The 72,089-nt window shown below is 36.3% G+C and overlaps 2 protein-coding genes across 2 annotated transcripts; both read right to left on the bottom strand.

Annotated features, from left to right (window-relative positions):
• Window positions 1–28,599: 28,599 nt before the first annotated feature.
• LOC110686042 (photosystem I assembly factor PSA3, chloroplastic-like) lies at window positions 28,600–32,407 on the bottom strand. Its single transcript, XM_021862611.1, has 3 exons — window positions 31,933–32,407; window positions 31,363–31,527; window positions 28,600–29,189 (listed from the first exon to the last, which is right to left on the bottom strand). The coding sequence occupies exons 1-3, from the start codon at window positions 32,314–32,316 to the stop codon at window positions 28,860–28,862; spliced, it is 879 nt and encodes a 292-aa protein (XP_021718303.1). The 5' UTR covers window positions 32,317–32,407; the 3' UTR covers window positions 28,600–28,859.
• Window positions 32,408–45,235: 12,828 nt separating this feature from the next.
• Window positions 45,236–69,929, bottom strand: LOC110686041 (protein PHYLLO, chloroplastic-like). The gene is made up of 28 exons (XM_021862610.1): window positions 69,641–69,929; window positions 69,364–69,567; window positions 68,701–68,915; window positions 65,103–65,220; window positions 64,823–64,939; window positions 63,604–63,705; window positions 63,454–63,513; window positions 63,267–63,335; window positions 58,411–58,515; window positions 58,151–58,345; window positions 57,809–57,907; window positions 55,893–56,459; window positions 54,894–55,121; window positions 53,905–54,195; window positions 52,811–52,878; window positions 51,471–51,629; window positions 50,971–51,096; window positions 50,756–50,884; window positions 50,553–50,670; window positions 50,263–50,418; window positions 49,908–50,153; window positions 49,465–49,632; window positions 48,761–48,904; window positions 47,711–48,172; window positions 47,173–47,475; window positions 46,932–47,089; window positions 46,709–46,816; window positions 45,236–45,998 (listed from the first exon to the last, which is right to left on the bottom strand). The coding sequence occupies exons 1-28, from the start codon at window positions 69,797–69,799 to the stop codon at window positions 45,776–45,778; spliced, it is 5,097 nt and encodes a 1,698-aa protein (XP_021718302.1). The 5' UTR covers window positions 69,800–69,929; the 3' UTR covers window positions 45,236–45,775.
• Window positions 69,930–72,089: the final 2,160 nt, after the last annotated feature.

Here is a 72,089-nt window from a genome sequence, read left to right as displayed (position 1 = left end):
ATCACAAGACTATAACAATGGTTGTATTTGAATGTCTTGTTTATATTTTCTACGAGATTACACATATTATATATGATTAGACAAATGTTAATGATACCACCAAAAGAGCTAAGACCATTGAGTCGAATCAAACCTATTTGTAGCATTATCGTCTTGGCCACATTAACATCAAACGCATCAAGAAACTTCTTCAAGAAGGTATTCTTAACTCATTCGACTTAGAGTCGTTTGAAAATTGCGAAGGATATTTATTAGGCAAGATGATAAAGCAACTATTCTCCAAGTTAGGAGAAAGGGCTAGTGACTTATTGGGTCTTATACATACGGATGTATGTGGACCAATGAGTACACCCGCAAGGCATGGTTATCGATATTTCATCACCTTCACGGACGACTATAGTAGATATGGATATGTCTACCTTATGTCGAACAAATCTGAATCCTTTGAGAAATTCAAAGAGTTTTAGAGTGAAGTGGGAAATCAGCTTGGCAAGAAAACCAAAGCACTTCGATCAGATTGAGGTGGCGAGTATTTGAGCCACGAATTCGACGATCATTTGAAAGAAAATGGTATTCTATCATAGTTGACACCTCTCGGAACTCCAAAATGGAAAGGAGTGTCCGAGAAGAGGAATCGAACCTTGTTAGACATGGTCCGATCAATGATGGGTCTTAGTGATCTTCTTATCTTTTTCTGGGGACACGCACTTCTAACCGCAACACTAACCCTGAACCGAGCTCCGTCAAAAGCTGTCAAAAAAACTCCATATGAATTATGGACGAAGAAACCTCCACGGTTGTCTTTTCTTAAGATTTGAGGTTCCGAAGCATATGTCAAGAGATTAATTTCTGACAAATTTCACCCAAAATCAGACAAGTGTTTCTTTGTGGGATTTCCAAAAGAAACTAAGGGGTATTACTTCTACAATAAATCCACGAACAAAGTGTTTGTTGCTCGTGATGGTGTCTTTTTGGAGAAGGAACACCTTTCCAAAATGACAAGTGGGAGGAAAATCAAACTCGATGAAGTTCGAGAGGACGAGCAACAAAGTCAACCTGACAATCAAAGTGCTTTAGAAGCAGCTGTTGACATTGGTCAGAGTCAAACCAACAATGCAAATGCTCAACCTATTACCTTGCGTAGGTCGCAACGGTCAATATCTCAACCAGACAGATACCTCGGTGTTGTCTTAACCAAAGATCAAGACATCCTAATAATGGATAGAGATGAGCCAGCGACGTACAAACAAGTTATGATGATCCCCGACTCTGCAAAATGGCAAAAGGCTATGAAATCCGAGATGGACTCCATGTTTGAAAATCAAGTCTGGGACTTGGTTGATTTGCCCGAAGGTTACACACCTATCGGTTGCAAGTGAATTCTCAAGTTGAAAACCGACAAAGATGGAAATGTATGTATATACAAAGTTATATTGGTGGCAAAAGGCTACAGGAAAATTCACGGCGTTGATCATGATGAAACCTTTTTGCCAGTCGCCATGCTTAAGTCTGTTCGGATTATCCTAGTAATTGCTGCATATTATGATTATGAAATATGGCAAATGGATGTCAAAACTGCCTTCTTTAATGGGATTTTGGAACAAATTGTGTACATGACACAGCCAGAAGATTTTGTTGATCCAAGCAATGCTGGAAAGGTATGCAAGCTTAAGAAATCCATTATTGGATTAAAGCAGGCAAGCAAAAGTTGGAATCTGCGATTCAATGAAGCCATTAGCAAGTTTGGTCTTATCAAGAATCCAGATGAGTTTTGTCTTTACAAGAAGGTCAATGGGAGTGACATTACATTCCTTGTCTTATATGTCGATGACATATTGCTCATTGGAAATAGCATTCCAATGTTGGAGTATGTGAAGGCTTGGCTTGGAAAGTGTTTTTCAATGAAGGACTTGGGAGGGGCACAGTACATATTGGGCATCAAGATCTATCGGGATAGATCTAAAAGGATGATTGGATTGAGCCAAAGTACTTATATTGATAAGGTACTGGCACGATTCAACATGGAAGGGGCCAATAGAGGGCACCTACCCATGTCACATGGTATAACTCTCAGCAAGAAGCAGTGTCCACAGACACCTGATGAGCGAGAGAGGATGAATAAGATCCCATATGCTTCGCTAATTGGATCGACCATGTATTCCATGATATGTACTAGGACGGATGTATGTATCGTATGCCTTGAGCGCTACGGCCGATATCAATCAGACCCAGGAGAGGCGCATTGAACTGCGGCCAAAAATATCCTGAAGTGCCTGAAAAGAAACAAGGATAAATTCCTGGTCTATGGTGGAAGTAATGATTTGGTTGTTGAAGGTTATACCGACGCAAGCTTCCAGACCGGCAGAGATGACTCCAAGTCCCAGTCAGGGTACATATTATGTCTAAATGGAGGAGCGTTTAGTTGGAAGAGTGTTAAGCAAAGCACTACTGCAGATTCTACAACTAAAGCCGAATACTTGGCAGCTTTTGAAGTAGCTAAGGAGGCAGTTTGGATTCGTAAGTTCATTAACGAACTTGATGTTGTACCCTCCATCAAGGGTCTGATTGACCTCTATTGTGATAACAATGGAGCTATCGCTCAGGCCAGGGAGCCAAGGGAACATCAGAAGGTCAAACATGTTAAGAGGCGATTTCACATGATAAGGGAATGGAAGTCTGAGGGTGAAATCAGAATTTGTAAGATTGGAACGGACGTCAATGTAGCCGATCCACTCACTAAACCTTTGCCTCAAGTGAAGCACAACAAGCACATTGAGGCAATGGGAATCAGGCACGTTGGAGATTAGCTTTGATTTCCCTGTTTATGTGTTTTAATTAAATTTGAGGTTTTAATGTAAAACACTATGTTGAACCATTCGTTTTTGGAGTAATTAAATTTTCTGCAAAATTATTATCACTCCATTTCTATTTAATTGTGGTTTAGAATTAAATAATGAGTCCATTCGATTTCTGAGAATATTCAAAACAGGGTATCAAGACCATGTCTTGGATAAAGAAACACCTGTTAAGTGAACATTGAATATTTCAATCGAAAATTATCCCTAATCAAGGTCATTTAAATGATGGACGAATAATGACCACTTGAGATTAGTGTGTATGATTTATAGCACCGTTTCTTGAGCTACAAGGACATGATTGTCATAAATCATTTGCACAGGTATTGGTTTGGAACTATACATGATCGACCTATGAGAATACTTTAAGAGATTTAAAATCGTCATAAGTATATTTCTCATTATAGCTATCGGAACCTTTTTCCTCGACCATGAGTATTGTAAGTTCTCTTGTTTGAGTACTAGTCTGTTTTAATGTTGTCAAACGTTTGCCGTAAATGGGGATTATAACGGCAACACTCGGGCGGCTAGGTCCTCTTAGTAAGGGAAGCTAACAATACAAGATTGGGAATGTCCCCCTATTAATAATAGAGAACATGTCTTTGTTGTTTACAAGGCCTCACAAAGAGCGAGACTGTGAAAAAGCATGGTCGTGCTCGGATGGATTTTAGAAATCATCTTCTTATTGACAGTCAAACTCGGAAATCAAGAAACACTTCTGGACGTAATAAGGATGACGAAAAATCTTACCTTATAGTTCATAAAGAGACATTAACTGACATAGGAAATGGGCTATACACTAACTACACACTTGTCTGGAAGGACAAGTGGGTGATTGAAAGGAATGGTGTCCTTCCAACAAGTGTATTATTCTGATAGAGGGTTCGGAATTATTAGAAAGCTAATTATTCAGCGAGGTCAAGTGATCGGAATGCCTAGGTGGAGGCCACTTCCGATCAATAATATTAATGTATAATTAATATTACAGCTTAATCTTGACTGAACCCTTCAGGTCACACCCCAATCGAGTAAATGATCCGAGGCGATGAATCAATCCAAAGGATTAGATGAGTCATTAAAGTATTACGTACAAAGATGACGGATATCGAGCTTAGAGCGTCAAAACCGAGCATCGTAAGTCGAGTCAAATTTAGAATTCGACGAGACGAGAAATCAAGCAAACGACAAGTTCAAGCTAAGTCGTAGCTTCGCACTGGCCAAGCCATGCGAAGGCTAGGCTAGCATAGGGCACCAATTGCATCGCATGGCTATGCTGCAAGCCAAGCATGCGTGTGCGTGCTAGGCTTGCTGGCCGAGCATGCTTACAGGCTGGTGCACCAGGCCGCTCACATGCTAGCAGCTGGCGCGCCATGCGTGCTAGCGTTCTAGTGTGCTGGGCCTCGCACCTAGCCGCAAGCAACGCATTAGCTAGGCTGCGCCTAGCACGAGCATCGCATCAGCAGCAGTAGCACGCTATGCATGCTTGTGATGGGCTATGCGTGCTTGCGTGCTCAGTAGCGCCTAACACAAGCATAAGCAACGTAGCAGCAGCAGCAGCCCGCATGGCGTGCGTGGCCTGCTGGCTGTGCGTAGGCTTGTGCGGGCTAGCTGGCAGGCCCAACCATGATGCTAGGCAGCCAAGGCATGCTACCAGCCACCATGTGCATGGCCAGGTCATGCATGGTGGGCACCCGATTTTTGGTGAATTGCTTGGGGAGCAAGGGGAGTTTGGTCCCCCCCCCCTTGTGGTCCTTACCTAACCCCCTTGCTTACCTCTTGACACTTGGCGTTTGTTGATTCACTTGCTTTTTCAATTTGATTTTGAATTAAAATAAATTGAATAAAGTGTATCTTTACCAACTCTCCCACATTGATGGGAGATTAGAATTCAAGGTTCCATTCCCTATAAATACCCATCATTTGGGATTGGGAAGGGACACTTGAGTTGTGAAAGAGATCTCCAAGAAGAGAATACCTTAATTCTAACACTCTAAGTTTTCTTGGTCTAGCCCCGACTAAGCTTCGGGGTAGGGACCGTTCGGGTCAGGTCTCGAGGGTGAGAGCCGTTGGAGACTTACACATTTGCAGAGCTAACGCTTTCAAGTACGAGCTCTTAGAAAGAGCGAAGCACGCGTCAAGGGTAAGATCGTATTTTCTTCTTTCTCTCTCCTTGTTAATTAATTATGTGATTATTAATTAATATGCATGTTTAGTTACATTTATTTGTGTGCGGATTTTGGGAGGGTTTCATTCCGCGTAGTGTCGGACACTACGAAACCCAACAAAAACCGGATCCCCTTTCCCCTTCATCTCTTTCCATTTTCCCCTTCTCTCTTTTATCCTTCTCTCTCCTCCTCTCTTTCCTCTTCTGTTCTTTTTTCTCTCCTCTTCTTTCCCCTCATTCCTCTCTCCTCTTCTTTCCCCTCTTTCTCACACCCACAACAAAAACCACCGCCAACGCCGCTGCATCTCACACCAACAATAACAACCACCTACGTCAACAACATCAACACCACCGCGCAAAAACAACGGCGTAACCACCACCACCACCACTGCGCAACCAACACAAGCCCGACCACCCCCTCAAGGTTTTTTGTATTAATTTAGGTTAGATGGTAGATCTAATTTTTTTTTTCTTTTTTTCCTCCAATATTTATGATTATAGTTAATTTTTAATATAATTGTAATGTTAACTTATAAATTTTATTAGATAATTGTAAATTTATTTATTTTCTTCAAATTTCTTTGGTTAATTTTTTTTTTATGAAATTGCGAATAAATATGTAAATCTACTGGTTTGTGGTAATTGTGAATTAGTTTGTGACTTTGTGAGTTTGTGGTAATTTTCAATTTTTTCTGTGGTTATTTGCGTTTCTTTGGGGGCTAATTTTCGTTTTTTTGTGTCCATTGGTTTTTGTTTTATTTTTTGGACGGTGAAGGCTTGTGGGGGCTGGTACGGGGTGGGAAATGGTGGTGTGGGGGCTGATGTGGGGTGGGAAATGGTGGTGTTGTGAGGTGTAGATCTAATAGTTTTTGTTTTTCTTTTTGAAGGTTTTCGAATTGTACGGTGGTTGTGGTTGGTGTGGGGTGGGTAATGGTGGTGTTGTGAGGTGGTGTGTGGTGGGGCTTGTGATGGTGAGGTAGGGGCAGTTGTGGCCTTGTGGGGTAGGTGGTGGGGTAAGTGCTGGTGGTGAGTAGGGGTGGGGGCTAGTGGCATGGGGTGGGGCTAGTGGTGGTGGGATTTAATTATATATATATATTTTTTTTTTTGGGTTGATTTTTCGACAAACTTTTCCGAGCCGGAAAATCTATTTCCGTCGGAAAAGGTCCTTGTCCCGACAAATACATTTACGACGACAGTTTTCGACGGAAAACAGGGTGTTTTCGAAATCGTCTGTTTTCTAATAGTGTTATTAATGTCGTATATGTTACTAATGTTGGATGTTACGTTTTTATTAATTATACTTCCTCCGTTTCTATTTAGTTGACGCGTTTAATTTAGGTACACTTATTAAAGAGAGGAGAGAGAGCGAGAGAGTAAGAAGGGTAGGTAGTAAAGACAAGGTAAAAAGCTTACCTTAAAAGAAAACGTGTCAACTAAAAAAATACTTCCTAAAAAGGAATACGTGTCAACTAAAAAAAACGGAGGTAAGTATTATACAAGAATATAAAAAAAACAAAAAAAATAAAAAAAATAAAAACAAAAAAGTAACACAAATTCAACATAAAATGAAGAAATCGTTGCTCGCTATATCCTTCATTGTTGCAAATACTTCCATCTCTCTTTCTTCACAAACCTTCAACTCTTCAACAGTGGAAGCTTCTCTCATGGAAGTCATCTTCCCACATCTTCGCTCTCCTCATCTTCACCATGGCCACCCTACCTCCGCCGCCAAAATTGGTTGTCGGAACAATTTTGGGGTTAATTATAATCATTCCGGAATTGGTTCTTTGGGATTACGAGAGAGTTCTAGTTCTAATTATGAGGTTTTGTGTTTCATCATCGTCATCGTCATCATCATCATCATTAGAGTCAGAGTTGTTGGTTGATGCTTTAGCTGCTGTATTATCGATGTCGCCGTACGAAACATTGGGTGCGGAGTGTAGCACCCAATACTTTATGTTAGTGTAATGAGGCAAATTGGGTAAAAATAGCATCTAGAGAAAATATATTTACAGGCACAATATTTTCGTGACTCGTGGAAAGAATAAAATCACTCCCTCCAACTTCATACAAACTTCCTGTATTTCTTTCAGGTTGTCCAATAAAAATCTTACTCCATGCGGAGTACTACTCAAAATGGAATTATGTTACACAAAAACCATGTGATCGATGTGACCCATTTCACTAACTTTGTATCTCTTATATTCTCACCTTACCCTAGTAAATTCTTTGACATTCGTGCCAAAATAACCGGGAGATTACCTATTGTAGTAATGTAATTTTACCCTCTTTTATTTCTACTCATACATCGTATTGAGTCCATCTAGAGGATCTGGGCCTGGGTCCAACTTAATTAATCATGGCATGGTGAATAAAATGGGCCAAAGTGATGGCTAGAGTAGGTGAGCCTTCTTTTAGTGACATATGGTTTTCTGTTCACCGATTAGTTGTAACGTTAGCCCATGCATTTCTGCTTTAGTGACAACTGCATTCTCGGCACAGTAATTAAGTTAGCCACATTCATTACTACCAATGTTCTTCAAGTTTGACATTCTTACTATCTGTATGGTCAAGATAGAATAACTTTAACCGATCAAAGAAAAATTTTAATATGTTGAATTTTATTAGATGTGTTTCAATATTAATTTTTAAGATTATAACTTTCTATAGAAATAGTTTTGAAATCAAGTGAGTTGAACTTTTGAAAACAAAAGGTGTATATATCACTCTCTCCGTCCCTAAATTTTCGCCCCATTGCAAAAAAATGGGTCAAACTTGTAAAACTTTGACCATTAGTTGTCATCAATCTATAAGCGATAATATAGTCATGTGGGATCTTGTTGAATTCGTCTCATAACTCATTGCATATTTTTATTAATATCAAGTTTTTATAATTTTTATGTGCACGAAAATAAAGATATATTTGTTCTAAGACCTGTTTTAGATACCGTAAAAAGTCAAATGGGGAAAAAAAAATAGAGATAGAGGGAGTATCACTTGGGTGTAGTGAACTACTAATGATTTTGTTTAGCTAATAGATTCTTGCATCAAAACACATGATCAATTGAAATATGGTCAAATTGTAGCAAGGTTAAGCGTACAAGAAAGAACAAGCAAATTAAGTTGATTTGCAAATTAAAACAATGATTCCTTTTACCATTTCATATACTCCGTAGTGCTTTTGGTGTTGTAAGAATCGAACTGAAATGGAATCAAAGTAGTAATAACAACAATTAATACTTGTATAGATTGGTATTGCAATGTTACCAACAAAGTTATATTCTAACTTTTGATCTTTTGTTAATATATGATATGATATGCTCGTCACCTGTATTGCTTATGACAGAAATCAGAATAACAAATGAAACACTCCACGTGTGGAACTACAGAAGACAATCATATTTTCATCATATCTTCGTAAGCTTTTGTGTCAGTAAATTGCCAACAAATTACGAGCATAAATCAAAGATCATACTTACAAGTTAAAGGACTTGTATGTTATCTACGTGGTGAAATATAATCTCGTGTATTATTTTTGGCTTTGTTCTTAAATTTAATGATTATCGACGAAGTACATGGTGTTGGCCGTGTTGCTATTATATTTGATTGGAGATTAGGAACTATCATGCAACACTATTACTGTCAAAAACCGAACCGAACTGGTCAAATCGAACTGATTCAAACCGATTCGAATGAGAACCGAACTGATTAAAAATCGATTTTTTTAAACCGAAAACCGACCCGAATTGCATTTTAGTAAACCCGAAACCGAACCGATCCGAGTAACGTTAAACCGTTTATGGACCGAACCAAAGCTAAACCGAACTGAAAGGAAACCAAACCGAAAATAAACCGAACCGTTTCTAACCCGAAACCGTTTGATCTGGCATAAAAACCGTTTACACCGAACCGTTAACAAACGGCAAACCGTTTGCATCGAACTGTTTATAAACCGAACCACTTATAAACCGAACTGTTTATGAACCGAATCGCTTATAAATCGAACCGTTTACAAACGACTTACAACAACTCATCAAATCATGATTATGACACTATTAACTAAATGATCAAATAAGAAATAGATAATAATCTGATAGTAAAACAATAATACATTAATGCACTAAACTTCTATAATATATTTCGTAATAAACTAGTAAGATCAGTATGGCTAAACTTGAAACATAACATGATATGTATTTATAAATGAGAATTTGCATATAATATGATGCCTCAATATGAAGTGATGAAGTCTCGGCTTGATATAAAACTTGTAAACTAGCAAAAAGTTAGAAAGCAGTATAAAAGTTCAAACCAAAACTGTTTAATTATATTGCCCAAATCAAAACGACTCGATAAAAAATCGATTTTTTGAAATAAAAAACAGACCCGAATCGTAATTTAGTAAACCTGAAATAAAACCGATCCAAATAATGTTAAATCGTAGAAGAACCGAACCCGTTAACGAACCGAACTAGTTATAAATCGAATTAAAACTTAACCAAAAAAGAATCGAACCGTTTCTAACCCGAAACTGTTTGAACCGGGATAAAAACCGTTTACACCGAACCATTAACAAACCGCAACCCGTCTACATCGAAGTTTACTACTTGGACCATTTACATCCCGGACCGTTTATAACCCGAACCGAATTTAAACCGGGATAAAAACCATTTACACCGAATCGTTCACAAACCGCAACCCGTCTGCACCGAACCGTTTACTACCCGGACCGTTTACAACTCGAACCGAATTTAAACCGTTCAACAATAAACTGAAACCGAATCGAACCGTTAATTATTTAAACCGAACTGAAAACGACCCGTAAGACATTTGAACCGATTTCAAACCGACCCGATTTCAAACCGAACTAAAACCGAACTGTCAAACCGTTTTGACAGTACTATGCAACACAATTACACAAGGAGAGAAAGTTCTTAGCTTATTAGCTACTCCGTATTAGGGCCGAGCAAAATAATCCGAAAAACTGAAAATCCGAAAATTCGAACCGTAATCGAACCGAAAATTAGGGTACTCGTTCCGATAACCATAACGGTTTGGGTACCCGAGCCGATAATATGTTATCGGGTACGGTTATTGGGTATCATTTTAAAATTAACGATTACCCGATCCGATCCGATCCGATCCAATAAGCAATTTTTTCTTTTTTTTCCTACTTAAATCTATTTATCCAAAATCTAAACTCTTACTTTACTTCATAATCACTTCATAATTCAAACGATTTGTAATATTATTAGTAATTTGGACATGATCATGTGGTTATTATTGTTAATTAGTATTGATTGATATCATAATAACTAAATTATAAAGCATAAATTTTCATTATTGGATATCATATTGGATACCCGATGACCGATCTGAAAATCCGATATCTAAAGTTCGGGTACCCAAACTTATCAATTCGATTAATGGATATCATTTTTAGTGTTATTAGTTATCGGTACCCAAACCAATAGTATTAACGATACGGGTACCCGATCCATACTCACCCCTGCTTCGTATGATAGAGGTGTGAAATCATATCATAACCTTACAAAAGTCGCAACAAAAATTGTGAAAAAAAGAGCAATTATACTTATATCATCATAAATTAAATTTTTATATACATTGTCATTTTATTATAAGTGTCACTTAATTATATAGAGAGCAAAGTAACGAGTAATATTGAGCATAAATTAGATTTGGAAGGGGAGGGAGGGGAGGAAAGGTAAAGGTAGGAAAGATTATTGGTGAGTTTTCTTTCGTCTCCTGATAAACCAGTCTGGGCTGCATTCATTATAATTATCCACTTTACAAATTTAATGAGGTTTCACCTTAAAATTAGGGTTGAGCAAAATTATTCGAAATTCGAAAATTCGAACTGTAATCGAACCGAAAATTAGGGTATCCGTTCTAATAAGCATAACGGGTCGGTACTCGATTTGATAATTTGTTATCCGGTACGATTATTGGGTATCATTTTAAAATTAATGGTTACCCAATCCGATCCGATAAGCAATTTTTTCTTTTTTTCCTACTTAAATCTATTTATCCAAAATCTAAACTATTACTTTACTTCATAATTTAAATGATTAGTAATATTATTAGTAATTTGGTCATGATCATGTGGTATTATTGTTAATTAGTGCTGAATGATATCATAATAACTATATTATAAAGTTCTAATTTTCTTTATTGGATATCATATTGGGTGGATGATGGTGTTGATCGAAGAGTCTTTCCCCCTTGGCTGTGACTGTCTACCATTTGGGTATAAGAAGAAAAAAACACCTCCACTGCTCTTTCCTCTAATTCCCTTCTAACCTCATTTGTCATCCAAATTAAATGAAAGATACTTCATTCATTTTCCTTTCCCTTCATTTTTCTTCCCCTATATTTCCTTCATGCCAAACAAAGCGTAACAGTATGTAATCAACGAATGATCTGATTTTGTTATACATATATATAATGCATTAAATTTAAAAGGATATAAAAGATAACAAGCGCACCCGAAGCGTTAGATTAGAGAACTAAAAATGAACATATTAAGGTAAATTAAATAATAATTACATCGATTGATGTATAATTTTAACATGTATTTCAAAATTAACACTATTTAGATTATATATTAAGATTATTAACTAGTTATCTAATGTCTTAGAGTATTTGTTAACATAATTTATCATTTTAAATATATTTTACACGTATTAATATTTATATGCATTCCTCAAGATTGCATGTACCAGTAGTCCATTACCATCACCATATACTTTGTATTTAAAGCTAGCTAGTAGTAGGTAAAATAATTTGAATAGATATCCACAACAAATGTTGGTGAAGGTGGTAGATTATTAGAATAACATAGGTGAAAGAAGATACTGTGGCAAAATTAATTAGGGTATTAATTACAGTACTCGTATTTAATAATGAAAATACGGCTTGTGAGTTTAATGAGTAATATCCGAGTGATGTGTCGTAGGAGAGAGGTGTGGGAGGAGTGAGAAATACTCATCTTCAGCATTGAATTGAGGGCAGATTCTCAATAAAAACCAAACCGTCTTATTTATTGCTTTTCTATTTTACTCGCATTTTGTACGGTACTTGCCTCTTCCCCATTTTTCATCCACCTTCTCTATCTTCTTTACGTTATCACTTCGTTTTAGATTTTCTCCTTATTTCCAAATTCCAATGGGAGGCACCTATAAATTCTTATATGTAGTTAGACAGTGTGGAGTTATTTTGTTAGTGTTATAAAGAATTAAATTACTCGATTAGTGTTATAGGAGTTTTCGGTCAGTATTATATATAGGGATTACTCGCTTATTAGTTTAGAGGTTTATTCGGTTAATGTTAAAGGAATTACCAAGTTCTTATAAAAGCCGAATACAAAATGTGCTTTTTTTTTTTTTTTTTTTTCAAATTAAATCACGAGTAGAAAATAAAGCTAATATATGGGAAATATTAGTGTATACTCCGACAAGGTTTGGACGAGGATTAACTTTAAGGATGACTACATGACATAAAATCTCAATTCATGTTACCGAGAGCTGACTCTATGTCTTTGGTACATCGTATTGATAAGAAGATAATACGAGTAATGGATTTATTAAGTTCAATCGAACATAAGTTCTGTGTGTTTTCCCAAATGACTAAAAGAGTGGAGTACCAATTACGGAGTTAAAAAGGATCAATTTTTTTTAATCTTATCTTAATTTAATTTGGTGTAACAAATAAAAATGGGAAATAGTACTTGTACTATAAATAACTTAGTGCATTTACATTCATTAATAACATAGGGGGCAACGCATTAATAAGAAATGAATTGATTGATAAGGAAAAGTACCGAAATTAGTTTTCCCATTTTTATAGATCCTGTTTACAAGGGAGCATTGCTTCAACGTAATTCTTGCCGAATCGGACAGATGATATTATTTGTTAAGTTGGAATTATTTTAGGATCTTGTTAATAAACGTTCTTGGGTTTTAAATAAGCCATTAAAATACTTTCTCAAGTGGTATTAATAATGGGAATGCATGACAAAATCACACGTCGATCGGTGTAATTAATATTTATTTTAATTAAATATTTCTACTTTTAGTTATCTTATCCAACGCCTCCGGGCGTTCTTTAGCTTTTGCCATTATTTTATAGGCTACGAACCAAAAATTACTTCCAAAAGGATCAAGTTTTTATATACCCGTGGAGGAAGACCCTTTTTTTTTTTTTTTTTTTTTTTTGTTATGGGTAGTAATGGAAGACCATAAGGTTTGAGAAAAACAAGATCACAAATAATATGATTAAGATGTTTATACTCGTAAAGTCGCAATAAATAATTTTTATAGTAAAATATTTAAAGTTAACCATCAAAATCTCGTTATGTAAAGGTTTTCTCATTTGTTGTTCACTTGGTCTACCTGGAATTGTAGGAAACTAGAATTATATTAACTAGCTAGAGCTTCTCTTTTGGTTTTATGAGATCTTGAGATCGATTCTCATCACCCTTGTCCTTGCGGCTCTCTAAACACCAAAACAAAAGTTATACGTAGTAAAAGAGTTGATTTACTACAATATTAAGTATAAAAGAGTTGATTTCAATGACTAATAATTCCCTCCGTCTCATAATATACAGTATATTTTAAAAATTATACACTGAGACGAATCTAACAATACTTAATGGAGTAACATTTGTTAGTTTTGTACTACCTCCATTTTTTAAGTGCCTCATAGTAACATGACACGCATGCCGATGTAAAACTTTGATCGATAATATCTTTAATGATCATTAACTGTAAATTATAACAATTGAATATTAATAATTTACTCATTAAGACATCTTCCAACAAGTACCTACAAGACTACATTTTTCTTATGTATAATTCACAAACATTGATCAAAGTATGCTTAATAAATAGTGCCAAAATCTATAATGGGACACTTTAAAAAAGCGGAGAGAATATACATTAATAAGAATTTTCGGTTAAAATTTTAAACAATAAAAAATTACAATTAAAATTAAAATTAACTATAGGCATTAGATTAATGAAACAGGAGTAACATATACGGAGTATTTCTCCTCCACCAAAAATATATCTGTTACATTAGCACATATACGGTATAAATCCTAGTTACTCCCTATAAAAGAATTCTAGGGATGGGGGGGTTTGAGGCATTATAAAAGGGCAATAAGGCCCATCTTCCCAACATATCTCACAATTCCACACTTGCAGAACTTAATCAGATAAAAAGCCAGCAATAACAATATGGTGGTGTCGGTGTCTTCAAACAATTATTACACTCTCAAAACACTTCCTACTTCCCTCTTCTACTTCACTCTCATAATCTCAACAACATCCCTAGTTTCATGCCAAGCTAGATTATTCTTGCACCTTAACAATGAACTAGAGTCATACAGCAATCTTGATATGTCGTCGAATAGTCACACCAAAATGGCTACAATTTCTTCGTTGCCGTGTGAAAATGATGATTTATTTGCTTGCGAAGCGAGGTGTTTAGCGTTATCAGATAACGGGTGTCAATTTACTTGCATTGACGATGTTGGCTTCTATTGTCTTTGCCATTGCGACGGGCAATCGGAGCGCTTCGACGAAACGCTTGTCTCGTCGTTGTTGTTGCCGCTTCGATGAGACGATGACTAGTGATTAATGTGGGTATGAGGTGCCCGGGTTCAAGGGCAAGAGATGAGCAGAGTAGCTATTTGGTATTAGGAACTCGATCTCTTCTAGTCAAATTTTAATTGGCTTAATCGTAACGGGTTTAATAAAAAAAAGGTGTTCTTTCAAAATTTAGTTGGCACGTTATAAACTAGTAGCGTGATTTAGCAAGATGAAGTAATATATTGTCTTTTGTAGATGTAGATATGTTTGTATAAATCTGATTATGCTATCCAAATAAGATTATTTTCTAGCTAGTTCAAATTACACTATTAGCGTGATAGATAATTTTAGTCGGGGTAATTTGTTTTCTTGTGTGATAGATATGTTTGTATTAATCAGATTTCATTCCTTGTTTGGATTTTATTAGACAACACCCTTTTCATTATTATTTTAAGTATTGACAATTAGAGAAGACCGTTTGGGTAATTTTAAATTATTAATATAGTATTACTGATAGTAATAATTTAATTCCACCATATTTTATGTTGTGTAATTGTGTTAATTAGTCAATAAGATGATCTTTGGAAATTTGGAATAGGCTATGTACTTAAGAAAAGTAGTTGAAATAATTGATTAGCAGCATTTACTTTGGGACAGCATCCCAAGAGCAATGCCCCACAATAAGCGTCATTGCGTCAAAGATAACTCGGTTGTCTCATCAATTTATTATTGGGTTCTTTCAATATTTGTTATTTACTCGTTTTAAAGAAAGGGGTTATTTTTATTTTTCTAACTCAAAAGTGACCAACTTTACCCCTTTTTTTTTTCGAAAAACTTTGCACATGTTGTTAACCTATCTTTGAATACCTGGCCAATAATGAAACTCATTCCTTTTCAACAGAACTTTTGTTTTTTTAAGGACAAACGACGAACTTTTATGGTGTATAGGACTATAGGTAGCTCAAAAAGGAAAATAATATTGATGGAGCTTAGTGTTTGTTGGTGAAACCTAATATAGCTCCAATTGTGAGAGTTTCATTTGAGAGAAGAATGGAAATAATTCCACTTTATAATGTAAAGGAGTTATTTCTATTATCGCCAATTGCTTTTAATATGAAATTTTTTTAGGCTTCTAAGTAAACTGAACTCTTCTTATTGTTTGGGTTTTGCCTTTTCCATTTTATCTGATATTAAAATATAACAATTTCATAACTAATTGAAGATACTACCTCTATTTCACATTTTTTGCAACTTTGGAGTTGACACGAACTCCTAAACAAAAAAAATGAGAAATGGAAATTAAGAAAAGAGAGGGGCATGTGATTAAGAAGAGAGAAAATGGGGGTAGATTATGCTGAAGCAATTGTAGCAACCACGACTAATTAATCAACCACCCTTCATAACACCCACCACACAAGCCACCACCTTGACACACCACCATTTCGCAGCACCACCCAGTACCCAAGTCACCAACACCAGCCTTACAAGCACGCCCAACCACCATGCACTCACCTCGTAGCCACCACACACCCAAAACCTAAAACCCATCTCTTAGCCACCACACACCTGCATAGTACAAACCCGAAACCATCATATCTTATCTATCCACCCCGCCGCAACCATACCACCCAAAACCTAAAACTACCCCCATGACCACTACACAACCACTCCGTGACACCCCACACATATTGAATGCAACCCACTTACCACACCCTCTAAAACTACTTACCCACCGACCACCTCATCGAAAAACCCATTGACCCACCTCGACATTCGTTCATAAATGGCGGTTCAATCACCACCATATAATTAACGCGAACGTTCCGTCTTTGTCGTCCACGCGTAGATCTCCACCACCCCGGAGGTTTGTCTTTGTTTGGGGGGGTGGAGAGTCAGATTGAAGGATAGAGAAAGAAACTAAGGAATTGAAGAAGAAGAAGAAATTTAAGAATTGGGTTTGAATTCTGGAAAGATTTGATGAGGGTTGAATGTTGTTTGGTTAATTGAATTGATTAATTGGGGGAAATGAATTAGATTTGGGGGAAATAATTAGATTAATTAAGTTAGATAGTATTTTATTAAGTTTTGTTTTAAGTAACTAATTGAGCTTATGAAAATTTTAGTAAGGGTGTTTTAGTAATATCATTTTTAAAACTTTACTAAACATGGAAAAATTTAGAAAGTTTCAAAAAATGTGTAGCGGAAGTTTTTGGCAAAAGTTGCAAAAAATGTGAAACGGATGTAGGACAATAAGTTTTGATAAGTTAAAATTTTGATTAACTAACTGATTCATCTAAGTTTAGATAAAATAAGTTTTGATAAGTTAAAATTTGGATTTTTTAACATAAACAGAAAAACCTTTGGCTGGTTCTCCCATATTGGACAAACCTTTAAATCTGCCCATGTTAAACACAAGTGTAACATTTTTCTCCGATCCCATAATGGGCCAAATAGGTTACCTTACCTATTATACCAGGTAAAATTCCACTTGTCATTAAATCGTTGGTGAAGGTTTTTTTTTTTTTTTGATAATTTAAAAAAAAAAAAACCAAAACCACCCCACCGCCAGCCACCCCCCACAACAAAGAACAACCACGACATCACCAATCAACCACAACAAACAACAACCACCGACCGTGAACAAAAACCATCGACCGTGGCCACCAAACAACAACCATGACATCACCAATCACATCATCATCCCTTCACCACATGCACCAGCTACTCCCCCACAACCTCCTCCACATACCACGGCCACCACTCGTCCTTCTCCCACATCTCCGGCCACCGCCTACAACAACAAATCGAGTCTCGAACTGAAAAGCTTGCCCTCCTTACTGCTCTTCTCCAATTGGATTTGCTTGGTTCTAATTTTGGGTTGAGGTGTTGCTAGCCGGCGACATGTAATGGGTCAGAGTGAGATGAGGGAGATTAGAGTGTTGATTATGTGGGCTGTTGCGTGGCTGCAATATTGATGTTGTATTGGTGTGAAAGATACGGCTAACTGGTGGTGTTGTTGGGTGTGATTGGTGGCAATTTTGGGCTTTGGCTGCAGACGGAGTGTGTGGTGAATGGTGGTAAGGCGGGGGATGTGGAATATTACCGTGTTGCGGCAGGGTGATGATTGATGGATAATTGAGGGGTGAATTGTGGTGTAGGAGGGTGGTTTCAAGAAGGTGGTTTAGGGTTCGAGGGTGGGGTCGCTGGCGCTGGGGATGGGTTGGGCGCCGGTCGCCGTCAGACGGAGGGAGAAGGGGTGGCTGGCAGTGGGGTCAGGGAAGGAGGGGCTGACAGTGGGGTCGGGGAAAGAGGGGCTGGCAGTAGATTGGGGGTTTGAGTTTTTTTTTTTTTTTTTTTTTTTTTTTAATTTATGTTAAGGTATTTTCACTTTTGATACCACTAAAACACCCCTGTTTCACTTTTGCTACCCCTTAAATTTTTTTTATTTTTATTTTATTACCACCTAAAAACACCTTTGTTAAAATTTGCTACCACTTAACGGAATCCGTTAAGATTCCGTTAAGTTTATTAAAAAAAATAAATAAATTAATTAATTAAAATGTATATAAAAAAAAAAACCCAGCCACCCTTAATTGCCCCCCTCCCGTCAGCCACCCTCCCCCTCCCCCCTGCCGGCGGCCAAAACTTGGGCCAACGCCGGCGACCCCACCCCAATCCCTTTCCCCCACCAACGCCGGCGACCCCCACCTACGCAGCCACCCCCCAATCCCTTTCCCCCACCAACGCCGGCGACCCCCCACCTACGCAGCCACCCCCCAATCCCTTTCCCCCACCTACGCAGCCACCCCCCTCGCTTTCCCCCCTCTTGCTGCCCCGACCCCCACCCCGAACCGGAAACCACCCCCCTCCCCATTCCTCCACCGAAATCGACCCCCCTCCCCTTCCCCTACCCTTTTCGGCCACCCTAACACTAAACATTTTCGATCTCCGGCGACCCCCTCGAAACCCCAACTACCCCACCCTCGAAACTCTCACCGTCGCCGGAGTTGGGGTTATGGGGTAGTGCATCGATTTTGGGGAGCGGCAGGGGAAGGGGAGATGCGGGACAGGTGGCTAGGGGGTGGAGGGGGAGTGGCAGGGGAAAGGGATTGGTGGCTGGGGAAGGAGGAGAGAGAGGCAGAGGAAGGGGATTGGTGGCTGGGGAAGGAGGAGAGAGAGGGGCAGGGGTGAAGTGGGGCCCACAAACGACAAAACTAACAGCTTCCGTCAACTGGTAGCGAATTTTAAAATATGTGATTTTTAGTAGTAGTAAAATAAAAATAAAAATTTGAGCAGTAGCAAAAGTGAAACAGGGTTATTTTAGTGGTAGCAAAAGTGAAAATTTCCTTTGTTTTATTTTATTTTATTAACTTCCCAGAGGTCAACATGGGTAATGTTGACTTTAATAACTGGTTGCTTGTAAACTCAATCCATTATGGGAGAAAAATGTTAAACTTATGTTTAATATGAGCAGATTTAAAGGTTTGTCCAATATGGGAGAACCGGCCAAATATTTGTCTGTTTATGTTAAAAAAATCCTTAAAATTTTAGCTAACAACCTAATTCATCTAAGTTTAGATAAAATACTAAAGAGTTCCGCTGAAAAAATAAAAAAAAATCAGAATAGTTACAAATACACAGGTTCTTATTTTTAGCCATATGGACTACACAATATTATCCTTAATTGCTTGGGCAAAAAAAAAAAATATATTATCCTTAATTGCAAGAATTTTGATTAACCATTAAGAAATTGTTAGCGTGAAGTTCACACAGGTTCGGAGTATAATCCGTACATAAAATGATCATTAATTCACTCTAGATATATAATCCCACTTCTTTAAAAAAAAAGGGTTTATTAAAATAAAAATAAAAAAGGTAAAAGTTCAAAGGAACACACCAAACTGACCAAAGCTTCAGACTTATACTACATTTAGGGCTTGTTTGGTTGAAGATAGGAATTGCAAATTCCTTGAATATTTGATTTCCTATAAAATTGAACTTCGAAATTCTAAAAAGTGTTTGGTTAATTAAGGAAAGTGGAAATTCCTATTAGAAGTTCCACCTATACCTAAGTCCCCCTAGGTAATTTGGTTCCTCCATTTTGTGTGAAGATTTCTACTTCCCATGAATTTGTCAACTAAACATCATGCAAGAATTTCAAACCCCTAAGAATTCCAACTTCCCATGTTTTATTTTGTCAACCAAACAACACCTTAGCTCAGTGGCGGAGCCAGGATTTTCAACTTGGGGGGACAAAATGCTTAACTTACGAAAAGCTTAACAAAAAAAAAAAACAAAAATTGTCGAAGATCGGGTTGTTTAGTTGCCTTTGATTTGGTACATTACTATTACTTGAACCACCCATTTCCATACTATTTTCTTGACTTTGAGGGGAGCTAAATGAAGGTGAGTTATTGGACTCATTTTCATTGGACTCATTTTCATTGAGTTTCGTTCTTTTAAACAAGAATTGTCGAAGATCGGGTTGTTTAGTTGCCTTTGATTTGTTTGAATTTGGTGAATCGTTTGACATTTCCTAATTAAATCGAAAATTATATATCAATTTCCACAAGACCACAATCCACATCATTACATAATAACAAAACCTAAGAGGCTAAGATTTTAAATTTCTAATTCAACTACACATTTCAATAATTTACAATAATTAATAAATTTAAATTCACATTTCACAAAAACAACCAAAAACTCTAACAGGGGAAACAATCAAACAAATATAAATCAATAATCATTTATCAATTCAAATTATTCAATAATCAATACCCACGATTCCATAAGCAGCTCTCCATTTCTACCCCTTATTTCAATCTCATCATATTATTATAGCTAAGAAATCAAATATACTTTCTTCATTTTAATACTCAGAAAAATTAATCAAACAAGTAAAATCAGCAACATTTTAAACCAAAACTAAGACAATCAACTTATATAATATAAACACAGTAATTGAATGCTCATCATCAATGACTAAAACCCACAAAAAATAACCATCATTGAAACTCTTAATCAAACCAAACACATTAATAATCACCCATATTGTTCATATTAAGAAGAAAAAAAAAAACCAATCTTTAAACCCAACATTAATCAGATCAATCAATACAGAAACCAACAGAGAATTCTAAAACAAACCCAGAAACCAAATTAGCAAAGACAAGAAGGGTTACCTTCAAATTATTGAAATTCCTGATTAAGACTGAATTGGATTATAAAAAAGCCGGCAATATGAAGCTAAATAGAATAAAAAGGAGATTAACCCAGAAATCAAAATTAAATTTCAGCTGGAGTGACAAGGCCACAAATGACAAATTCACAATAAAAATATAAACAATTAAACATTTAAACAAGTAATAAAAATATGAAATTCAGAATTTCAGATTTACTGTAAATTTAAACAATTAAACATTTAAACAACAAAACAAGTAATCAATTATTCAATTAATCATACATTCATTGATTCATACCTCCATTGAAATGCATATGACGAACAGACGAAGTGTCGATCGAAGTCACGCTGTCACGCTGTCACGAAGACACGAAGTCACGATTCACGAAGGACGAAGGCTCAAGGGCTGAAGGGCGGCTGTTGAACCTCGTCACTGCTGCGAACTGCCGGCGAACGGTGGACGAACAGACGGCTAGGCGAACAGACGAAGTCACGAACACACGAAGTCACGAAGGAGGAAGGACGAAGGCTCAAGGGCGGCTGTTGAACCTCGTCACTGCTGCGAAGTGCGAACTGCCGGCGAACGGACGAAGACTGCCGGCGAAGTGGCGAACGGACGAAGGCGAGGGCGATTGGGCGAATCGAAGAGAGAGAAATTGAAAATTGAAAAACTTAGGGTTTGGCTTTGGCTGGCTGGAAAATGTCGCAACGCAACTTGTAATTGCATTTTTTTTTTTTTTTTTTTTTTTTTAAATTTTTTTTTTTTTTAATTTTTTTTTTTGAAAATGGGGGGACAAGTGTCCCCACTCGTCCCCTTCTAGCTCCGCCCCTGCCTTAGCTTATAGACTTCCTAGATAATGCTCTAAGAAATTGTTTGCTTCACTTCACCAAAAAAGTAAAATCAATAATTATTTTTTGTAAGTAATCTAAATTACTGTGACCAAAAAATACCAATCACAATTTCTTTTTCTAAAGGAATTTAAAAAAAAATAACTTCATATCTAATAGAAATACTTTTTTTTAAATTTTTGCTTGACAAGTAAATTGGCGACAATTATACAGTAGGAAGTTAGCTCAATTCATTAATGATAGAGGATAAAAAATAAAAACATAAATAAATAAAAAATAAAATAAAAAAGAGAAATCTATTAACCTAAACTAAAAGCAAATTATTCCATGACACTTGTCATTACCGTGTGAAAAAAATTTCCCGCCTTTTTTTTTTTTTTTTTTGCAAAATCTTTAAGTAAACTATTTATACCTTATGATATATATCTTCTTTCCAGTTTGACAATCGTATTCCATATATACCTAAATAAAATATTTCTGAAATATTTTATATACTTTATATTTTGTAATATTATTGTCAAAAATATTTAACAACCGTGCATTGCACGGAATTTTACTCTAGTAACCAATGAATAAGAAATAATCGAAATACCCATTGATTTATAAATTCACTTGAAGTTGCACAACTAAGCGAACACATTCCTTGCTTAGATTTATTTCAATCAATCAACCCAGTAAACAATTTTGATGATCTTTGGCTTTTACTATTGTAGGCACGTAAATTTTATATAAGTGCCACATTGGATATATACGGGTCAAAAGTCAAATTGTTGACTCGATGTGGTTTTGACTGTTTATTTGAATTAATTATTTTGCGTGAAATAATTAAATTAGCCCATTTTAATTAATTTAATTAAATATTTTCATTATTGATATTTAAAACCCAATAAATAGGTTAGGCCATTATAAATAGGTTAAATTGTCAAGCCCAATCTCCAATGTACATCAAACCCTAACCCTAGGGTGTCTTCACTCTATAAATAGAGCACACTTCACATCATTTGGGAGGGGAGGAAAACCTGGAGAATCCTAAAGATAGAGTCTCAAAAGCTGTAAACCTCTCAAGACCTCTAAGTCTCTCAAAAACTCTAAACCTCTCAAAACCTAGAAGGAGAACAACAAGCATTCGACGTGTTGTTCTACTCTAGAAGATCACCCGTGGGAGAGATCAAGCCTCGACGACCCTCAACACGAAGGAAAGGAGTTCAAATCATCAAGAAAGACACCAGTTAAAGGTCTACATCAAATAGTCATTGATCGAGATCAAGCCTCGTCGGCCCTCAATCAAGAATTCAAATCAAAGGTCTACATCAACAACAAAGTCAGAGGTCTACATCAACAATAAGTTGGAGCTCTGCATCAACTATTTTCAATCGAGATCAAGCCTCGGCGGCCCTTAATCAAGAATCAAGTCATCCCGTGGAACACGTCAAAGTGGAGGTCGAATCAGAGGATTAAACTAGAGATTGTACCCAAAATTATCAAATTAATAAAACTAACATTTTGCTTCATTTATTTTGAATCTATATTTTGCGGATTTAAAATTTGTGTTTACAACTATCACAAGGAATTTTTGATTGAATTTTTGATTTGCAAAGCCAAATTGTTGCAGGACTTGCCAATTGCAAATTTAAATAATAAAAATATTAATTGATTCCAAATAAAAACATAATTTTTTTATAAAGAGTAAAATTTCATAGTAAGGGAAAGAACAAAGAAGAACACATTTCTGATCTTGATTGCAAGTTTGCAATAGAGGAAAGAGAACCAACCTATTTCCGACCAAAAAAAAGAAGTGAAGACAATTTGGTATTTTCACCTCAAAATTCAAAGGGAAATCTGACTTACCGGGGGGTCGGTAAATCAATTCGGCAATTCCTACGTATTATTTCCCAGGGAATTATCATTGCCCCCATTTTCTCTACTGTTAACCAAACAAGAGGCTAAGAATGCATTTTCCAAGATTTAAAACTTTCTACATATTTTTTTAGTTAACCAAACAAAGCCTTAGTAGATTTTACTATAGACTCATACACCCCTTCAAATTCACTCATCAATCAGTATTTCTCTCACTTTTCTGATCCAATTTTCTCTCAATGTAATTAAGCAAGAAAAATGGGTTCAAACCCAGGTAGTAAAGTCAAGATTATTGTTTGAATTAGGGCTCAATCGAGCAAAGATGGTGATAATGTTGAAAGGATTTCAATTTCTAAGCCTTGGATTTCGGTTTTGAGGCCCGACCCAAATTCACACCCAAGTAGAGTGAAAATCTCTTTTGGGTCAGATCAAATTTCTAGGTCAATTTCTCAACTTCTTCTTAGTTTATTTCTTTATTTTTCTTTTAATTGGGTTGTGTTTGGCAGGTAATTTTCTTGAGTGTTGTAATTATTGGTGCTTGGTATGATTTTTAATGTTGATTATTGTTGATCCAAAAGATATTTTCACTCTACTTAGGCGTGAATTCAGATCGGGCCTCAAAACTGAAATCTAAAGCTTAGAAATTGAAATCCCATCAACATCATCACCATCTTTGCTTGATTGAGCCCTAATTCAAGCAACAATTTTGACTTAATTATTGGGTTTGAACCCATTTTTCTTGCTTAATGAGTTCAAAAGAGGAGAAAATTCAAGTTTATAACCATGATAAGTATAGGGGCCGGGTATAGATGTACTTTCAGGTTTTTTAATTAGGGGTAAAAACGACATTGGCACATACTATGTATCTGAAGTGATTTACTAGGGTTAACTTTTGTATTGACGAGTATGACGACGTTAGTGAGTGTTGACGACATAACGCCTGTTTGATAGTGCTGCTATCCCCTTGCCATAGTTGGGACAAACAAGCTATTAGTACTAGTGTACAACCATTGAAGTCGTCTAATTAGGTTCTCCAGTGTCGTTACCATTAAGGATTGGTGGAATATCATATTCATCCAATTTTGATTTAGGATTATGATTTTGTTTATTTCTTTTATTTTTGGTTTAGTTTCATTGATAATTTATTTAATCTCATTTAATTTGGGTTTGACAATTTGTAAATTTCATACTTGATATTTCAGTTCATGGATTTATGGTGTATAGTTGATGGATATAGATGAGCACGAAACTGTTGAAGTTGTAAGTTTCTGGTGTATACTTGATCTCAAACGCAGACTCGAGCTATTGATCTTAGCTTTCTATCTCTTCCGTTAACTTATTTACACCTTAATTGGGTCTCCTCTTTCTTTCTCTTCATTTTAGATAACTACATCGTATTTCAGGTGAATAGAACTTATCTGAATTTATCGGAACTTATTAAACCTTATTAAACTTGTAAAATCTTATTGAACTTATTAGACCTTATTGAAATTATTAGAACCTATTAGACCTTATTGAAACTTATTAGACCTTATTTTTAGATTTGATTATAACTTATTAGATCTTATTTAACTTATTGGAACTTATTAGACCTTATTTAAGTTATTAGAAGTTTAGAACTTATTAAATCTTATTGAACTTATTAGACCTTATTGAAACTTATTAGACCTTATTGAAATTATTAGAACCTATTAGACCTTATTGAAACTTATTAGACCTTATTTTTAGATTTGATTAGAGCTTATTAGAACTTATTGTAACTTATCTGAACTTATTAGACATGAAACTTATTTTTATAAGGTGAAGAGAACAAACACTAAAATGCCATTTGATAAACATTGATCAACCTGGCTGGCTCGAAGAAGAGTGAGAGAAATACTATTCTCTTCGTATTTTATTACTTGATCCATTTATAATATTTATTTGACTTATTTTGGACTAATATTTGTTATTTATAATAAGAAAAAATTATAGTCTTGTGAGTACTTTTAGGAATCGTCTCAATAAATAGATTATTAATTATTAATTTTTATTATTTATAATTATTAATAATTTAAATAATTATTGATAAAAAATTTACATCAGCATATGTGCCTAGGATAAATGGAGCATTAATAAAATACGGAAGGAGTAATCTGGCCAAAGCTTTCCGGCTCTAAACACATAAAAGCCACACTAATTTTCTTTTTCAAACAAAAATAAAATCATTAAAAATAAGCCTCGTGAGGCCCTTATCAATAATAATTGGTTTTTACTAATAAACAAACAAACATAAGTTTCAATATGAATTAATTTCTATTAGTAAAATTAATTTAACTTCATCAAATAATTTAAGTTCATCAGATAAAAGTAATTAAGTGAATAAAATATGGCTATAATTCAAATGATATTAATTTGCTGAATTTGAATTATTTTCATTAAAATTAAATTATTTTTACCGAAATTAAATTATATTACTAAACCTATATCAACTATCATTAATGATTATATATTTATATTAATTCACTATTAAGTTTGTTCTTCAGTTGTTGTTTTTTTTTTTGTTTTTTGTTTTTTTTTAAACAAACGGATAATGAGTAAAATCAATTTTAGATTTAGATTATTTTTCTTTAAAAAAAATTACTCATAATTTTAATCATTAAATCAATTTGATCGATGCATGTAACTCACAATAAATATAGATCAATAAGTATAAATACAAAAATGAATCTCTTTAATATTATGGCTCTTAAATATATCCCCACCCTAATAATTGACAGAAAAAGTTATTGTCAAAAAAAAAAAAAAAAAAAAAAAAAAAAAAAAAAAAAAAAAACCAGAAAAAGTAGGTCTACTCTCATCATTTTGTTTGAATGAATATCGCATTATCACTTAAAAACTCATACTTTAACTCATAATACCCTCGTAATAGTGTTAAAATCTCATCCTTAAAATCAAATGGGATGAACGTGCAATGCTACCGACATATTCCAAAGGGTCACGGCCCTACCCGACTACCTTATCACCAATATGGCAATATCCCTATCTACTTCTTTACCTTATAATTTATAATAAAAAGAGGGATTTTATGTAGTCCAGGTCTTTATACTATACATATAAGTGGCCCTTTCTTACACAAACAACGTGAGCCATGCTAGATTTTTGTCAATTGCAATCCCTTACATTATTGTTGTTGAAATGTTGAATTGATTGGGAACCACAATGGACACACCAAGACTTTTTATTCGATCTTTGGTTTTGAGTGTCACCAGATATACTTTAACCAATTATAGCTAGTTTTCTCCACATTCATGATATTGTGAAGGTGAATTATTGGATAAGATATGGAGTAGTACTCGTATTTACATTTTTTGATACTAAATGATTGAACCATTTCTCTTTTGAAGGTCAAACTTTATAATTTTTGACCATGAATTATCACTATGATATAAAAGATTATATAAAACCTTGTTAGAAACATTTAACAATGCACAATTATAAATATTCAAGTCAAAATAGTGCGTTGGAGACCATAAAAAAACAAATGATGCAATTATTTACTCTGTAATAACGGAAAAAGTGTTTCGCAAATATATTTATCATATCCGGTCCAAAAAATAAATTTAAAAAATATAAGGAGTGAAACATGATGACTAATTTTCTGTCAAAAAAATAAAAAATGATGACTTATTATTATTAGATTAAATTTTATTTATTCATTAATTTGGTATTTTGAGGGATTTATTTATTTTTTGTTTGAATGGATATTATTCCTTGGGTCTTCATCAGTAATCATATATATATTGTACCTATATATGATTACTGATGAAGACACATGTGCATTAGTTTCGACATAGTGATTTGTTTACTTCCAAGAAGCAGTCCACCAAAACTCCCAAGGCATACTTGCTAGTTACTACTCGTAGAGTCGTAGTACAGTAGGACATAACGAAGTTTATTAGTGAAAATGATATCAATTTCAATAGTTAGTTTTGTACAACCAGTACTAGTAACAATGTAGACAAAAAGAACACTTCTGTGACATATGTGATATGTCCCTTTAGAAGAGTATTTTATAGAGGAATTATTATTGCTAAATCTAAGAATAAGCAAAAGGTATAAAGAAAGTAATGAGCTAATTATGGTAGTTTAACATCATCTAGAATTCATTTAATTTGGAAGAATTGACTTATATGACAACACCAACTACAGATAAAGTGACGAGGTTTTACAGAGCAACACCAACCAGGTGTAGAATGTAACATCAACTATAATATTGGGTGCATCTAATGACATAACCACATAAATATTGGGTGCATCTAATGACATAACCACATAAATTTAGCTGAATTTTGGTGAATCTTTGTAGTTTTTGGCAGTGACAATGCAATTGTTGTGAAGATATTTTTGAAGATAATTAATTGGATTAGTGATATTGCAAAGTTTAAGTGATATTTGATTGTGCCCTTTCAAATTGAAGTTTCTGCTTTCTTGTACACTCCTACATTATATAGTTGCCAGTTGGTGTTGCTATCTTGGATTGATCTATACAAAGGCAATCGAATTATCAAAATCAATAAAGCTAAAGCAGCTTCTAGCCATTTGATTTAAAATGAAGATGAAGAATGCATTATTCATTTTGTATACCATGGCAATTGCAAAAGACTAGCTAATTGGTATATATACTTTGTATAAATATAACTCAATATTTTATCATCAAACACTTCTTACATCTAGTCATGTCCATTACATTTTTGGTTACATTAAACCCTTCTGTTTTATCCAATTCTATCTGGTGCACCAAAAATAAATAATGTACACATAATATCCTTCAGATTGATCCAACATCCCAGTAATCTCCTGCTCTTTTCACCCTTTTTTGACAGCATCTTGCGTTAAGGGGACTAATTTAATGACTTAAGTTCTTGAACTTCAAATTATAACAGGAGTGTGTGTCAATCATGTATCACACCTTTATTCTAGTAATTGAGGTGACCCTGTCCACGAATCTATACAAGTTCATCCATAGTTCTTATCTTGTCCTCCATACATTCCTCAGCCGAGCAGCCAATACTCAATACCCTATGCTTCAACTGTGCCTAAGAATCAAACAGGCTATAGGATTCTGAATATCTGATTAAGCAATGGAAACATCTGCCCAGAAAAGGATTCAAAGAATAACGGCCTAAATATGTTTACAATTGATTTATATAGCCATTCATATCTCATTTTCAACCCTTTTCGTTTAATCTGTCAGCTCATTACATAATTCTCCCCCAAATATTTTACAAATCAGCTCTATTTCAGACTATCACTGGCATCAAAGAGAGTAGGAGGAAAGATAACTCTCACGGTTTTGTTCAAGTACCCTCATTGCTGTTCTGCTTCAGGAATTGGAGATCCTTCATCTGTAATTGTATTGCTTCTTTGGACAATGGTTTAGGCTCTTCAGGAAATTCTCCCTCTTCACCGCCTTCGGCTACTTTTCTGGCTTTATCTTTGACTATTCTTTCAATCTCTGGCTGTTGAACACTGGGAAAGACAGCTCTAAGAATAGTAATCAGTAACCTTTCATCTTCTTCTTCAATCAAGTCCTTCCCAAAGCAACAAACATATATAGCATCAAGCGCTTTCTCAGCTCTTAATTCCATTGGGATTGTAGGAGCTGCAGCATTCAGTTTAGCTCTTCTCTGCAGTATCACTCCCAGAATGTCATTGGCAAGAATACATGATATGCATCAAATACATAATTTTCACAAGGACACATGTAACAGATAAAAGTGAATTTTTAACTTCCTAGTATAGTACCAATATTCAAGTTGGGCTAGAATCTGATACATATAAAATTTTCTAAGCTAATGATTAAGCCCATTCCGATTGCCCCATAGAAGCATAGCTGAAGAATTCATTTTAGCAAGTTCTGCTAACATAGAGTGAGTTACAAACTAATAATCAACGATTGGATTCCATTATCCTTAGGCTACAAGTAGACTTGAAGATGCCAAATTCCAAACTGTTATATCAACATGCTTGAACATGACATCATTGACATGAATTGCATCGAGGGAATCACCAATAGATCAGTTTTCTCTTTGCAATGATAGAAAATTTACTTTTCATTGTTTCGTACTCATGCTTGAACACAGTGGTCTTGCGGTGACAAAGCAGGGTAACTAGACAAGTTTGGCAAGTCTTTGGGGTATAATATACACAGCTTAGCTAGACATCTATAAAATCTAATTTCAGTAACACTATGCAGTGAAGGGGAAGGGAGAAGAAGAAAAAAGAGGGAAGGATTGACCTTCCATTTTCCTTCCTCCAGCAATGGAAGAATTTAGGTTATTAAAAGGGAAAGGAAAATGGATCCCTCAATCACCTTTCCCTTCCTTAGCCCTATGTCTTATCCTTATAAGAGGAATAGTTCACAATTCCCCTTCCCTCCCCATCCTTCCAAATTTTCCTATTCCAAATATAGTGTTCCAGTATATGTAGCTCGACAAGTTTGATGAGTTCAGGGGGTATAGTACTGGATCTGGAATAAGTATGTATTGGCAATTGTACAAGGCTGCATACAAGACTCACCCATCACAGAGCACTTTGCATTACTAATGGCATGGTATTGCCGGTATCTGTAACCAACAATTGATACAAGTCTAATTTACGAAAAACATCAACATTCATCCACTGTCAATCATCTAAGTATCTTGCTTTCATGGTATTCTTTTCATCTACTTCACCAAAGATTGTATAAAAGCTGACTGAAAGCATAATTGTTGGAAACAAGAAACCTAACACTATGTTTGGATAGAGAGAAATGGAGGGAAAGGAAGAGAAGAGAAATGGAGAGATGCATTATCCTTTGTTTGGATATCTAATGCAAGGGAGGGAAGGGGAGGGAATTGGAAGGATCCATTTTCCTACCTCTTTAAATAAATTAAATTTATCCATTGTTGAAGAGATTTGGAAGGAAAATGGAAGGCCATCTTCTCCCTTCCCTCACCTCCCTTTCCCTTCCTTCTTTTTTTTACCCCTTCCTTTACCTTCACTATTGTTATCCATAGTGTAAGTGTGTTTGGAGTGAAGGATATGGAAGGAAATGAAGGGAAGGGAAATGGAAGCATGTATTATTTTTCATTTGGATAACAAATGAGGGATGAAGGGAATTGGAGGGAAGAGAAATGGAGGAATTAAATTGTAAGAAAATGATCTCTCCAACAATGGAGAGATTTGGAAGTAAAACTCATTATTATGCCCTCCCCTCCCTTTCCCCTTTCCCCTCCCTCCCCTTCCCCTCTCTCCCCTTCTTTTCCTTCCCTTTTCATTACTCAAAACAAACCTTCTAAAGCATAATTGACACGAGAGGATAGAGGCCGGTACACCGCAAATCTCAACCCATCAAAAGTAAAAATATGAATATGATATTACAAGACTTGTTAATATAGTTGAGTCATGACTCACTATACCTTCTCTTCTTCATCCAATTCAAGTTGTACAACGTAAAGAGACAACTTTACAATAGGTGACAACTTATATTCAGATATCTTAAGTGAGTTTGGATAGATAATTGGGAAGGAAATGAAGGAGAGGGAGGGGAAGGGGTGGGAAGGGAAGAGGAAGGAAGATAGATGAGTTTTCCTTCTAAATCTCTCCATTGTTCTCCCCCTCCAATTCTCTTCCTTCCTCATTTGTTATCCAAATGAAATATACATCATCCTTCTATTTCTCTTCCCTTCCCTTCCCTCCATTTATTTCAATCCAAACAAAGTGTAAATTAGTATGTGTGACTACTAATTACGGACAAAGAGAATAGTTCACACAAGATATTGAACACATAGGAAACAAAAGATAATGATATAGACTTGCCTCTTTTGCTTCAGTCATCTTAGCAATGAAAGTCTGTTCTTCAAACTCAATATCATTTGAAAGACGAAGGCGTGCAACTCCCTCCAGAATTTCTTCAGATTTAAGTAGACCTGCACCAATTGCTGCTAACCAACAGCACAGTAGAACGTATAATGGTTCCCCTATCTATCACAAAACCACAATTACCACCCACAATTACATATACAACCACATAAATAACATTAAATGACATTGAAAATATGAAAATTAATAACCAAAATCACCAAACATTCAATAACAAATAACAATATATAAGTACAACTTTTTATCCGGATGTAGTGGTCACGTCATCACTAGTTTAAATTACACTATTGGCACCCTACATAATCAAATTGCTAGTTCAAATTACTAGTTCAATTTACTCTATCATTATCCAATTATAATACTAGTTCAAATTACACTATCAGCACCCTGTAAAATTACTAGTTCAAATTACGGCATCCTATTATATCACTAGTTCAAATTACACCATCACATCCTACTAATAAATTAATTCCGAACAAAGAGAGAATAAATGAATCAAAAAATTACCCGGCCGCGGCGGTCTTGGAACTCATAGAAAGCTCTAGAATCATTAACAGAACACTTATTACCAACCCTTCTTCGAAATTCAGCAAAATCAATGATATCTCCAGCAAGACCACCTTCATCATTAACAATTCTAGCAATGAGACCAACAATGGGTAATGAACCAATAACTTTGTTTGCAAAACTAGAAATTGGGTTGGTGTTTTCAATATATGCTCTAATTACTGAGAAATTGGTTCTTCCATTTGAAGTTGGGTGTATTCTGAGTTTTCTGGGATTTATAGAATTGTTGATAATTTGATGGAAAGTTCGATTATTTTGGGTGGTAATGGTGGTGGTGTAGGAGTGTTTTGCTGAGACTTGGGTAGGAGATAGAGTCACTGCCATGGTTTTTGATCTTTTGAGAGGTTCAGATTTCTCCAAACATATGCTAGTAGGATAGTAAGATATTACGACTACATTATTACGAAATACGATTAGTGCATTTCAAGGGTTATCTAATACTTAACCGCGATAATTTTATAGGAAAAATTGCTAAAAATAATACAAACTTTAACGGTCCGTAAATAAATTAATCATATTAGAATAATACAAACTTTAAAGAATATCCGCTTAAATAAATTATGACCGGTTGGTAATTTGGTTAATAGATCATGTAGAACACGTGTCATTGTTTTATTGGTTAGACAATTTAATTTGTTTTTTTTTTAAGTTTTATAATGTTTAAAAAATATTAAATAATACGTAGTATTAATTACTTTATTATTATTATTATTATTATTATTATTATATTATTATTTATTTTTTTATTTTTTTATTTTTTTATTTTTTTATTATTATTATTATTATAATAAACACCTACAAAGTCAAACGATTTACAAGAAATTAGTAGGGAGCCGAGATACAATCTGGGCCCCCACCCCTCTAGCTATAGCGAACCCAATCCTGTTAAAGATGTGAGCAGCCGCACGAGCACCAATATCCTGAGTCCTAGCGAACTCCTGAACCCGCTTCAGCAATGCAACAACATCTTTCTCTGATTTCCCCAATGAAGAAAAGGAGAAAGGGAGAAAACCATAGCCAATAGCCCTGCAACGCGCCCCATACTTGTCTCGCTTCCGCTGAGCCGCAACCGCCACAACACGACCAGGAACGAAGTCAGACAACCCAAATTGAGTCAATGGAGAAGACCCCATCAAGTCAACACATACATCTAGGCCTCTATCCCAGGAGTAAAGCAACACATCTGCTGGCCGAAGAGCCCCGTCGTTCCCTCCAGTCAACCCAACGTTGACCTCCTTCCTTGCAGAAATCCCAGAGCGGAAACAAATATCAACAAGAGTATCACGAACAACGTTGTGCCGATGTTTAATACCCACCATCCCAACACAAGACACTGCATGATCCCCATAAATATCCCCAGCAAAAACCCTTGAGCAAGCAGAACAAGGTGCCGAGACGGAGAACAAGGGAACACCCAACCGGTAGCAAAGAACACAACGGTAAGTCTTACCATTCTTAATCTGACCAAAACCTGATATCGGGACCGCACGCAACCAGGCAGAAGTGTGATCCCCCTGCTGGGACTTTCATAAGGCAACCTGACGCGGAGATAAGGAGAAAGTGGATTCTGCAGAAGCAGTGACCTTTGTGAAATATATATCTGCCAATTTCTTCATGAGTTTGGGGGCAGCGATCTCACTAGGGTTACGCAAAAGGTCAGTCTCCACAGTCCTATTAAAAAGACTAAGAGCGTCGTCGAAGGCCGGACCTGGACCAACAATACCAAAATTGCGAAGAAGCGAAGCCTGAAGACCAGAAGACTGCAAGCGCGACGCAAGGAAAGCATAGTGTCGAACATCACCCGCTGAATAGACACCCAAACCTCCATAAGAAAAAGGTAAGGTGGCAAGTCGCCATTGCTAATCACCAAAACCTGGTCCCGAAGCAGTTACAATGCGCTCCACAGAACCTCGAAGGGCCACATCAAAAGAAATTTGGGCCGCTTCAAAAAGACGAGGAGGACAAGTGCGCATAGAAAAGTAGAGTTTTGAAACTCCAGTACACGCACGAAGTAGTAACAACTCACATTGGGAATCCTCAAGCTTAGCAACAGCATCCATGAGCACAATGGTCTTCGACACTCTCTGCGAAACAAGCTCACCACAGAAAGAGGCATCCGCACTGACAGGACCCCCAAGCAGCTTAACACCATGAGCAGGACGAGCAATATCCGGAGGAAAGACACCGGCCAGACGGCTACGAGGGTCCTCCGAGGGCCAGAAAACTTCCGTTTTCTCAACGTTAACATGGAGGCCAAGACGAGGTCCCTCCACCAAAATCAACTCCATAACCTTCCCTACCACCAAGGTGTCACCAATAATAGTGTCATCATCCAAATACCAAGCCTGCAAACATAAGTTGAAAGAATCCCTAATTCGACAAACCAACGGATGGAGCACCAAAGCAAAAAGCAAAGGGCCAAGAGGATCACCTTGCTGCACACCTTGACATGACCTTAAGGTATGCTCCCCATAATAGAGCCTGGCTGGAGTAGAGTAACAAAATTCAACCCAATGCGAAAGAGCTGGACAACGGAGACGAACCTCACTCAGTAAAGCCGTACGATCAACCAAATTAAAGGCATTCCGGAAATCCACCAGCAACATAGAGAGGCCTACATCACCACCTCGAGCCTCAACCAAACGATTAACAGCATGAAGAATAGCCTCGCCACCTGCTGACACCCCAACACCAAACTGAAGACCTCCTAAATAGTTCCCCATACGCGGACCAACTAAAGCAGCCCCAACCTTTGAAACCAGACGCCGCCAAACAGTACCCACAGCAATAGGACGAATACCACCACCGGGCTTAACAAGGGGCGTAAGAGGAGCACTAGCAATATACTCCCCCAACTCAGCCGGACATTTTCCTACGAGAAAGAGATTAACCACCTGCGTAATAGAGCCCACCAACTCATCTGAAATAGCGACCGCAGCACCACTGAAGCAATCAAGAAGGTGCTGAGCACGCAAGCCGTCTCTTCCGCATGACGTACCACGCGGAAAACCCCTAATCTGATCCAAAACAACAACATATGTAGCAATGAGGGGCTGTTCAACGGGGATATCCGGTAAGATTGGAGCCGGAAAGGAAGGGTGCTTAGCTTGTAAATCATCAAGAGTAGCATCATTGTAAGGGGCAAGACCAGAAGACAAAAGAACCCTAACCGCAACAGTGTAATGTCCGTCACAAATCTTTCTCTTACACTGCATAATATTTCGATCAGATAAATCATGCGCATCATCAGCTTCCAACAAAGGAAAGACACATCTGCCAACGTATCCCGCACAAGATGCATAGAATCACCGTGCTCACACCAAGAACGAATAGCAGCGGTGATACTCTCTTCCTGCCGCTGCCGCCGGACTCCCGAAGAACACTCACGACTACTCCTCGGGGTAAAGGTTTTAAGAACACAAAGAGGCAACACAAGTAGTTGAACCCAACAAGAGACGCTATCAGGCTTGCAAATCACCTTATCAAGCGCTCCTTTGAGAACCCGAGAAAAACCCAAGCGACACTTAGGAGGAATAGATTTCACCGAACGAAACCGCTTAGATAGAAAACGATCCAGGAGAGCAACATCGAACGCCAAAGGAGACTGACGAGGTGCACTAGGAACAAGATCAGATACCTCCGAAGAAAGACCTTGTGGTTTAGGAAAACCATAAAGAACAAACCGAACAACGCCATCCCCCAAATCAGGAGGGTCCACAATATCGTCCGGACCACGACCATGTCGACACTTCGAACGAAAAGTATGAGTCTTAAAACACTCCCCACAAAGCCAAATGCCCATACGCCGGAAAGTTGACTCCGCCTCTAAGAAAATAGCCAAATCAGAAGAAAGAGAGTGTCGAGTCATATCTCGCGCATCCCCACAACAATGACGATCACGAAGATGAGTGAGCAAATAAGCTTTAGTGAGGCCATTACCCCCACCATCCAGACACCCGTTTAGACCCACAAACGGACAATGAAATCGAACCACATGAGGCATAACACCCACCACAACACCCACGAGAAGAACACAAAACAACGCACCAAAAACTACACCGAAATAGCACACCAACTACACACTAAAACCACACCCAAAAAGCTCCAAAAACTGCACCTTATATACACAACAAAACTGCACACGAAACTGTAGCACGAACAACACCACGAACGGCTCTGAAAGCACACCCAAACTGCTCTAAAAAGGCACACGAAACTGCTCCAATAGCACACCCAAACGGACCACCAAATAGCACCCAAACCTGAGCAGGAAACAGCCTGAGAACAACCCAGAAACAAAGCCTGAATTCCATGAAAATTCGCCGGAAGATCGAACAAGAAACCACCCGAAACCTGAACCACGCATGGGACTGCAAACAGCCGGAAAAATCACCTGAAAAGGCCGTCGAACCTGCCTGGAAAACGCCCAGAAACAGCGAAGAAAACTAGCTGAAAAACAAACGAAATTCGCACAGAAGTTGCCTGATGATTGTCGCAGAAAATCGAAAGAATTCCGAATGAATTACGGCCAAAAACTGCACCAATTGAAGCGTGGAAACCGCCGGAAGATAGCCTGACCTGACTGCCGCCGGAGTGCCCTCCCTGACCTGACCCTAAACGACTGAAAAGGTGCCGGAAAACCAACCCTACACCCCAGCCCTAAACGCCCTAACGAGATTATTAATATTATTATTATTATTATTATTATTATTATTATTATTATTATTATTATTATTATTATTTTAACCCCTTCCCTTTCCTTGGCGCCCAAACCTCCGGCGACACCCTGCCGGATCCCCAGCGCCTCTAATGCGGCTGGCGACCCAATAGAAAAGTACTCCCCCGACCCATTTCTTCCACCACCACCATTTTCGTGACCTTCGCTCACTTCCTTCTCTGTCTTCTTACTTTTTTCTTTCTCCTCTGAAAAAATTAAAACTATCAAACTTCCATGGAAATGGAGCTTAGTAAGATGACAATGGAGATATTCTCCAAGCTTGAGCAACAATGGATTTCCAGTAATAACAACAACAATGGAGGAATCGCTACGAAAGCGAGGATACTTAGCATCGATGGTGGAGGAACCTTCGTCGCCGTTGCGGTTGCCTTCTTAGTTCATTTGGAGGAGGCGATTCGGGTGAAAACATGTGAATTGCTGATTTTTTCGATATTGTTGCCGGAACTGGAATCGACGGTCTTCTCGTGGTGGATTCTTCCGGTCGTCCGATGGTTACGGTGAGGACACGACAAAGTTTCTTGTCGATATTTCTCTGCGATGTTTAAGTCGATGATGTCGAAGGATCCCCAGGGTGGTTTCAGGAAGGGTGTTTGGGGAATGGCTACGACAGTGGCTGGGAGGTGGGGGAGATCGCCGGCGAGAGAGGGGGCTGGGCTTGCTCTAGGCTGCTGGCGGGGAGGTAGGGTGGGGCAGGGCGGGTGGGGAGTGGTTCTTAATTTTTGATTTTTTTGAGAAATTAAATATTTATCTAATTAGGAGTTAATTATAGTTAAATTATTTAATTAGGAGTTATTTAAAATATTAACCATAGTTAAAGTTTTAATTAAAAATTTGTTAACCGGTTGTATAGGTAATAGGTAAATTATCTTGTTTAAAACGGACACCCCTTAAAGTTTGTATTATTTAGAAATAATTAAAAATTTAACTTGTTTTTGGCAGACCATTTAAAGTTTGTATTATTTTTGACGATTTTTCCAATGTTATACGAATTAAAACTTAGGCCTCGTTTGGTTGGCAAGGGAAATAAATTCCCATATGAAGTTGTATTTCATGGGAAATTATTTCCTAAATGAAATTCCTAGGAATTTCTTTACGAAGTCGTTGGTTGGAGTTAATAATCAAATGGAAAGGGAATGAAAAGACCCCCATTCCCTTTGTTGCTGTTTGTTTGTCATTTTTTATCATTCCCTGGCCTTTACCCATTTTTATTTTTGACTTCACCCTAATTTGCTCTACATTGATTCCTGGCCCCCCTAGACTTTTCCATTCCCTTCCTTAGCCACCCTACCACCACCACACCCACACTATCCACCACCCTTTTACCTTACCCCCACCACCCAACTGCCCCACCTTCGCCATCGTCGCCTCTTCCCCACTATCGCCGCCCCTCCCCCGACCATCACTGCCCACCGATAAGCCCTCCCCTCCCCTAAAAACCTTCCCCCACCGTGCAAATAACTCATTCCTTCAACTTTCCAGCTACCACCCGACCACCCCATTGCCGAGCCACCACCCAACTACCCTCGCCGCACCTCCCCTTCCCTTCGCCGCCCAAAAACCCTTCCCCTCCCCCCGAAAACCTTCCCCTACCCTCGAAAAATCCTAGAAATCTCTCCTCCTCCCTGTAAAAACCGCCGGCCACCCCCCACCCTTACCCTCGAAACCCTAGCCGACAGTTTTTACAGGGAGGATGAGGGATTTCTAGGGCTTTTCGAGGGTAGGGGAAGATTTTCGGGGGGAGGGTGGGGTTTTGGGGCAGCGAGCGTGACTTGATGGTGGGGTGGCCAGGTGATGGCTGGAAAGTTGAAAGATTGAGTTGTTTATGTGGCTGTGTGGTGGTGGTGTGGTGGTGGACTGGAGCCTCCATTCCTTTTGTTTTTTTATTTTAAACAAACAACATACCACTTGGAAAGGTTTTTCATTCCATTCCTTTTGATCATTCCATTCCATTTACCCCGTGCGAACCAAACGGCCCCTAAGTTGATTGGTTGTGACAATGAGAAGTTGGAATTTCCATGAATTTTGATTGATCTGGGGGGGTAGGTAATTACTTTTTATGTTTTGTGGGAAATAGAAATTCACATGCATAGTTTCCAACTTCCCCCATTTTTGCATTTTTGTGTCAACCAAACAACGAGAAAATACATGTTACTCTCAGTAATAAACAAAAACTGTTTATCACATGGCATTTTTCGTAAATAAATCAACAAATTTTTCATTAATGTGGGCTCCACAGTTGATGTTGATTGGATAAAGTTGTTGATTTATTTACGAAAATGTCATGTGATAAACAAAAAATGTTTATCACTGGGAGTAATTGGGGCAAGCTCGCAAACAACTACCCTAATTACAAAATCCCATGAATTTTCACTTCCCTCATTTTATTTTGCTAACCAAACAAGCCCATATTCAACGGGGTCAATTAGTAAACGCACACTTTTCTCACTATAAATTTGATACTCCCTCTGTTTTATTTTTTTTTTTTTTTTTTAAGTTAGAGTTGAATTTGCACATTTGCCAAACCATAACTTTGACCATCAATATCTTTAATTAGAGGTTAGTAAAAATTATGAAAAAAATTAATTTATAAAAATAGACATTATGACAAATCCAACAACAAAATATATGATCATATTCATATATTACACATTGGTAAAAAAAATTAATTCAATGATGACATGTGAATGGGCTTGCCCTGGTTAACTTGATTGACAAATTTTGTCAATCAGTGCTTTTTTTGCCTTTTAATAATAATATAAAAAATAAACAAAAAAAACAAAAACTCAGATCTAAAATGGCTTTCACCACAATCCCAACCATCATTCTTCCCTCCGGTCAACACGAAGTCCTTGCCACCACTACCATCTCCGTCTTCGTCTTTGCATCTTTGTTCCTCAACAACCATCTTCGTCTTCCCGTCTTCATCTTATCCACCACCACCATCTTGGAAGTCACAATGCGACGAAACACAAAGACACCCTAGTAGCAAATAGTGTCAAGTAGGGTCATATCAACCCCTTAAGGGAAGCATCTCCTTTGCAACATCAATTTTAACCACCCCTATGGTGGTGGTGTGGTGTGCAGTTTGCTTATGTGGAGGAGGAAATCCAAGCTGTCATGGTACTGATGGAGGAGGGAGAAGGGAGGAATGAGTAAAATGACATATATAACCCCTGATATACCAATTTGGTATATCAGGCTGATGAACAAGTATTTACTTCATATGAATAGTGGAAAATCCTAACTCTAATTTATACAAAAAAACGGAGGGAGTTTTATGTAAGCTATAGTACAAATTTGTTAGAATTTTATGTAGTTCATCTAGGGATTTTAGTGGGGCGGGTCGAGTAGGAGACCCGCCTGGGGCGGGGATAGGTCTTGTTTGGTAGGTGGTGGGGCGGGGATGGGATAAAAACCATACCCGCCATGAGTGATGGGGCGGGGTGGATTTTAAGTTGTACTCGCCCCGCCCCACTTCGTACCCGCCTCATCCACACCCCACACCCACTTGTATATATTTTTAAAAACAAAATTATATTCTTTTATACTATTTCATAAAAAAATTATGCAAAATAAAATAGTAGATATAATAATTTGTAATACACTAATATTAAAAACAAAAAAGTGTGTAATATTAACAATAATATATATATATATATATATATATATATATATATATATATTTAATCTATATTAATTATGTAGGATTGTGTATTGGGAGGTGGGGATTAGGCGGGTCTTAGGTGGGGATTAAGTAGGGGTGGATATCCAAGTGGGGGTGGGGCGGGGATGGTTTTGGAAATGTACCCGCCGAGGTGGGGATGTGGATCAATTTTGGTCTCAGCGCGGGGATGGGGATGGGGATGGGGATGAAAATTTTAGGTGGGGATGAGTATAGGGATGGGTAGGCCAACATTCGCCCCGCCTTTTTAACATCCCTAAGTTCATCCCTACCTTTTCAAAAGTATGAGTAAACTCTTATGAATAGTGTTGAGACTATTATGCCCCTAAAAATGTTTATTTATGTATTTAACCCTTTTTAAAAGTATGACCACACTTTATGAATAGTGTTGAAACGATTATATCCCTAAAATGTTAATTATTTACATATTTGCCCTCATTTATATTAATTATTTTTTTAAACTCATAAGAATAGTGTGTGAACATTTATATGAAAGGATTAGTGTCCTTCAAACATGTGTATTATTCCGATAGAGGGTTCGGAATTAATTACGGAGTTAATTATTCAGTGAAGAGAAGTGATTGGAAAGTCAGGCTAGAGGCCATCTCCGATCAGTGAGATTAATTATATTAATCTCACAGCTTTCCTTCTACTGAACCCAACGGGTCACACCCAAGCGTGTAACCAAACTAATTAAGGTGAGGAATTAAGCCGAAGGCATTAATAGGTCAAACTAGAGGATACGTATTCCGACGTTGGATTCCGAGCTTGGAGTGTCAAAGCCGAACGTCGAGTTAACTTCTAGAAATTAACGAGATGTACAAATAAGTCAAACAACGAATAATAAAGTCATTGTTCATAACCCTAACCTCGTATCGGCCTAACCGTACGAGGGCTAGGCTAGCACATGCTGCCGCAAGCACCAGCAGCCCGCAAGGGCGTGCGGGCTTGCGAGAGCAGCAGCATGGCGTGGCTAGCAAACCCGCATGCTGGCAGCTCGCAGCAGGCCTTCTAGCACGGCACGCCAACAAGCTCGCAGTGAGCTGTGGCTAGGGAGGCCTGCTAGCAAGCCCGACATGGCAGCCGAGCAATACACAGCAGCCCAGCATCATGTGTGGGCTTGTGGTGCGTGCTGGCAGGCCCATACCGAGCAACGCATAAGAGCATCCCAGCCGAGTGGGCTTGCAGTATGGCTAGCAAGCCCGAGCCAAGTCAAATGGCCTTGACCAACCATACCTTGGTGCCCAAGGGTGTTGACCGGTCATGGGCTATTGTGATTGGTGGGTTTGGTGACTTTGGGAACAAGGAGGCCATGTGGCTCCCCCCGGTGGTCCTCACCTAACCACTCCCATGTGATTGTCATTTGTTGTTTGCATTTTAATTTATTTTAGAATTAAATTAAAAGCATTTATTTCTCAACTTTACAAAGTCCCACATTGATTGGAAATGAAAGGGATGGAGATGCTTCTCCTATAAATACCCAAGGTCTTCCTTGGGAATTGTTGCAAGAGTTGAACTTTATAAAGTACATCTTCACTGAGAAAACCTTATAAATAGATCCTCTTGTTTAGTAGTGTTAATATTACCCTAGCCGGTAATATTAGCCAAGTTTGGGCGCGCGGGTGAACTACGTTGGAGGGGTCGCATTTGAGGCTTTTTCTCCGTTCGTGAGTTCGTGTTCGTGCTAAGTGGAAAACACGCTTCAAGGTTATGATCGTCTTTTCCTCTCTCTCTCTCTCTCTTGTTGTTAATTAATTATGTGTTTAATTAATTAAATATTAGCATGCATGTTTAGTTGCTTTAATTTATGCATGGATCTTTGGGCGGGTTTCCTTCCGCGTAGTGTTGGACACTACGAAACCCAACATTATACCCCTAAAAATATTTGTTTACATATTTTCCCTAATTAACGCTACTAACAACTTCTAACCGAAAGAACATCCGGACATGGCTAGCTATAACGCGCGCCACCCTAGTACTAAGAAAGTTTTAATTTGGTAACAAGTAAGCTTCAATTTGATACGATATAATCAAATAATCAATAGTTTCGTATCTATATCAATACACATTTTTGTTGGTACCATATAGGAGTGATATTTGTTGTTACAAAAAGTTCTTTTTTATTTCCAAAAATGCCACTTAAGAATTAAGAACTTTCCTCTTTAAGAATTAAGAAATTTCCTTCTTTTTGTCCCATAATACTTTGGTTAATTGACTCGTTTCCAAATTAAACAAAACTAGATAAAGCCCGTGCGATGTACGATTTGTTTTTATTTTTTTAAATAAAATATTTTATTAATATATAATTATCTAATAAACTTTGTGATATTCTCTTGCTTACTACTTGAATTTTTTATTATAAAATGAATTATTAACTTTGTTTCTTATATTTAGATAAAATTCGTAATATAAAAAGATGATATTTTATTTCACAAAGTTTCATATGTGGCTGATCACACTGTGTAGTCAAGATTACTTGGTCAGGGGTTACTTGGTTGGTCAAGGGTTATTTAATTGATCAAGGGTTACTCGGTGGTCAGGGGTTACTCGGTCAGTGTTTGGGTGTGTCTTAGCCGGCCACACGATATGGCCAACCACACAAAAAATTTTATTTTTATAATTAATATAAATTTTTTGATCTAATATAAATTGCAATTCTTTTTTTTTATTAGCTAATATATAACATTTTCTTATGTGACGCTCTAAAATTAATCTTACGTGGCATAATCCTATGTAGCGCTTAAAAAAAATAAAAACTATCTTACGTGGCAAAATCCTATTATAATGTTTTAAAAATATTAATTCTAAGTGACGCTCTAATAATTTTTTAAGAATTAAAATCCTACGTGGCGCTCTAAAAACTCTCCTTTATGTATATATTAGATTTGTGCGGTAAAAAGTCAATTATTTACTTCAATTCTTTCTATCTTCACCCTTCACCATATGACTCCTTCTCCCCTCTTCTCCCTAACCTATTATCGAGGGAGCCCACTTCATCGTTTTGTTGTTTATCAAATGTCAAACAAAACAACTTGTATGAACCTGGTCCACATAAAATTACTATGCCCCGAGCTCATCACAAGCCTTTCATAAAAAAAAAAAAAATCAATTTGGTATAATCACTTTTTATTGTAATAATCATCTTTAATTTGATATAATCACTTTTATAACTCTTATAATGCTTATATATAGTACTGTCAAAACGGTTTGACAGTTCGGTTTCGGTTCGGTTTGAAATCGGGTCGGTTTGAAATCGGTTTAAATGTCTTACGGGTCGGTTTCAGTTCGGTTTAAATAATTATCGGTTCGATTCGGTTTCGGTTTATCCTTGAACGGTTCAAATTCAGTTCGGGTAGTAAACGGTTCGGTGCAAATGGGTTGCGGTTTGTTAACAGTTCGGTGTAAACGGTTTTTATCCCGGTTTAAATTCGGTTCGGGTTGTAAACGGTCCGGGTAGTAAACGGTTCGGTGCAGACGGGTTGCGGTTTGTTAATGGTTTTTATCCCGGTTAGAAACGGTTCGGTTCTTTTTTAGTTCAGTTTTATTTTAGTTCGATTTATAACTGGTTCGGTTTGTTAACGAGTTCGGTTCTTCTACAATTTAACATTATTTGGATCAGTTTTATTTTAGGTTTACTAAATTACGGTTCGGGTCTGTTTTTGATTTTAAAAAATCGGATTTTTATCGAGTCGTTCAAAATACTCCTAGTAGGAAATGGTTTTTAAACGGTTCGAATTATAAGCGATTCGGTTCATAAACGGTTCGGTTTATAAGCGGTTTGGTTTATAATCAGTTCGGTTTATAAACGGTTCGGTGCAAACGGGTTGCAGTTTGTTAACGGTTTGGTGTAAACGGTTTTTATGCCAATTTAAACGGTTTCGGGTTAGAAACGGTTCGGTTTAGATTTGGTTCGGTTCTTAAACGGTTTAACGTTTCCTCGGATCGGTTTCGGTTTTACTAACATGCGGTTCGGGTCGATTTTCGGTTTCATAAAATCAGTTTTTAATCGGTTCAGCTCTCATTTAGATCGATTGAAACGGTTCGGTTTCACCAGTTCGGTTTGGTTTTTGACAGTACTACTTATATATATGATATACTTTATTAATAACTTGTATTTTATGTAAAAAAAAAAATTCTTCTCTCCAGCCAACACCAACACTATTATTCGGGTAGGCAGAATGTCCACTTACAACACAAGTGGATAGTGAATTCACTTCGAATACCGTCGACGCCATCTCGCAAAAATGCAAAAGGATACTCTTGGTTAACAAATTATGAGGCACATTGAACTGCTTAAGATTACCAATCTTAATTTGGAATCGAACTTGTCAATTGATTAAGTGAAGAAAGATTCCCCAAAACATTGTTTGGTATTTGACCTATTAATCCAACCCTAGGTTATTTGGTATAATCAACTTTAGTTAGGTAAAATCACTTACTGTAAGGTATAATCATCTTCTACCTAATAAGATTTCTCAACGTGTACCGGGTTTATTTTAGAAAATTTACCATATTTAATGCCATTGTTCATGTGTTTGAAAATTGGGGTTCTTAGTATGTATTTGAACTTTTGAATTTCAATTTATGACTTTTTTTTTTATTATTATTATTATTATTATTATTATTATTATTATTATTATTATTATTATTATTATTTTCTTTGCTATATATCCACGTATATTTATAGACGGAAAAGTACAACTTTAGGCTAAAACTACTTAACCTCAAAGAACATAGAGAAAGAAAATAACCTAACATTGCAATACTACTGTCATACCATGATTTCTCTCTCTGAAATGAGTGAAATTTGTACAAGCTGCAACTGAACAAAACGCATTCTTCCATATTCTGTTCCATAGTCTATATCAGCCTTGTAAAAATACAAGAATTCACTTACATTTATACATTGCCAATACAAATATACTAAAAGTACAGTACTTCAAAGTACATTTCTCAGTTGGTTAAAGCGAGAACAGCCAACAAGAACTGTAGTTTCCCTCCCTATTCGGCATTGTCGAGCTAAAAACATTACGGCATACCCAGAAAAGGTCTCTTCCCAAAGTAGATTGAATTATAGTTATTCAACAATTAAAGTAAATTAACAGATTGAATTAAGGATTGCTCATCACAGTGTACTGAGACAGCTTTAATCAAACTGTAGTTGTACTACACGAGTAAATTCAGATAGCATTTCCAAAATTCAACCTGTTCTTTCATTTTATTAACATGTTATCTTCGATCATTTGAGAGATCTTTATGGAGCACCTTCACAAGGATGGATTGGGATGCGGGCAAATAATTAGATGGCTAGAATGAGCTTACTTGCAAGTTGCAACTAATCCAGCAGATTTCGATGTTCCTTGCTAGCTTGTTTTTGTCAAAAATTGTCTCAGCAGTCTAACAAGTGCTAGAGGATTTTCCAAGTGAACAGCATGTCCACAATCAGAAACTTCAACTACTTCATGATTTGTTGTCTGACCCATTATACGGCTGATATTCCGACTGATACTCTTGAATTTCTCATCTTTTTCTCCAACAACAAACATAAGAGGTATTTTGCAGTGTTTCAAGTCTTCCCAGAGTGGCCTGTTAACAAATGAAAATAAATGTTCAAGCAATGTGGTAATGATAGTGATAAGAATTCGAAACCAATCCAAAGTGCAGCTAGCATGTATGGCTTTATGCCCAATAAATGTAACAACTCTGGCATCTACTTTGGCAGCCACAGTAGTATGTAGTTTAATAAATGAAATCATAGATGCAAATGACAGACTATTTAGTTCATACATGATAGGTGCTATGTGCTTCTATTCAATGAAAAAGGCGTGCTTTTACAGACAAACACTAAAACTTCTTACATGTACACTGTATACGTCAGTGCGTATGAACTTAGCAATCCTTTGCAATGATCAAAGGACAGGTTTTTTTTTTAAAAAAATTTCACGGAAAGTGGATGAACTAAACTTTATATTCAACAGCAAAAGATATAAGCAATTATACTTGCTGGCTTGTGGGTTTTTCTTACAACACAGTTATTAACAAATCATATGACAAAGGTTAAACTCCGAACCTTTAAGAGGTCATTATATTATCAATGAAACACGGTAAATTAAACAAACACGAATAGAAAGGCTCTAAAGACATCTAATACCTTAATAGGGTTTATAGTAGATAGTATGCAAGACCATGAAACAACACAACAAAGATGGGTATAGTTTACTAAAGTCTTTTTGTAGTGGCCACGAGAGGGGAGGAGGGGGAAGGGGAGGCAGGCTCATAGAAGAGTAAAAGCTTACATCTGCCTTCCAATACTCAAACCAGACAAAGCCTTTGCTAGACCATGAATATCATGATGCTCCAAGCGACTTGCTACAACCTTATCATAACTTGGGTGTCCCCTGAAACTGTAAAGCAAACATGTAAGAAATCCCAGAGTTGCTATTAGCAGCATCCTTTGTACAGTAGGATAATAAGTAACAGATCCTAAATTCGGAATCCATAAAGAGAGCAGGAGATTACCTATTCCACAAATCACTGCTGTACCAGTTTTCCAGGAAAGGCACCAAACCAAAGGAGATGATTGACTGTGCGCGAGAATCATCTTTTGCAGCACGAATCCTTCTCTCCATTTCATCTCTTAAACCAGGACTTCCAGAAATCACGACAGCTCCATCAATCTACAAAAATATTTGTTACTTGTTACCAAAAAAATAAACATTTCCAACCCATATATGATTACAAATAACATCTATGGTGATACCTGGCCACTGAATCTCAATGCCATGTACAATGCTATCCTGGCCCCCATAGAGTACCCAATAAGAGTGACTTTTCCTGTGCTAATTTTATTTATCAACTGGCTCAAGACTGCAGCAACTAGTTCAATTGATAAACTTTGCCCTTCAGTTGGATTGCCACTATCATCAAGTGATTGTAGTATTGAGCTTCCATGGCCAGGAAGATCAATAGACAAGCATTTTGCAGATCCTGAAAGAGCTGTCATGATTGGGGTCCAGTCTTCACCAGTTCCCAGGAAACCATGAAGAAATAGAAGTGTATTTCCCTGCATGCAATCTTAATTTTGTCAGAGAGAATGGTTGTACAATGAGTATGGATTTGAAATTTTGAAAACAATGGTTAGTTTTCCTGAGAGGAAAATGATATGAGTAGTATAATTTGTGATTACTATGCACTAAATTTGAAGATCAGAAAATCAGAACAAAAGTATTACAACCAGATGCAAGAAAATGCACCAAGTACATCTCTAGAAATTAAGAGAACAAAAAATCAGTACATACATCTCTCCTTTCTCCCATCTCTTGCACCTTGATCACATAAGAACAATCATCTACTTTCACGCCAAGCTGATAAGTAGATATGTTCTCTTCAACAGACCTTTTTGAGATAACATTGCAGTTAACTTGGAAATTGCGGAGGACTCGATCAGCATCGTCGATAGATGCACCTATAAATCTACTCTTTGGCTGTCGGCAAATAACAAGTGGATCAAGTGTTAAATCTTCTTTCAGCCATTTGTATGTTCCAAGACCATGAGATACACATTTTGTCGGTTTCTTATCTACTGCTTGGGATATTTCTGAACTTCTCATCTCAAGATAATATGCAAACTGAACATAGGAAGACAATCCGAGACTAGTTTCAAAGGTTGCACTCACAACAGCCAATTTACCCTTAATATGAGCCCACCATGCAATTACTGCTGCATTTTCAAATCCACCAACAACACTTGGCTTAATTACCTAACAGAAGAAAAACAGCAATCTTAGTAGAGAATTGATAGCAAAGAACAATCATATCAGCATATTCAGTAACATCTCTTACATGCTAAAAGCAAAAACTCATATTTGCAAACTTTAAAGCTCCTTTATTTCGGACAAGGAGAAAGAAAACAATTAGGCTACAAGTATAATTATACAAGTAGAATTTTTCCCAATATGTACAAAGAGCAAGGGAAAGGGGAAATTTCGGGGCAGATACAGCGACAAATCAAGAATCATGTATCAATTATCAAGAGCCACCACCATTTAACCAAAAACATGATATCCGGAGACTGGATAGATAATTGCAGATTACATTAGAATAACTTCAAAGTAATTCCATCTAAACTTTGTCGATTTGAAAATTCAAGTCCCTAGATCTAACAAAAGATTGTGTTTTGTTGAGCTTAAAATTTGCCTATAAGAAGCTAGGTATTATAAAGATATATGATGAAAATATGCTGATAGCTTATTATGAACCAGTTTAGTAGAGAGTAAACAACCACTAAATCACCAGCAAGTTTGTAGAGTAATGAAAACAAGAAATTAGTACAATTTGCCTGAACGTACAAGAGCCACCACTCCTGGATGCGTGAATCTGGCCAAAGAATCAGATATATTTCCTTGAATATTGTCAATGGTTTCATCTAATGCAACAGGCAAGCCAGAATCTTCACAGAACCTCACAATATCTTCTTCACACTGTACAGGTTCCTGAAAAACAATGAAGATATAATGTTAAAACAACAATAAATTCCAACCCAGGTTAGGTTTAACTTGACCAAAGTGTTTTAGTTCTATAACTACAATGCAGAAATCTATGTTCATATCATCCAACCAAAATCACAATCAAGTTAAGTGCAATAAAGTTCCTTGATCTTCAATTTAAAAAAATTAGACTTCCTCCGTTAATAAAAGTTATACACACTTACTTTTCCTGTTGTCAAAATAAATCACCTTCCGTAGTTTATGATTGATATAAAAGAAAAAAAAAAAAAAAAATAGCATTTAGGATCTTGTTAGAGTCATGTGAATGTAATTATCAAAATTTGAACTAATCATAGTTTCCACAGATAAATGGTTAAAGACATTAATGGTCAAAGAAGCGTATTGAATTTGGAAAAGTTAGACAAGCTGAACTTTCAGAAATGGAATACTATATTGGGCTGAGCCAGCAAAGATATCAGTTGAGAAAGAATATAGGTCAATCAAGCAACAGAAGAATTGTCTCTTCCACTAACAAGAAACAGAATGTAGAAACCTACGAGGCATACCTCAATATATTGTAAGTCACAATCCTTGACAAGAGATCCAAATATGATAGCCTCTTCGTAGGTCCATTTACGGTTAGCATCCACACGAAGTTCAACCTCAGCACCAATTTTTCTTCTTATTTCCTTAATAACTGCACCATCTTCCCTCGGATCATCTCTGCGACCTACCTGTGAGAATAGACAACAGTCATATAGCAGGTTTTAGAAACTGCAGCTTAATCTGCAAGTCATAGCTTAGAGCCAAAATAGGTCGATTTAAAGAAATTATGAGAAACAAAACACTTATTTTCTTTGATGTTTAACTCCTTCAAAATTACAAAAACACCTCCAAACAATATTTGCATCAAAACTGTCTCTTAAGTTTTAAGGCACCCAAATACCATCAAATTCATTTAATTGTCACTCAAAAATTAGGAACAAAAATCTAAATTTCATTGTATTACCTTTACTTTAACAGCACGAAACCCTTCTTCAACAAGAGCAGATACAGTACTTGCAACTTCATGTGGACTCCCTTCAGCATCAACAAGGGCACAGATATCAATGCTTGCTGGCTGCTGGTTTTTGACATTGATTTGAACTGGTTGAGGCCAGAGTATACCAAGCAAAGTGCACTTTTGTCTTGCAGCTATAGCATTCAAAGTTGCCATCTCTAGGCCACATCGAACACTTGGGAATAGAGATCCTGGCTGCAGAAAAAGATCACAAAGAAACAGTACAGTAAGGTATGAAGGGAAGGTTGACAGCACACATGAATGGTGCCACTTATCCTGCAAAAATGCTTACTGAATATCTTACCGGAACTCCAATTACTCTCCATATCCACACAGAAAAAGACTCTCTCAACAGGGGAAGCTGATAGCTAATAGTAGCTCCTTTTAGGGCATGGAGAAGGAAGCGCAGCTGTTCTTCCACATCTTGCAAATTTTCTTCATGAATTTCAAGAGGTGCAATCTGTCACTATAATTTATTAGACTTATTTATGATTTACCCATGGCTTGCATATTCTGAAGAACACAGCTTTCAATTCTACCACTTGGAAAACAATGGATCACCATATATAAATCGAGAACAATCATATAGCTCACCTCACCAAACCCAGTACTTCCATCATCAAGAGTCAAAGCTAAAATGAAGCCTTGTCTAACATAATTTGACGGAGTTCTGTCAGCGGAAACTGAAGTTGGTGGAGCAGCAAGGCTGACTCTGAGACAACCATAGATGAGATGTACATCAACTACTGAAAATATACATGGTGTGAAAACCCTTAAAATTATAAGTATAAACTCACCCATACAACGAGTACTCCAATTTGGCAACTTTATATAAGAAATCATTTGCAGATGATTCTGGAGGAGAAAGTTGTGATAGAGTTGTGAAAGCATGAGATGCCGCTTGGGCAGCATAATTTTTCAAGAGACTATAAGAAAGAGGTGATTGTCAAATAACTTTTGCTTCAGCGAAAGGCAATCAGTTAAACACAAAATGAGCTGTCATGAAACTAACCTATGAAATGCTGCATTAGTGTTGATTGCACCTGAAACTTCTATGACACAATCAACATCAGCCTGTTGGGATGTTAATAAAGCTTCATGAAGTTCCAGTTTTGTCTCTGCCAGCAGATGCTTCACACTGCAATTCCACCAATCTTGTGAATCATACAGTCAAAATATAAAATGAAATTTAAAAAGAGAGTAACAGTCAAATATGAAGCAAGCAATTGTGACGCTAAAACTAAAGTACAGGTTAACATACATCCAAATCGTCACATCACTCTAATACACACAATTAACAATCAGAATATAATGAGTTCCCAGCATTCAGTTTACTTTGCACAACAAGGCTTTCAATTAGACATCTAACGTAGAAATTTCCAATATTCAAGAGATGATAAAGATGTTAGAAACAAATGAGACTATTGACCTTCCAATATAGCATCATTGGAAAAAAAAAAAATGGAAGTCCTAGATTGAAGGAAATTATATAGGATATAGAACTACCATTACCCGTGTGCAGCACATAGCTCGTTGACTGAAATGCGATGATTATAATAGAAATACTTTCCCAAAATTTCAGAGTCAATTTTTTCTGCGATTGGAAGGAAACTGAAGATCCCACCACCACGATTGTTGATAACAAGTAATGTCATAGGCTTCCGCCCCATCCTACAAGCACAATTTTGCAAACAAATTGTTAAATTTTGGAATCCTTAAGCATGACAACATTGTCAGCAAGTTGTCAGCATATATGCCAGACATAAATTACAATATTAGCACCAATAACAATACTCCAAAATTCTACAACTTAAATCCTGTCACCGGCAAGATATAAACCAAGATGAAGAGAATACTAAAAAATGCGGAAGAAGATAGGTTACTGTAGTATAATATCACGACTTTTTAGTGGTGCTGGTATAGGACCTCAGCTTTCAGGACATACATTAGCAGACTGGAGTAAAAATACAACCAAAACAAAAAAGGAAAAATAAAATCATGCCCTGCATCACCTTTCTGGTCTCAACCACGCCCTATTAATAGCTAAGGCTATACCAAAGTTTATTAGGCCTTTAACAGACTAGTTTTGTGGAAATATCTTCCATATTGTTTGGACTTTGGGGTAGCTTACATTTCCCCTTTTTGGCAGAACAGGCTATGCTAGTTCTCTGTCGGTTCAGTCAGATAAATCATTATTTTTTAGAGACAGTGGGCATTGAAAGAGGTGAAAAATGATACCTTTTCTAACTTGGCATACAGTGGGTTCATTTAACAGGAGGCTGACTGAGATGAGGAGTATAATCTTGCTAATCAGCAATTTAGAATCATAGTTTTCATGTGCAGTTCCCGTACAGTAAGTACAGGCACTTCAACAAACGTAAGTTTTTGCATCCTTCAGACCTCCATATTCATGCAGTCTTAAGAACTACGAATAGTGAGCGGGTCATGGCTCATGGGCAATCTATTATGCAGAGCCCAACAATACATTTTATTTGAGGAACGAGCATGAGTGTCTCATTATCAATATTGTTCACAAGCTAGAAAATTGAATGCTTAATACATAATCTCCAGCATCTATAACAGGCAAGATGTAAGATTTATGCCGTGCGTTTTGAGAACGCATTCGTAAACTATAATAAGTGAGATGCCCATTCTGGCTACCACCTATACCTACTTCCTGATTGACAGACAGCTAGCTAGCACAAAGAATATGTTTTCCCAACTTTTTTCCTGATATATTGTATCGCCTACCAGGCATTCTAGCAATTCTAAGAATAAAATTGACTGCATTGTCCATGCTAATGGCAGTATGGTACCATAGAGAAGAAATTTTAGTGTTTGAAAACTAATACCTTGAACTCAATATTGCCAAACCATTTGTATCATGAAGAAAAGAAACATCTCCAATTATACACAATGCCTGACAAGAAATTGATTGTCAATAACATACTATATAATACCAAAAAAGTAATAACATAAAGAAGATTTTGCACCTTGAATTATCTTAAAGAAGAAATTTAGTGGCTAAAAAAAAACAGATTTTGTGCATGCAAATCAATTAATTGGATACAATGCAATGCTTTCATGAACAACCACAGGATTAAATTTGCTGGTTCTCTATTAGCTTAGCTATATAATAAACCGGCCTATTATGGGTAGTCTAATATTATTCAGTCAGTACTCAGTAGTCATCAATTTAGTATGAATAAGGGAGAGTAGGCATAGAGGAAAGCCATCCAGAATGTTTGAGTTTTTATTTTGTTAGTTTTAGAAGAGGGTCAAGTGAAAGTCTCTCGAATACTTGACATTAATCTTTATTTTTCTGAAATTTCAGCTTTAAAACAAAATCACCATTTTCATCTCTTTAGAATAAGTTCATTACAAGTAGTGCAATGTCAGCAGAATAAAGTCGTAAAACAATATGAATTCACAAGTACACTTCTGGTTCAAAAGAAAAAGTGATCAAAAGTAGAGAAAAATGCACCTAGCTACAAAAATCTGTCAAAATATAATGGGTGGGCGTTTTCAACCTGATCATGAAATGTTATGTGTACTTGTCAATAAGTTTTTCCAAAGTCCTACTCCCTCCGTTCTTTTTTATCTTTCCATTTATTATTCATATAAAACGTAGTGAGTGGAAATTAGGTTCCTATATTAAATTTTTAGGCAGGAAAGAGAAAGTTGTTTCGAAACATTGGTATTATTATATAGTTTTATGTGGACAATTTGATAGGGTAAGGAGTGATAAAAATGGAAATTTTCTTTACCATAAAAGGAATAAAGAAAAAGTAGGAAGATAAAAGAACTTATCAAAATAAAAATTAGGAAGATAAAAAAAAGAATTGAAGGAGTACATACTTCAAAAAAGCTAATCATACACGACTCTCATATAGTAACCAAAATTAACACTAATACATAGAAACTAGGTATAACAAAGATGTATTACCCTTTTCTTGCATCCCACAGCAAAACCAGCAGCTGAACTTAGCAAACCGTCAATACCACTAGCTCCTCTATTGCCCGCTATGTGTATCCCTTGGCATAGTAATGCTGACTGAGATGTTTGATTAGTGCAACTTACAACTCCTTGAGAATACATGTCTGCATCACGTATAGCCATACTATTTCCAATGAATAAAACAGTATCAGAGCCAACTACTTCTGAAATTATATGTGCAACATGAGGTTCAGTCAGTGAGTACTCAGAGCAGATTAGAAACGTTAACTCCCAAACCACCTGAAAGAGAGCATCCAACCAGAGCATAAGAAAATACAAGGCCAAGGATAAGAAATTTAAGAAAATGTCTATCCTAGTCAGCACAGAATATAAGAAAGACACCAGTGTACATTCTTGTGAAGAAAAATACTTCGTATATCACAATAAGTGTTTCATTTCTATAAAAAAGCACATCACAATTAGTTTGGTAGAAATGAAGATAATCTTGCCAGCTCTGAGTGTTAACTTGTACCCCAATGACAATACAACACTATTCAAAGGACTGTTAAAGTAAGAGTCCATTTAAAAGATGTTAGGAGGAAAGGGGTTATATCACCATTTACATGTCTTTAGGCTGGTTGTTAATGCCTTTGTAAATGTTATCAGTAGTACAAAATTATTTGTTTGTCTTTACTTCTGCTAATTCTCGTGTAATAAGAGACATCCATTCCTCCATCTTTGTCTGCTAGCATCCATAGCAGAAATAAGCCCTTTGAGAGTTCACAGATCAATACATCAACATGCCTAACCAGTCAAACAACCATATCTTTTGTATAACACATTCATTGTCTTCCAACAAGATATTGCATATTGTCAAATAGTCATCCTAGTATACTCCTAAAAGTAGCACTCTTTGCCTTGCTAAATGCCAAACTCAATTTCAAGTAAAGAACAGAAAAGCAATTTTGTGAATGCAAATTTTAGAGACATTAAATTACCACCGAATTTGCAACTTGCAGAAAACTACTCCATTTGCTGCTTGTAGTATATGGAAAAGTGTCTTTCAGAAGACCCCCAGTGAATTGTGAGATTGTGCTCTGAATCCGATGTGTCACTATGTGTGAAGGATCATGTCGACAAGGGTGCTTGTCAACCATTATATATGAACACGGAAAGCAATGTTCCAGAAATTGAGAAATCCTTTTACTTGTTATCTTGCTCCCAACCTGCAAACAAAGGGATTTAACGTAATTAAAATGTAATGGACAGCAAGAATCATGACTGCATGAGCCATATGAATAGTGTAGTAATGTTACCCAATACTAATTAAATCTGACATCATAAGCCTAACTTTGTTATTTTCTAAGCCAAAAAAAAAAAGAAAAAAAAAAAGAGGTTCTTGGAGATCAGATGAAAAAGACGAGTTACATAGCATATAGGAGGTCACTAGTCATGCTAGAAAAGACCCGTATGTCATAACACATTGATCGGTGTTCTCCGTAAAAGAATTAATTTTGGGAAATAATGGCAGGCTGCAACCAGCTTTAGTTATTTAAAGTGAAAGGTCTGTTGCAATACTCTGAAAGCTAAATACAAATGCAGTCTACAATGGCACTCCAAATTATATTACTTCATAATGATTGTATTAATCATAAGAAATAACAGTTCAGCTCCAGCGTCCCATTATTTCTAATGATGACTGAATATCAGCAATAAAAAGTTTCTACCTCTATTCTACACAGTTTACTCCATAGATTACCTAATGTCTCACCCTTCATTTTTTTTTTTGGAGGTTGGGGGGGAGGGGGGGGGGGATTCTCCAACACGCAATTTAGTGGGAGTTTAAATGCTGGAGAGGGTCTACAGAATTGCTGCTGGGGAGAAAGGAAAGAGAGAAAAGAGGCAATTATATAAGAGGCACAGATAGGTGCAGCTCTCCACTATATAAAACAACTCTCAAAGACAGAGGACATCATATAAGCAAACAGAAGCATTACCTGAATAATTACATCTAATTCTGCCCATTGCCTGACTGCATCACAGAGCAGCACGTGATCAAAGTGGTCAATGAAAACAAAGTTCTTCTCATATTCACGGTAAGAAGTCAATAGCTTTCGTAATCGTAAGCCTGACAAGATGTCCACAACAACAGGCCATGAAAGATGTTGAGCTAATACAAGAGCTGCCCAAATTTCATCTTCTTGGTGTATAGCACCAACGACTAATAGCCCATGCTTACTATTCTTAATCGTCCTTTCAACCTCAGATGTTAGGCCATAAGAGGCAGCATGCGCATAAGACGATTGCACTTTGATATATTTAGTAAAAGGTTGAGTGCTTGAGATCCAAAAATCCAGCTTGTCTAAACAGCTTCTAATCCAAATTTGGGGACTGTTTTCCAATGGTTCCCTAAAAGAACAGTTGATATGAACAGGACCACATGGTGAACAAGTAGCCCAATTGACAGCAGAATCAACAGTTGTGAGAACCATTCTTGCTTTGATATGATCAGTTGGTGCTGGAAGATTGAAGAAGAACCTCACATAAGAGCCAAAATGGTTCACCTATAACATACGCAAAGATGTGTTAGATAATTCTTGAATGTTAAAGAACTAGAAGCTGGGAGCAGCCAATCATGTCATTGGACGTGGTGTAATGACAGAGAACAACTCACCTGAAATACATAAGCCAAATTGCGTCTGACTTGGTTCATATAAAATAAAGGCACATAGCATAACATACATCGAAAAAGAATTTGAAAGTAATCATGTACGTGACTCAGTGACAGGGGGTATGTAGACATAGTATACCTCAACAATGAACTTGATATAATGTAAATGGTTGACAAGTGTGCTAATGTGTGGTATGAAATGCAGCACAAATGTCAAGTTCACGTGTCAACTTTCCGTCCTTACTCCTTACTCTTGTAATTACACACCAACACATCATTTTCAACTCACTCACGAAAAAAATATCTTACCTACCCTGAACCAGACATACAAAAAAATAGTTAATTACCCACCCATTGTCTTTCATGTTCTATATTTCCCCATATCTGTTACATACTGAAGTAAGCACCGAAAAGACTTGAAAGGATAATGAACCCAAAGGACTAGTCATTGACATGATCCACAGCATACGCAGCTTTGCATTGCAACAGTTGTGCATTTGTAAATAATGTTTATATATGTCAAGATTTATGCCCTTTATGCACATTTGTGGTGGTTTAACGGGAATAATGAGGTCTAAAAATCAATATACCCTCTACAAAAAGGAAAGCAGTCATTATGAGGTGAGATTTCCACCAAAGGGAAGTAAAAGAAACAACTTGTGTCTTCTGTCACCTTGCTTTAACATCTATCAGACTATTGGGCTACCTAGGGGATTGACCTTACCATCATGGAGGAAAAAGAAAAGATGAGGAACATCAGCTTCAGACAAACCACTCAACCATAAGGCAAGTTTGAACATCACAAAGAAAGAAACCAATAACTCAAAAGAGCTAATTGGACCCTCTATCATAAATCACATCATCTTCTTTATCATTATAAGATGAAAAAATCAACAACAATTCTGACTAAAATCAAATGCTACCAAGCATAAGTCACATGAATCTTTAGTAGGGTACCAAAATTTTGATGCTGTTAAAAGTATCAGAAACCAAAACAAATAATGTCTTTGAGCTTAATAATCTATAAAAATATAACACTGGTGAATTTTGAACAAATAATCATATTCCACAGGCCGACGCATCTCAAAATTGACAATGTTAATTCATATAAGACTAAATCAAAGGACACACAAGAGTATTAGACATCTTTGAGCTACCACAGCATATGAAAACTTATATCAACGATATAAAACAGCTAATGCCATTTTCATGTCATTTTGCCTCATATTACTAGTTGCAGACCTGATCGATTGCTTGATTTGCTCCAGCAGCATGCAATTCTGTAGGGCGATCAGCTGTGAGCAATACTAGAGGTACAAAATCTTGACTAGCCTCCACAACCTAAAAAGACAACACCATTTGCCAATTAGAGCTTAGGAAAGGTTCAAGCCCAGCTTAATTTCCAATACGCATAAGACTAATTGTCAAACATACTATAGGAACAATGTTCAGTACATGCTTCATAATTTAAGTTATCAACAAAGTTGTAAGTGTAAAAGTTGTGATAATACAATGTAGCAATACAGTGACTTACTGTGCATACAAAGATTCTCAAAACAAGAGACATGATTCTGAATTACTTACAGCGGGGTACAGATTTGAAACTGCAGTCCCAGACGTTGTAATAACAACAGCAGGTATCTGAGATCCTCTGGCATACCCGACGGCATGGAATGCAAGTGATCGCTCATCATAGCATGCAATACAAGTTATACGTGGATGAGTTGATGCTGCAACTGCAAGAGGAGATGACCTTGATCCTGGGGCTATACAAAAATACTAAAATAATACTAAATCAGGCAAGTGCACACGCATGAAGAAACTTTTAGATGGATACCACGCACCGTTAAGCCAAGTCGAGAACATTCCTCAACAATAAGCGATGCCCAGACAGAATTGATGTTGGCACACTCTTGCAGGATAGAACTTGTTACACTGGTATCATCCAACTGATTATTAAAAAGGCATAAAAGACTTAATATGCGGAAAACTTAGCGTAAATTATTGCTTCAGCTAACAAAGAAAAATCTGCAACTGAAATAACTACTCTGTAGTCCAAAATAAGCATCAATTTAGAGTTATAATTTTGATTTATAATAAGAGTGGAACATTTGTAACCCAAAGATGTGACTACTTTCCTAATCATATTCTCATGTAACCTTTAAACGCCATATTACTAGAATCAAATAATGGATTTAATGAGGGTACTAGGGTAGTTGGTTCACTGTGCTCACTTTCATATTGTGTGCAAAAGGCTAAAATGCTTGATTAGGATCATGAGTCTATGAAAAGGTAATGACCTATCAGGTTAACAGACAAACAGGCAAAAAAGACTATCTCACAAAGGAACCCAAGGGTCCACAAGACAAAAACATAAGAAATATTAGACAGCAATGTTGGGAATAGTTCATCTAAGTAGCTGACAAATAGATGCTTTTCAAATTAAGGGCCTGGCAGAGATATAGTCTATCCTGCAATAACAGTAACCCTCTACAGGGGAGCTTCACGAAAATTGAAAACAACTGGATTGATGATATACAGGGTATGTTAACCAGAGGAAACCAAAGGATGACATTGATAATAGGTAGGATAATATGTTCTGATGTCAGAACAATTTAACACATGCAGCTTCCTGTCAGGTCATCTAAAACATGAATGCAACCACATTGATAATAGCTAGGAGAAATGTTATGAAGTGAGAACAATTAACACTTGCAGCTTACTGTTAGGTCATCTAAAATGTTAATGCAATGAAGTTTGAACTGATTTACTTCAAAAATGAACTGTTGTCAAGATACACGACTTCAAACTAGATGATGTTTGCATGATGAAACAATCACTTACTAATCTTAGAAATTCAATTCGTTATGACATATGGTAGAATTTGCACAATCTATAACTCAAACAAAGAAAAAGATTCTTAAAAATTCAAACAAGGATAAGGAGACTTTAAAGCATGGGATCTTTCCTTTTCATTGGATTTTTCTTTCTTCTACAAAGGTCTTTTTATTTATATTTAGTTCCAACAAAATCAATCAGTTCATTACGCATCAAATCCTTGCAAACAACAATATTAGAATCTTAATCCCAATTATGGGCTTGGCTACATGAACCAAGAATTTATTTCCTGTAGTCGTCAACAAAGATGCTCTTTCTCCATGCCCTTCTACCAAGTGCGCTATTATATGCTCCTGTAAGCCCAATTTTTTCATATCATCCTAACTCCCTCCATCCAAGTCATCTTTAGTCTCCTTCGGTTTCTTCTAAGATCCTCATGCTCTCTGCTTTCTTTATTAGTGCATTTTATGGTCTCTGCCTTACGTGCCCAAACCAACATAACTGTTTCTCTCTCGTTTTATCCTTAATGTCCGCAAGTTCAACTTTTCTCTAAATGTCTTCACTCCTAATTATATCCCTTAAAATGTTCCCACAAACATACACATCTTTGTTATTCTCATCTTCCTAATATGATCCTTTGGGCATCTCTGGTCCAATATTCATCTTATAGCCTTTTCCCATTATCCTTAAAGATGTACTACAGGCACACAAGATCCCAGTTGCTCTCCATTCAAGCCACTTAGACACCATTGAGAGGATTGCGGTAGGTTTATGACAACCAACATAAACCGTTGTCATGCCCCAAAATTATGGACCAAGATGATTCCATGCAAAGAAAAATGAATAATTTGGACAACCAAATTTAAACATTCCAAAATGGAAAAGAAGACAATCATTTTGAAATGGATTGAAATCACATAATAGTATTATCATTTTATGCACCATTATCCCAACAAAATAGAAGCTCACCTTTTGGTGCTTGTTTTTAAGATATTTCTTTGTTAATTGTTATAACATTATTATGGACGAAAGACCAAATCCAAAGTGACTTGCCTAGACTCATTCCAGTTAATTAAGACTTGATAGGTATAATGTTATGATTTAGAGTGGAAACTATGCTGCAGTTGACACCCACAAAAACAATGAACAAGCAAGCAATCAATCAAGAACAACTAATGAAGAAATATGCAAAGTAAAGGAGACGATTTTACCATGGGAAAACTCGAGAACCATAAGAAAAAACCCAACTTGCACTATAGAGTAGTATTGATGATGGATGAACTTAAGAATACAAGCATGAATTGTATAAAATTCAAATGCTTCTCACAAAACCTCTCATAAACCCCAAATAGTGTTTAATATTTTGTGAATGCATAATACTAATACATGTGAGGGGAGGCAATATATATATTCTAGAGATTAAGAAACAATTTAACAGCCAAGAATATAACACATCGCAAACAAGGGAAACAGGAGGCAAAACAGGGACACAAAACAGAGACATAGGGGTTTGGCGTAACACCCCATGGTTCAGGAAAACCATTCACTTGGTTTGGCTGAACTTTTAGGCAGAGGCTTGAGCTGATTTTGCTTCACTCGGTTCGGTCGAACGTTTACTTAGCACAGGCGAACTATTTGATGTGGATTAAACCACAATAAGGGATACTAGCAATTAGGGTTAAACCTAATTCAATAAGTTTTGATCTTTTCGACTAAATCAAGAAGAAAAGCAACGTAAATTTTGATCTTTTCGAAAGAAAAGCAACATTTTGAAATCAATTTGACTCACTCAAACTAACTCACAATTTTCATGTTTTCAAAAACTCAATCCCTCTAAATTCTCATTAATAAAAACAATTATTTATAAGCATACAATCCCATGCCCGATAGGATAAACAAACCTAACAGGGCGTTTGGAATGTGGGAATAGGAGTTTGGGGATTAAAAGGTGGGAATGGGATTGGGAATTCATGAAAATATACCAATATCTTGTTTGGATAGTGAGTTGGAATATATAGAGAATAAATAACAATTTTACAAATTTACCCTTACTAATATTTCCTTTCATTGTTTTCATTAATGGCAAAAATGTCATTTTAAACTTATTCCTATTCCCATCCATTTATTACCTACCCTCCTTAGGTAATAAAATGGTGGGAATTCTCCCCTAAATATTCCCATTCCCAAACCTATTTTTATTCCCATTCCCATCAAACAAACAAAACTTTTTTCTTGAATTGGGATTAAATCTCCCAATCCCACCCTCAATTCCCAAATACCAAACACCCCCTAAAAGATAAAATTAAATCCTATAAACTCTAATGATATCTTACAAAAAGATAATTTTTCCTAATCTTTATTCTAAATAAATCATATGACTACCATAAAATAAATAAAAATAAATCTACTAAATTCTTGATGCTTGATCCGCATCATTATGCCTCCTTTGAATTGATCAATCTCCACACCAATCTAAACATATGTCATTTCCTATAATAAAAAATAAATGATCTACACAAATGTAAATACTATCGGCTTTAGATTATACTTCCTCCGTTTTATTTAATTGCAACATTTGGTATAGACACAAGATTTAAGAAAGTGTAAAAGATGGAGTATGTCAAAAGTGCCCATGTGAAAAAAAAACAAATGAGAGATAGAAAAGGTGGGGTAATAATGGTTGCTATCGCATGTGAACAAGGGTAAGTAGGGAATTTTGTGTGTGAACACAATCAAAAAGTGAAATAAACATACCAAATAAGGAAATGGTGCAATTAATATGCAACTTCCCAAATTGGAAAATGGTGCAACAAAAACATACGAAGTAATTGATTAAAAGAAAACTCTCATGAAAATGTCTTCTCAAGTGGAGCTGTGAAAATTGAATAGACTATCTCAAAATCTCATTTACTGTAGGCATGACTCTTATTTTTGAAGTAGAGCATATTGTTTCTCAGTTATTGCAAGGTCTGATAGGAACTCCATCCCCTTTTATCATACTTATCCAAGAGCTGTTTCAGAGGTCATTGGATAATGCCAACATGTCATTAAACTATCTTGTGATACCCAAAAGCCAGAAGAATATTTCGTCCTGGTTTTGAAACTTACCGAAGCAGACTCACCATGATCGCAGGGAAGAACCTACATAGTACTTGCATCTCAAACTCCTTACACTGCTCTATACAAAGGCATGATGAAAGAAACTATTGCGATCATTAGTACTATATGGCCTTCACAAGATTCCAGGAAAATGCAACGCACACTGGGGTCAGGCAACAACAAGGCATCATCACATACAAGAGAAGGGGAAGAAAGAGACTTGATGGGCTAGAGCAGCATCAATTACAGTGAGCAGCCCAATGGCACCTCTGCTGTGCTCTGCTGTGGTGAAAGAGCAGCAAATCTTTTACCAACTTTTGTCTGTTAGCTTGTTCTGGCTGTTTATGTAAATTTAAAAAGGGGTAGTGAGGGATGGGTTGAGTAGTTTGTGGATTGTGATAGTATTGTTGAGATTCATGACCTAAAGTCACCATCTGGAGAGTAGTGGCCTCAAGCCACCCCCCTGTAAACAGAGTTCTTGCATTTAAATGAAACGGTCACCTCACTTTCCTCAATGATTCCATGTTTTTCAATTGTTTGCTTAATATTCTGCTGTAGCATTAGTAGTTTGTTACAGAAAAAAGTGTTGACCATATCTATTTAGTATTATATGGCCTTCACAGAATTCATGGGAAATAATGTTAACCATATCAAGTTTTCTTGCTACGTAACTGTTTCAGCAGTATAGATTCACTTCATAACACATTGAATGAAAACTTTACCAAGACACATTGCATCAGTAGCTAAAATAAGGGTAATATACCATATTGTTTGAAACTGCTGTCTTCTGGGAAAGCCTGATGCAGAACTGACATGAAGATGCAATATTTTTCTGCATTAAATTTGAATCATATTAATCAGATTTTAAATTTAAATCAATAGAACAACAAAACCTTGCTTAGACTAAAACATGCAGTGTCATGATAACATTACCAAGAAGAAGGGGATACCATTTCCACAATACTAGCAGCATTACTGTAACTACCCAACAACGGGGCTTCCATGTAAACCTTGTAAAAAATAGGGGAAAAAAAGTCAGAATACTAAACCTGTCTAGCATTTCAACTTACTCCAGTTGTGCACTTGTGCTGATATCATACCATTTCCATCTTTCTATCCTCTACCATATTGAAGATGTTGACAGTCGACTTCATCATATTTGCACAGCAATTCTCCAGCATAGCAGGAAAATGATTGATTGCCTAAAATTGGCAAGAGAAGAAAAAAAATGTATTAAATAATAGTGACAACAGTGGATATGGTGAACTATAAAACATGAATATGTATTAACAAAATAAGAATACTTCGACATTCAAGTAAAAGGCAAAATACTACAACCCTTTTTGGCACAAGATTATTATTGAGATGATGATAAGATCAGGGTAAAGATCCACTACCATGAATATCCACAAGGGACATTCCATGAGTATTACAAACCAGTTCAATAACAGGCCACAAGAAATTGAGCCTTGACCTTGAGCACTGAAGACTTTAGTGTGAAAAAAAATATGCATGACAAGCCCCAATATTTCTCAAACTTCTTACTAATAATTATCATCATCAAGGTTGAATTTAACCACTTAGTCTCAATATTTCACGCAAAGAACACTTAGTCTCAAATTCACACATGGAACACAAGAACCCATCAACTGTACTCATCCTATTTTAATTAGTTATAACTAATACCATGAGTCCATGACAGGTTGCTTTCGAACATGTAAAACTTGAAAATTGACATTGTGATCCTATGACTATGACATTCAGCCAAGGAACACAGCACACCACCAATGCAAACATTTACTAATTCTACTGACGACACATTGCTATAGGCTTACCTATTTATAGCAGTTTTGTACCCCAAAGAGAGTTTTTACTGCAGCCTTTGGTAAGCATAGACTACACAAATGGATAAATAGTTTATGGCCTCAAAATACCTAATAATTAAACAATCATGGAAAATTCAAGACCATGAGCATTTACACAAATATTAAATGATGGATAAACTATAAGGATTATGATTTGACAACAATACCCAAGCAATACATTCACACACATGACATGCAGTGTGAAAATCATCAATAAGAGTCAAAAAAATTCAGCAGAATACTGTTCATAAGAAAAATCGCCAATGCTTGAAGAAGGAACTCCAAATAAGTATAACATAGCTATTTAATGTTGAAGCAGATGAAAAAATATTTATTTACACTGACAGTAATTTACTCCAAAACACCTTGGATTATTAGAAATACCTGGATAATAATAAAGAAAAGGAAAACGCAAAATCTGTGTAACTAGGGGGAAAATAAAAAAAGGAGGTACCTGTAAGAGAGAATTCTCATAAGAATAAAGAGCTTGCTTGAAATTACACCAGAACGAGTCACTCCATACAAGTGTCCCAGCTAATATGCAGAACCCTTCACATTCATTTAGTTCTATCTAGCAAATAAAACATTTCCAAATTAATAGCTATCCTTGAATGCCACAACATGTAAACCAGGCTATCAATAGACAACATCATACTTATCATTTCTAATTGATTACATTGGGCATTATATGAGAATCATTAATGATATATGATGCAGAAAGAATGCAGCATCACCTGAGGAATTATAAAGTACAATGAACCAGTCTCATGCTTCATAAAAGAAGATTTGATGTCGTTATTGCTATCAATGAAGCCATACACTGTGATATTGAGTGAATCAACCAACAAATATCTGCAAAAGATATAAAGTAGTTTTCTTCAGTGAACTCTAAGCTATTTAAAAAGGGTAAAACCCTTTCCTAGTACTAAGAAATGGACTCTTAAATAAGTTCTCCTAGAATTTTTAAGACTTGGACTCTTTCATTGTAAGATATATATCTAGATTCTAGAATATATTAGTCACGTTTGGTAAATGGCTTTCAAGGGCTTTTTGGTTGACTTATGCTTTTTTCATGCAGTTAAACACCAAAAAAAAAAAAAAAAAAAAAAAAAAAAAAAAAAAAAAAAAAAAAACATTAACTTCGTATATAATAATTATTATTAAAAAAATAAAAGTTTGGTTAAAGGCTTATTGATTGGATAAAAACATAGCTTTTAAGCCAAAATGAAAAGACTTTTCCCTCTAGCTTTTGCCTTTTATCGTGATAAACGACTTTTTACTTCTTTTAAATAATTAATACTCCCTCCACCTCAATATAGTTTGAACATTTTACCTATCCCAGTGCCCCACATTAATTCAAACACTTCCTTGGGAAAGACCCCACTATTATTTTGAGACTCATCTCTTAACACTACCCAAATGTTAAGGCCTCATTGTATCTCACATTCAATAAAAAAAAAATACCTATATCCTATCGTATCTACTTGTTCAAAAAAAATTATACCCTAGTACCCTACTATCTCATAGCACGCTCACTTTACTATTTCCTTCGTTTTTAATACTTGCAACACACTTTTTCACGGTAAATACAAAATGTGGGTCTAACATGATTTAACACACTTAAAATAAGGTTGACAGATGGTTAGGAATATAATTTAGTGGGCCACGAGCTTTAAATAAGGGTAATAGTACAACCTTTACTAGAAGAAAAAATCCGTTTATAGTGAGTTGCAAGTATTATAAAATTTCCATTTTTGGGAAGTTTTACAGGTACTAAAAAAATGGATAAAGTATTAGATTAAAATTTAAAATTAATAACATCTCAACAACTTAACGCTGTATCGGGCAAGTGATCGAACAATTCTAAGATGCATGGAGTAATTAAGAACTAATAATCAATGATTATTAATTAATAAAATAAATACAAGTTAACTATTAATATCTCAATATTTATACTTCGTACTTTATAATTCACCGATCCATCAATAACTCCTCTCCAGAATCTACTTGGAAAAGATTATGGAAGAACATGTCCCTTTTGAATACAAAATGCTCCTGTGCAACTTAATCCTACTATCCTTCATGTATGAGCTATTTTGGAAGCAAAAGTCCCAAACTTCAACCCCATATGCGGCACACGTAATCTTTCTGAAGAAAATGCTCTTCATTTTTTAGCTATTTTTACGTCCCCATTGTTAAAAAAAAATGGTTAATTCCCATTACCATTCATTCTACAAACTAATTGGAATGAGTAAATTTCTTATAATATAGAAAAAAAAATGCTGTAAAAAAATAAAAATAAAATAAGTCACTCATTCAATTAGTTTGAAAGGAAAAAATAGAAATCTTTAGTCATACCAAAAAAAGTATTTTTTTTTCCTTCAAAAGTCCCAAAACATGTAACAAATTTATAGTCGATTATTTGGCACTATCAACAGCATGCAAGTTGATTTGAACACTCCTTCATCTCCTTTAATCCACCATTGAGGATTTGGGCTCCTTCACAAAAAAGGATTTTTCAAGCTAAAAGCTGATGGTTTTTAATTGATAGTTAACAATGATGGAGGTGGAGGCATAATCAAGTGTAAAACAGGTCTATGGCAGATTGGTTTTTCTACTTCTATACAATTGCCATAAGACCAGTGTTGCTCTATGGTACACTATGGTACAGAATATTGAGCTTCTAAGAAGGAGCACATTAAAAAGATGGAAGTTACCGAAATACACATGTTAAGATGGATGTGCGGGAACACTCAAAGAGATAGAATTAGAAATGAAGTTATTCGCAAGAAAGTGGGTATCGCGGGCATTGCAGAACTAAGGGAAAATCGTCTGCGATGGTTCGGGCATGTAAGACGGAGATCCCGAGGTGCACCGGTACGAAGAGTGGGATCATGGAAAGGTTAAACAAGGTAGAGGGAGACCGAAAATGACTTTGGTTGGAAGGAGTTAAGAAGGATATGAAGCATATGGATTTGCATGAGAATGAAGTATTTGATCGTAAGGGATGGAAGAGGAAGATCTTTGTAGATGACTATACGGAATAATCACTTTTAGTTCATGTAGCCGACCCCACTTATGGGATTAAGGCTTTGATTGATCCAACATTTAAGGTCCTGCTTCTTCGAAGTTGGTAACTATCCGTGAAGGACTACTTATTGCTCGGAAAAGGAAAATTATGCATCTAGAGCTTGAAACTGATGCATCAGCTCTAAAATACATGCTAGACAATCTAGTTGCTTATCAGGATTGTGAACTGGCAGTTGTAATGAAAGACGTTATTAATTTCTGTATTTGATGTGTAATATGATGTATATCTTATTCCTTCAAATCATAAAAAAGTCCAAGCATACTCAATACAAAATCCTAATGTGTTCTTTAATATTCACCTATTCTATACATGGACCTAATTTGCAGTACTAAAAAAAGCCAGTAAAATCCTCTAAACCACATAGTACGTAGGTAACCACAAATTAAACTGCAGAATGCATAAAGTTGTTTTCCATACATGAAACTAATGAATCTCTTCATATGCCAAATATGTTCCTCCTTGGAATCTCTTCCAAAAAAAAAAAAGGAACAAGAAATGGCTCGCTAGATTAAATCCCCCCTCCCCCCCCCCCCAAAAAAAAAAAAAAAAAAAAAAAAAAATGATGTCTAATGTTACATGTACTCCTACTGTCTGCCACTAAATTATTACAGTATCACAGAAACAGCTTCATCAACTTCAAAGATTCAACAGGTTAGTGGCTACCAGTTGTCACTATGTAGTACAAAGGCTGTATAAGGGACGCATGAAAATGGTTTCCTAACAGAGAGGATTTTAAAATAGTGGACTTAGCTGTATAAATTAAAGACTAGGCACAATCATGGACATGTAGCATTAAGGTAATCTTATAAGAGATCATCATTAATCTTGTACTTCAATTTACACAAATCACCACATTAATAAGGTAATACCCAGCACTATCCACACTAACTGGCAATTAATTTTTTTTCTCCAATAGCTTATTACTATTACTATCTTTTTTGGGCAGCCATTTAGTTCAACAATGATTTCATCAACAATACCTTTGTCCCATATATTCCAAGACACCAAAGGAATCAGTTCTCTTCAAGTATTGAAAACTACCTCCAACCTTAACCATCATTCACCTCAAAAATTGTGCTCAGAGCCAATTTTACTAGGGCTGTTTGCTGAAACTTCTCAATGCTATCAACTAGGACAGAAGAACAGCACATAGCATAAACTTAAACCAATTGTACATAAATTGTTAACTAAATACTGAAAAATTTCAAGAAACATAAATCAAAAAGATATTTGAACTTTACCTTCTAAATGAGTTCCACTCATCAGATCTAGAAGATGACTGTCTAAAAGAAACCGCAGCTCCAATTCCAAAAACCCCACGAGTCTTGTTAAAGAAAGCTGACTCGCGAGTTGGATTCTTTGATTGCTTGGACATGTAAAACTGAGGAAACACTCCCGATGCCTCAGGCTGACAACAGAACCAGTCCAAAGCATTCGCACTTGGGGGCACAGCTACCTGTAACTCAGTTTATATATCCCTTAATCAAAGAAACCAAGAAAACAATCTGGCTTTCAAATTTTCCAACTAGAACCCAAATGCATCATTTTCAGCTTAACAGCAGTTTAACGAGGCACTCCATTGCAAAACTATATAATCTCTTCACACCCAAACAAAAGGCTTCCAAATAAAACACATTAATTCTTCCAAGTGGTATATCTTTATCCAAATGAACTCTATACACCACATTTTACATTTACATATTCGGCAAACCTTTTCTTTTTTAAGGACATTTTGCTCGTTTCTCTCTACTTGTTTTTTTATTTTATTTTTTTAGTTCCATCATAAACCGTGGTGAAAGCATATGTGACAACCAAATTGGGACGTACAACAGAATACTTTACTAATGTCATCAACAGACTAAATTCCATGAAATTAAAAGAATAGTACAAAACACTAAAAATACCTGAAATCTAATTAAACCACTAGCAGAACTCGGAGGATTAAGCTTAAATTCCTGAAGCGCATCCTTCAATGCAACAACACCATGCTCCAATGTCAAAGCAGGTGGAAGAATTCTAGTAAGAGACGCTTCAACTACCAAATCATCACCACAAAATTCATCTTCCGACGCATTAACTGAGTTATTCAAATTGATTGCCCGATTCATCTGAAAACTCAAAAGGAAGACAAAAAATTAAGAAAGAAAAAAGAGGAAAATGAGAGAGAAAAAAGAGGAATACCTTGAGGAAGGGGTTTTGATGGAGGAGAAGAGAGCGGAAGAGGTGGAAATTGGAGGAAAGTGAAGGGAGTTTAGGAGAGAGATTAGGTTTAGGGTTTGGAAAATTTAAAATTGGGGAAGATAAAGTGAGATAATTTGGGAGAATTAGGGGAGTGTTCATGGTTGTGGGAAGAGGGAAGTGAGTAGAAGAAGATGAAGATTGAAAAAGGATTTGTTGTGGATAAGACTAGTACTGAGGTAATACAAGTTGCTGGTTGGACGGTATTCTCACTAATTTCCCGCCTTTTGGATTACGGGGTAGTTACCCATTTTAAAAGAGATGAAAACCCGTCCATATGAAAAGTTATTCTTATACGTGGCAAACCAACTTGAGATTACTTCGTTGGTGTTATAGGGATACCTGACAAATCTCGTCAGTGCTACAAAGTTTACTCAAGTCGGTGTTTTAAAGATTATTCGGTTAGTATTATAGAGAAAACTCGATCACTGTAAAAGGGGTTCCTTTGTTCTTTAAAACGTGACCACATATGTTGTGGCCAATCGTACACAAAACGTGTTGAATTATAACAAATCTTTGATTTAACCGATTATAAAATGTTCATGAGCAGTTTAATTTGCATCCATGACCCCTAGTGCTACTCTATCTAGCAGAGATGGTTCTGAGCATTTGTAGGATGGTCAATACTCAAGGCCCCTAAGTGAAACTATCATAAAATAAAGGCAAAATTGGTCTTGGTAGCACCAACTATACATTGGGTGCAGAAAATACCACAACCTTGATCGGGTGCACTCAACATCATAAACTATTAAATTTGATGTAGAAAATGTTATAAATGACATTGGATGACGGAGATTCTGCCGAAAAACTGTATTTTTATTATTATTATTTTAAACCAATTTTTCACCCTTTTTTAATTTTCTCTAACTTATTTGATACTTTATTATACCTAGCACGTGCTCCCTAATTATTTGTCTCTAACTTATTTTGTAATGACTTTCATGATAAATTGCAATGAATGGATTATGTTTGGCAAAATAAATCGAAATCTAACGACACAAATTATACAAATTAAATTCATCCAAAAACATCAATTTCGACAAATAATCATAACACCAAGTAATATCCTATTTTCATGAAATTATGGGGGGGGGGGGAATGCATGTATTCAGCACAAAGATAGAAATTGAATTTCAAAATTTACCAAAGTATAATTTCCAAAATGTCTTGTGCCGATTGATTTTAGGATTGGTCTTCATCGTTTTCCTCGTATACCTCTGTATTCTTCAAGGAGTATTTTAATTTTACTAATTGGAGGTAATGGGAGAATAATGATAATAGAGGCATGTCCTTAGTATGATAAAGTAATTATACACGTGAGAGAATATTAAAAAAAATAAATGAATAAATAAAGGTGAAAATTGGTTAAAAATAATAAAAATACACTTTTTCGGTAGATTCTCCGTCCTCCGATGTCATTTATGACAGTTTTTGCACCTATCTTAATAATTTGTGATGTTAAGCGCACCCGATTAAGGTTGTGCTATATTCTATGCAACCAACCTATACTTGATGCTATTGAGGCTAATTTTGCCTAAAATAAAAGGACCCAATTTTTGAAATTTACTTAAACAAAATAAAGAGAAAATTTGTTAATCAATAATCTAATCTTCAATTTTATCATAAAATGTGTATAATTTAGTTAAAAAAATAAAAAAATAAAAAATTGTTAGTAAAATTCATAGGGAGTTTTTATAACCTTAATGAATTTAGGGACATTTTAACAACATTGCACCGGACCATTTTTAGTGTTAGCATTTGTAGCTTTTACCTCTACTATCTAGTAACGGTAGTAATTAAAGAAGGGATTTGTTAAACATCGCCCGCAAATTACCATATAAAGCCCACAAATATGACTTGGTATGACAATTATGCCCATTTTCTAAAATAGAACAAATCTCGATTTAAAAAATGTGGAGCCGTACTGGCTCGCCGAGGGAGACCGGAGGGCAGGCCGGAGATGCGGGGGACGCCGGAGGTACGTCGTCGTCGACGGAAAACGAGGTAAATCACCGTTAAAATTCACGATTTACGTAACGGCGTCTGAAAGAGGTGGCCGTGCAGTGGCGCCGGCGCCTAGGTTGGATGCCAGGACCGAAGCATGGACGTCCAAGCCAGACGCCAGAACCATCGCACCGGCGTCCAGCCCAGACGCCAACACCACCAGACAGGCGTCCTGGCTAGGCGCCAGTCCAGTGGTTGTGGCGGCCCTGCCAGGCGCCAACCCCTATTTTTTTTTTCTTTTTTAATTTATTTGTTGTTTTTTAATTTTTTTTTTTTAAATTTGAAAAATCGAAAATGAATTTTTAAAAAAATTCGAAATTGTTTTATATTTGAAAATTCGAAATGGGTTTTTTTAAAATTAAGTTTGAAAATTCAAAATGGTTTTTTT

The sequence above is a fragment of the Chenopodium quinoa genome, unplaced genomic scaffold (assembly GCF_001683475.1).
Source record: "Chenopodium quinoa cultivar QQ74 unplaced genomic scaffold, ASM168347v1, whole genome shotgun sequence".
NCBI lineage: Eukaryota > Viridiplantae > Streptophyta > Magnoliopsida > Caryophyllales > Amaranthaceae > Chenopodium > Chenopodium quinoa.
This window is presented reverse-complemented; position numbering and strand designations above follow the sequence as displayed.

What these genes read in the sequence shown, in the direction of transcription:
- LOC110686042 (XM_021862611.1), bottom strand. Translation starts at nt 32,316, where the DNA reads ATGGCAGTGACTCTATCTCCTACCCAAGTCTCAGCAAAACACTCCTAC. An exon ending in TCCAAGACCGCCGCGGCCGG is followed by an intron (nt 31,528 to 31,932) that starts GTAATTTTTTGA and finishes GTTTTGTGATAG; the next exon opens with ATAGGGGAACCATTATACGT. An exon ending in AGATGACTGAAGCAAAAGAG is followed by an intron (nt 29,190 to 31,362) that starts GCAAGTCTATAT and finishes GTGATACTGCAG; the next exon opens with AGAAGAGCTAAACTGAATGC.
- LOC110686041 (XM_021862610.1), bottom strand. Translation starts at nt 69,799, where the DNA reads ATGAACACTCCCCTAATTCTCCCAAATTATCTCACTTTATCTTCCCCA. An exon ending in GTGGTTTAATTAGATTTCAG is followed by an intron (nt 68,916 to 69,363) that starts GTATTTTTAGTG and finishes ACTGAGTTACAG; the next exon opens with GTAGCTGTGCCCCCAAGTGC. An exon ending in GGAGAGTAATTGGAGTTCCG is followed by an intron (nt 50,154 to 50,262) that starts GTAAGATATTCA and finishes CTTTTTCTGCAG; the next exon opens with CCAGGATCTCTATTCCCAAG.